Below are 72089 nucleotides of genomic sequence, written 5' to 3'. Positions count from 1 at the left end.
CCTAGCATCCCATTGTATCAATTCTAAAAACAGGCATGGCTCAAAGAACTCCCTGCCTCATCATAAGCATGAGTCCAAGTCCCTTCATTGTTTAGCAAGGAGTTTTCTCCCCTAAAGCAGTAGGGGAGAACCTTTAAAAAAAAAAAAGCAACACCACCCTAAGTACGGGTGGAGTAGAGGTCCTCCCATTTCTGATCCTGGCGAGTTCTCACATCAAAATGGGGAATGTTTCCAGTAGGGAATTTTTCCAATGGAGGATTCCCCAATGGAGAAATTTTTAACATTCACAAGTCTGAGAGATTTCAAGATTTACAATCCTCCCTGATGATCATTGGGAGACTAGTCTCCCCATTGATCATTTAACATAATGAATTTGTAATCCTAAATGCACTTCTAACTATAGATATACACAATATTCAAATTTCTAAGAGGAATTAGAATAGTGAGGGAGGAAATAGAAAAGGAAAGAAAGCAAAACCAATGTTTTGCTAGGTGCATTGACAGAAAGCCAAATTAGGGGCAGTCCCTTTTGGCATAAATGTGTACATTTACAATAAATGTTCAATCAAAGTTCAGTTCAATCAATCATATCCAAAGTTCACTCTTGATCTTCTTGATGAAGTGTAGGTTTTCTGGTGTCTTTCTGCAACAGTTCATTCTCTGGATATAAAAGTTTCAAGCTTCTTTCTTGAAGATCTTTTCTTGAACAAAATTAAAATCTTGAATTTTTATAAAAGTACAATCTTAAACAAAAAATCAAAATTCTTGGATTTTTACAAAAATACAATCTCAAACAAAAAATTCAAAAATTCTTAGATTTTAAATTAAAATACAGGGATAATAATAATAATACCTATTTCCCCAGATTTTTTCTTTGGATCAAATAAAGTGACATATATAGTACTTCGTAAACTTAAAACTCTATGTAAAAATTCTAGTTATTAAAAAATCTCCAGCTGTAGCACTGTTAGGGGAGCAGTAGCCACCACCCTTTGGGAACCCAACCCAAGAGTTTAAGTGTGGGTTGGGATAATGATACCCTGTTTTTGCAATGAGGGTCATTTGAAGTATTATAAAAAATGATTCAATGGTTCTTTTTTGGGGGGTGGGTTGCATATCATTATTGCTAATCTGTTCTCTTTCAGGAAGTAATTGGCAGATTCTGCCTTTGCTCTCTGGTTCTAATAGATCTGGGCATTTTTTACTTATAATTTTTTAAAATACAGTATCTAGACTTAAAAAAAACCCCATAGGTTTCAGGCACTCCAATGATTTTAAAATCATCTCCTTTTTATCTGTTTTTTTTAGGTCAGTTGGATATCAGATAGCCTATGTTTTCCTCTTTTTTTTTCCATTAAAATATTTCTTGCCATAGTATAAAGTCAATGATTTTTGTTTAGTTTATGTTAATTTTCAGGGTCTATTACTTGGGTTGGGTTTACCACTTTCTCTTCTAAGCTACTTATTCTCTTCCTAATTCTTTCCTCTCAATAGTTTTTATTCTGTTTTTTAAAAAATCTCTTATTTCATCTTGGTATTCCTAGTAGTCTTCTAAAAAAACTTTTCTTGAGAATTGCTGCTTGCAATATGTGTGGAGTTACTCTCTTCTTCTACCCTGAATTTTGGGGGATCTCTAGATCTATAGTCATTTTTATACTGATTGGTGTCTCTTTTGACATACTTATCTCTTATTTTAGTTACTAGATTGGAAGGTGGTGCTGGGACCAACCTCTACTTTCTGTTATGCTTTTGGGAGGGTTATTATACCTGTTTAGTATCTCAGGAATTCACCTAGACTTATGAGCTGACTCTTAAGCCTTATAGTTAGGTCCTCTGGATGTTTGTGGCCCAGAGTACTACATCTTCAGGGGCCCTCTGGCATCTCAGTTCAGAGTGCTAGGTATACTGGGAGTTTGGTTTGTCCTGGTCTGATGCTGCCCTGCCAGGATGGCTTCCAACATCTATTCCTCTTAGGTTTTCTGCTATCCCTTGACTTTCTTACCACTCTCAGATGTTTTCATTGTAGCTATCTGCTCATTCTTCCTCAAGACACAAATTCTGCTGGCTAGGTGTGTGTTTCTGGTTGGTCTGTGTTTGACCCAGAGACTATTGAGTTTGCTTGAGTGCAAGTGCTGATTTTGCTAGTAGTTCCATTTCCTATTGCCCTCAGGCTTCTGGCTGAGTTTTTGTGAGTTCCAGAGTGGAATAAGTCACTGTAATTTCTCATTGTATTTCTTGATCATTGTTTAGTTTGATATGAATTTCAGGGTTTTTTAATAGTAGGCATGGGAGAGCTAAGTGGTCTGCCATCATTCAGGCAGCCATCTTGGCCAAAATCCCAGTAATTTTCCAAGCACATGTTGGGGCTACCAACCCCAGATTCTATGCACACTCATTCTCTCACCCTACATCAATTTTCTTAATCTCCTTTGTTTCTGATCACACTCTTGACTCTTACACAGATGCCTAGCCACCTAGACTCTTATGTTCTCCCTGATATACAAATATCTACAATCTTTCTCACCATGTCCAGGTACTATATCCACCAAAATATCTATAACTCCAGTAGTTAGAGTATGTCTCAATAATTCCCAACTAGCTCAGTAATTAACTGACAGCTGTGAGCAATTTGTGCCCCTGTAGCCTTTAGTGCACAGTGATTCCTTCTGTTGATAGTCTCATACTCTATTATATTTATTCATTCATTCATTCTACAAATATTTGCTAAGTCAATTCCTGAAAAAAACTAGATAGGGAATGGATGTGTAGAGTTCAGTAGATGTGGAGGGGATAGCTGGGACAGCTTGTATCCATTATTAAGCTACATAAACAAAGTTTAATTAGCCTTGCAGTGTAAAGATAGTGCTACCATTGGTCTTCTCTTATGTCACTGGAGAGCTACTTTTCTTAGCATGGGAAGCTGGCTAGCTTTCTCCTTGGGAAACCATTTACTGTCTCATAAAATAGCAGCATGTTAATATTATTGTTTCAGTAAATTTGAGACCATATTCCATAGCATGGAAGTGGAAGTGGAAAGTGAGTGCCTTTGTTAATACAAACTGAAGAAATTACAGTGAGTGATGGGAACATTTGTTGTACATCTGTGCTGCCAACTGGGGAGACCAAAAGAGATGAGCCTTATGGGATTTTCACTACAGACTCCAGAGAATAGCCTGTTTAGCTTTCCCAAAACATTAGACTCACAGAATTTCCATCTGTCTCACAGAACTTGGGTGGGTTAGCCCACCCACACACACCAATATCTCTCCATACCATCCCCCAGACCCGAGACAATACTCTCCCCAACTTCAATAGCTCTCCATATCACAGAGTCTCTGTCTATTTGCAGTCATTACACCAAGTTCTCCCTAACTGACACAGGTTCCCATGGAAACAGGAAAATGGATTAGACAGGTGAAGGTTGAGCCTGCTGCCTGTTTTTTTCATTATTCCCTTGCTGTTTTCTTTTATGACCTGACAACATGGGGGTCTGCCTGTTTTAAAGCCATGGAGTAGATATAATTAAGCCTGGCTTCTATGCTTGGCTCTGTCATTAATTACATGTGTGATCTAGAACAGGTTACTTCATCTTTTTGGGCTTTGATTTCTTCATTTGTTAAAATGAAAGAATTGGACTAGACGGTGTCTTTTCTTCCAGTCCTAAATCTATGCTCTTAGGGTCCCATGACCTTCATGCCATAGTTTTCTATATAAAGCAGTGGAAGGGGAGTAACATCCTGATCTCTCTCTCTCTGCTCTAAAAATCTGTGATTTAGAGAACTTAATCATCAAATCCCATGTGAGGAAGAATTCCCAAACATTTTATGGTACCAGGTAGAAACAACATCTATCATCTGTTTATGTAGAATACACTATTGCCAAATGACAATGCTGCTAGAGAGACATCCCCAAGCTGCCTCTCCCCAATTTCTTAGCCCTTTGATGTGTGACATTTTATGCCTTTGAGTCAGTACAATGCAAATACCCTAGGAAAGCGTATCATATTAAGCCTTATCAAATATCAAGACCTTGAGTTAATTTTTCCATACCTTTTTCAATGTAACTACTTATAGAAAGCAGCTATTTTTTCCCCCAAAGAGGCAGAATAGATATATTTTTTGGGTGCTGGGAAAAGCAGAAAGGAGATTGAAAGAGAGGCACAGAGTTGGGAAATTCCCCAGAAAAACAGGTGTTGTAGATCTAATTCAGGCTGGTCCTCTGGTTCAAGTTCAGTATTTTTAAAAAACAAGGCACAACTAGACCATCTACCACCCAACAAGCAAGTTTACATAACCATAGCATAGAAAGATATTAAGCAAGGACACAGTAGTGATAAAATTGGGGGCAGCTTCCTGACCCTGTTTTGCCATGGGGATTACTCTAATAAGAAACATTTGTCCTACCTGAGGAATGAGTTCATTCCTCTTACGTTGAACTTTTTTGTACATAGATGAGTAGAAGTGAGTCCATTTTTAGTTCCCTGGGCCAATTAAGTCTCAAAGATGGTTTCATTCCCTTTTTCAAGAAAAATTTGCCTGCATGTGTGGTAAATGTCATGCCTGCAATAGCAACTTGGGGAGCAGGGGTGGCACTCTAGGCAGCCAAAGATACCAGAGGGACAACAGGGGTCTGTAGGCATGAGAAGCAATAAGAACAGCGATAGAAGAAGGGGAAGTAGAAGGGAGGAGGCTAATCTGTTTTTTCAAATTATTTATTTAATTAATTAATTTAGAATATTTTCCCATGGTTATACAATGCATGTTGTTTCCTTGGAAGGGGCTAATATTAAAGAGATGGAGGTGACAGTGTCTAAAGACAGATACTTATTACTTAGTAATTCTCCCTTGGAGTGGTCCTAACAAGAGCAGAATTCCATTTGGATAGGCAGCAATTAGCTGGTATCTAAAGGACTTCTTATTACTGTGAATGTACTAAAGAGTTTCCAATGTTAGCCATAGTTACTTCATAAAAAAACATTCTTTTTTAAAAATTATTTTCATTTTTTCCAGTTTTCATATCCATGCAGTCTTTCCAGTCTTTCATATCCATACATGGCTGCCTTTATCTTAGACGATTTGGGTACACAGCAAAACTGTACTACATCTAATTTAAAAGTCTTGTTTATTTCCAGGAAGAAGAATAATTGATCTTGTAGCCAAGCTGTGCTTTCTAGGAGACTTTGCTCATAAATGTTTTGGAGTTTTTTCTCTTCGGAGTTTGTCTTGGGCATCCTTAGCATCTTGATATTTTTTTAAAATTTGTTTTCATTCTTCTATTTTTATTTCCTGAATTGTGACTTTATTTTAACACCAAGATTCTTGTACTTTTGGTGGGGCTATTGTGACTTTGTATGATTCTAGCCTATCTTGAATGTGGTCTTGCTACTATATTCATCAGATAGTGACTGTTGTTTTCATCAAGCATCACAGGGGTTGTAAAGGAAAAGGTCCGGCAGCAAAACTTTAAGCAAAATGACTTTAATATGACAGTATTCAAATCACACAAGTCAGTGGTCTACTGACATATCCAGCATGGTCTGAGATCCTGATCATCATCACTGACAGATATTTATGAATACAAAAGGGAAGCACAAGCAAATCTTCTTTCTCTTCTTGTTCTTGGGGGTTGATGACCTGGTAAAAGGATCTGATAAAGGTACAAAGAAATCTGTATTCTTTATTCAGAGAGCTCTAAGAACTGGGTTCCTGCTTAGATTTATGTCACTATTGAAGTATCCATAGCCATACTGTTCTTACTGTAGGAACCAGGTCCCCATCTTTTCTGATGATCATATAATTATTTTGCAACAGGTTCTTGACTTGGATGAGTTTATTACAAGAGTATTAAGAGGCAGCTAAGTAACACACCAAGCCTGGGGACAGGAGGAACTGTGTTCAAATCTGGATAAAGATACTTCCTAACTGTGTGACCTTGGGCAAGTTTCTTAAACCCAAATGCCTAGCCCTTACTACTCCCTTGCCTTAGAATTAATATTTGATATCAATTCTAAGATAGAAGATACGGGTTTAAAAAAACAAAAAACAAAAAATACAAAATCACAAAATCAAGAGCAACAGGCCCTCACAGTGAAAGAATAACGCTCAAAAGATTCTATCTCGATGGTTAATTCATAATGATATACTTCCTTTAATTCTATGATTATTTCATTATTATATTTATACTCATTCAATCAACTAAAAATTGAGACTATCACTATTAAATCAACAGTCACAGTTTAACAGATTAATCCAACCAATTAACATGAATGATTACAATCTAATTACTGACAATTGCCTTTCCAGGGTGCCTTGAGCGAAGAAACCTGCCGACTTTTAGAGTAGATATTCATATTCTGTGAATAATCTGTTTATGGCTTTCTTGGATTTTCTAGGCTCCAGACCTTGGTTTATGTCTTGGAAGTGCATCTGTAGGCTTCTTCTCTTCCAATAGACAGTAGCTGGTCCCAGTCCCAGGTAGCTAATACTAAGGTTCAGAAAGTTCAGACTGCACTGATGGCTGTACTGTTCTGAGCCAAGGGTTAGATCTCTAATCTGTTTTAGGGGTCTAGTCCTGTTCTAGGCTTAAAGATGAATCTCCTATTCTTTCTGAGGGACCCAGTTCAGAGCCCTGGGGGCTGAGTCCTTGAGTTTATCCCCTGAGGGAGTCCTTGCCTGGAATTTGGGGCCAAATCTATGACTTGCTCTGGGCCACCCTTCTCTAAACCTTTCAGAAGCCAAATACCGAATCCCATTCTAAGAGACTGCTTGCTGTTGGCCTTGGTTTGGAGGTAAGTCCATGATTTGCTTTGATATCTCTCCTCCTCACCATAAGAGCCAGTTTTGCATTGTGAGTGAATTACTTTGCTGGTGTAGCTCTGTTCTTGGTCTCAGTCTAAGCTCACAATTGTCTCTGAGTCCTTGGAGATCCCTAGCTGTTGTCTTGAACCTGGGTCTGATTCTATGACGCTAACTTCATTCCTGTTCCACATTTCTTGTCCTGGTCACTTTCCTGTGAGCTGAGTCTGTGATCTTGGGCAGGAAAGAGGTCCCATTCTAGTCTTTCTTTAGATTTTCAATTCTCTATTTCAGAGCTCTGGCTGTCTGAGATCTTCCTGGAGTAGATGTGGGGGAGTTGAGTTATATAGTTTCTTTCTACTCTACCATCTCAATGTGCTCCTCAGCTATTAAGTTATAATGAGATACTTGGTGATCTTCAAGATGACAATTTCAGTCATAATAGGGGGTGGGGGTGAAATGGGAGAAAGATTTGTTGAAAAAAATTAATAGAAAATGAGGAAGTTACTGAAATAAACCCTGTGGAGCATGAACCAAGGCCTTTTGTGATCTTGCTGACCCTTTTTTGACCACTCTCTAACTTATTAATATCCTATCTTAGCAACAACACATGGAATTGAAAATACAACTCCATGTAGTCTCGCTATTGTGGGATATAGAGGTGTACCCCTGGGATTGGGGAAAGATACCTTTCTTAAGAATGCAAGACTCTGCAGCTTAGATTAAAAGTAAAGAGAGATTTATTAATAATGTTAAATCTTTGGCCAGGAAGACAGCATGAGTGCAGCAACTTGGAGGTTGCTCCCAGAATGCCTCCACTCTGGGGTTTTTATATTCTTCTACAGCAGTGAGGACATGGCTCTGGAGCAAGGGTAGGGGGTAGGAGGTTTGCCCAAAGGCATGGGGTGTTTCTTGTGATTTGGAGGACAGATGGATGAGGTGTGTCTTTGTCCATCTCAAATCAATGGGACAATCAAAGGAGGATAATCCTCTCAGGGTTAGATGTTTGGGATTGGGAGTCAGAGGGGGAAGGGAGCAAAGGAATTTCCCTAATAATAGTTTGCCTGAGATTCTAGGGGTACAATGCCCATGCCATCTCCCCACCCTCCAAATATCTAAGGGAAAAAGGAGTGATCGTCTCAGTATTCTGTAGCTTCTTCAGAGCTGAGAGTGGTTGTAGAGCTGTCCCTGCCTATTGTCAGGAGAGAGAGGTATTGGCTGTAGGCAATGTCCAAGGATTCAGACTGGGACAGTTGCAGGGTTGCAATGGCATCTCAGTGACTCCAATGGGAGTTTTCACTCTATAAGTAACTAGAGAAGTTATAAGGTTACAGATCAGAGAATTATCTGTCCAGCTGGCTGGACATGCATGATTAAAAGCAGTAAAAGACATAAAGTGTAAGAAAAAGGATAGTCATGGCTAGAGCAAGAGAGATTTAAAATAATAGGGAGGAAGGGGGTGGATAGAATGATTGAATGGGGCCCCTCCCATTGAGGTATTATCTGGTTAAGTACACTCCATGTTTTCTGGTATACCAAATCTCCTATTTGGACTGGGTAGAGGGATTCATCCTTATCCTCTCTTGAGGGTTTGGGAAGGATATTATTAATATGTTCTTTCAGAACCTGGTGGATTGGGCCAAATTGCTTTGAAAACCTAACAAGGCTGGGGATTTCTGTATCTAAAAGAGCATCAAAGGTTAGAAAAGGTCTCCTATACAACAGTTAAAAGGGGCTTAGCCCTAGATTTGCCCAAGGGGTCATCCTGATTCTGGTTATGGCAATTGAGAGAGCTTGGTATTTAGTGAGATGGCCTCTAGTGAGTCATGGGTGACCTTTAGTCTTCAGAATACTAAGGACCCTATGCATGGTCAGAATTTCTAGGAATTGGTCCAGAGTTATTTTAGATGCCTCTTCCGCCATTTGGGCTATGGCAGAAACTGATCTTAGGTATGGTGGCCATCCTTGGCTAATCAGATCTAATTTTTTTGAGAAGTAAGCCATAGGCCTTAGATCAGGTCCTAAGTACTGGGCTAAAACCCGTAGGGTAAATTGCTTTCTCTCATCCACAAACAAAAAGGGCTTTTTAAGATCTGGAATTCCTAAGGGGGGGGGGCAGAAAGCCTGGATTTTAGAAGTGAAAAGTCTCATTTTTGTTCAGCCCCCCAATCCAGGGGTTCTGAATCAGGTCCCTTTGTGGGCTCATAGAGGGGTTTTGCAATGATCCCAAAATTAGGGATAGAAATGTGGCAAAACCCTGCCATACCCAGAAAAGTTCGCATCTGTCATTTGGTGGAGGGGACAGATATGGATAGAATGGCCTGTTTCCTGTCTGTGGTCAGAGAGCAGGAATTTGGGGCTTGTTGGGTCCCAAGTAAGTTACAGACTGGGACACAAGTTGGGCTTTAGAGGCAGAGACCTTGTAGCCCCATTCTCCTAGGAAGGTTAGAGTGGAAATTGTGTCTATGTTACAAATAGCCTCAGATGGACTAGATATCAAAATGTCATTAACATATTGTAAGATTGAGCTGCTTATGAGTTTTAGGGCTCTGAGATCTTTGTTGAGGGCAGCCCCAAAGTAGTGAGGGCTGTCTCTTAGGCCTTGTGGGAGTACGCACCATGTGAACTTATGAGGTCTGGTGTCTGAGGGGAAAACCCGATCAAACACAAAAAGGAATCTGCATTTTGGGTGCAGAGGTATGCAAAAGAAAGCATCTTTCAAGTCAATGACAGAAAACCACTGAGAATTCTCTAGAATCTGAGTTAGAATTGTATATGGGTTAGGGGCAATGGGGTGAACAGAAATTATTGCTTCGTTAATATATCTAAGGTCTTGGACCATACACCAAGTCTCATTTGGCTTTTTCACTGGGAGGAGGGGAGAAATTGCAAGGTGAGGAACAATTCTTCAAGAGACCATGGGCTAGGGATTTATCAATGAGAGGTTGTAATCCTTTTCTGGCATTTGGGGAAAAGGGATATTTCTTCCTGTGAGGATAAGGAGAATCAGGCTTGAGGTTATCATTATGGAATTCTCATAAATGGCTTGTTCTGTTATTCCTTGATCCCAGACAATGTGGAGGTACTTTCTCCCAGATTTCTGATGATATTGTTGGAGAATTTTTCAGGGCAGTGGCTAGGGAAGTTAGAGTTGAGATAAGGGAGAATTAGGCACCTAGCTTTTTCTCTGCCCAGTAAGGGACATGGTGAAGAAGGAATAATTTGTCCTCATGAGCATAGCCTAGGGGTGCCATTTCCCTACATTTAAGTATCATACCCCCAACTCCAATTACCTGGTGCTGTGAAGGGATTGTAGGATCATCATGTGAGGTAAGGACAGAGTAAGTTGCCCCTGTATCTATGAGAAACTCAATCATCTTACCTTCTACCTCGAGATTAATGCTGGGATCGGCCATAGTGATGGAAACTGGGACCACACAGGCCCCAGGGCACCCCTCTTCTGGGTCTCTGTGTGGAGGGGCACTTGGTGTTTCCAATGTCCTTGTTGCCTGAAGGCTGGGCATGGAGTCGAGGGCGGTCTTTCCTTCAAAGGACAATTCTGTGGTCAATGTTCATTCTGTCCACAGGTGTAACAAGAGCCCCTTGGCCTCTGCTTATGGGTTTGGGAGGTAAGGGCTGCTGTGAGCAGTTTCTCAGGGGTTTGTCCTTCCATTGTCACCTGGTCCCTGTTGTGAAAGACCTGAAAGGCAGCATCTACTAATTAGTTTATTGGAGTTTGGGGTCCCAGATCCAGTTTTTGAAGTTTTTGCCTGATGTCTGGAGCTGACTGTCCTATAAAATGGAGGTGTAAGGTAATTTCCTCCTCATTGCTCTCTGGGTGGACATTTGTATACTGTTTTATGGCCTCTACTAATCAGGCAAGAAGAGAGCTTAATTCTCCTCTTTTCCTTGATTAACCTCTTTAAGCTTGTTATAATTTACTTGCTTCCTCATCCCTCTCTACATGGCCTCAAGGAGACAGTCAATCATGTGATCTCTATGCTGTCTATGTCTTTCATTCATATAGTCCCATCTGGGATCTTGCCCTGGGACGGTGGTAGTGCCAGGGACTCCTGACCATGTGCCGCATAGGGCCCTCTCATCTCCTATTTCTACAGTCAAATGCCAGATTCTCTTTTTCTTATCTGGGGTGCAACATGTGAAGATAATAATATGCAAATCTGTCCAGGACAGGTCAAACTACAGGGTAAGGGATTTAAAACCTTCAATGAATTTGGCGTGATTCTCTGAGTAGCAACCTAATTTCTTCTTAATTTGGGCTAAATCTGTCATAGAAAAAGCAACATGTACCAGAGCCAGCCCATATGGCTAGGGCACCTCTCTCATAGGAAGGAGATGGACCCTGTCACCAAAACTCAGTTCACTCTGGGTGTGGAGCGGGCTTGGTTGGGGAATGGGTGAGGTAACATTATCAGGCTTTGGCAGGTACAAAAGGATGTTATGGTTGGGAGTGGTTTGGAAGACAGAAATGGTCTCAGGCTCTAAGCCTGGAGAGTAAGGTGGGGGTTTTGGAGCAGAGGTTGAGAAGAGGAAACAGTTGAACCTGGAGGAGGGGATCCTGAAGTGAATGTTAGTTCTGTGGAGGGTAGAGTAGAGAAAGGCTGTGGTTGAACCTCAGTTGGTGGGGAGCTGTTATCTTCCCTCCCCTCTCGGAGGCAAAATTGCCAGTGAGTGCTGAATCATCCAAAATGTCCTCTTCAGGGCTTTTCCCAGTAGGGGTCAGAAAGGTATATCTGGCAAGCCCTCCTAAGCTTAGGATTCAGACTGAGTATAATAAATGCTGAAATAGAGGGTTGTGCTATCTTTTCCCCTTTCCTCATGCAAAAAAAGTCCAATTGTTGGGTGGTATTATAATTTAGGGTGCCATGGATAGGCCAGGCTTCTTGCTTATCAAGGGTATAACGTGGTCATTTAACATTACAAAGAAATTAGTTTCTCTTTTTTCAAGTTGAATAGATCCAACTTTTCCCAATTTTCAAGTATATACCCCAAAGGGGAATCTTGGGGTATGCTCTGTCTCTATCCCATTTTGATGCAGAATGGCTAATTCTACACCAAGGGTCAACAACTGTGTGTCCACAGATGTTGCCCAACTTATAGCACTCACATTAATGAGGCGAGAGTCTCCCCTTCACCAGAACATCTTTTAGTATGAAGAAACAGAGGCGATAGACTCCAGATCCAGTGGCCAAACTAGAATGACTTCTGGGGCCGGTGGGAGGGAGAGGATGAAAGAGGTTCCACAAAGATGTCATCCAAAAGATGTGGGTTTCAGGAGTCCAAGAAAGGCTCCTTCCTACCTGAGAAGCTGTGTCTTCATGGATGACCTGGGTTAGCCAGAAACATTGGGTACCAGATGTTGTGGGGTGTAGAGGTGTACCCTTGGGATTGGGGAAAGATACCTTTCACAAGAATGAAAGACTTCAAAGCTTAGCTTAAAAGTAAAGAGAGAGATTTATTAGTAATGTTAAATCTTTGGCCAGGAAGACAGAACCTGGAGGTTGCTCCCAGAATGCCTCCACTCTGGGGTTTTTATATTCTTCTACAGCAATGAGGACATGGCTCTGGAGCAAGGGATTGGGGTGGAGTTTTCCCTGAAGGCATGGGGGTAGTTCTTATGATTTGGAGGACAGATGGATGAGGTGTGTCTTTGTCTATCTCAAAGCAACTGGACAATCAAAGGAAGATAATCCTCTCAGGGTTAGATGTTTTGGGTTAGGAGTCAGAGGAGAAGGGAACAGAGAAATTTCCCTGATAATAGCTTGCCTGAGTTTCTAGAGGTACTATGCCCATGCCATCACCACAACAGAATACAGCAATACTACAGCTTTCTTATTCTTGTTCACTGTGGAGTATTCACAGAAAAATGTTAACCAAGCATAGCACAGGATGAGACATCTTAGATAAAGGGTTTATCTGCCCTTGTATGGTAGTGTTCCTGTTTCTAAGATGACAAATGCAAAGAAGACCAAGACAGACTCAAAAGAAGATAATGTGTATGTAACTCATGTGCACTGAATTGTAACTCCCTCCTTCATATGTATTAATCCTAAAAAAGTTGAGTTGTATTATAGTCAGAATAGTGATGAAAACTCAAATTTGACCAATTCTATAAATTTCAACTGCAAATTATAGAGGCTGACTCATATGTGTGCTATTCTTTCATTGTGAGGGTCCCTACTACTCTGGTTTCTGTTGTTTTTAACCCTTACCTCTTTTTTATTTTTTAAAAACAACTCTTACCTTCTGCCTTAGAATGAATGCCATGTATTGGTTCCAAGGCAGATGAGCAAAAAGGCCTAGGCAATGGAGGTGAAGTCACCTCCTATTGCACTAGTTAAGATGATATTTTTTGATAATGAAGTGCAGTGGGTTGAGAGTCAGAGAATATGATTTCTAGTCCCAGCTGGGTTTCACTGAACAAGTTATTTTCGTCTAGGTGGGTCATTTTCCTTCCTGTAGTTCAACAAGAGAACTACGTGATCCAGCAATAGAGTTGCTAATTAACTTCACTTGCACCCAGTGTCAGCACAGAGTCCCCTGTAATCATTTCTGACAAGTTGTCCCACCTCTTACCATCTTTGGGCGGAGAGATCCTGAAGGTGCTACTGCTCATCCTCTTGTGGCCACCACCAAGCCTCAGTGTTTGTTCAGCCTGATCTCTTACTCAGCTGTCAGACTCTTCCTGCTGACCTCTTAAGTTGCCTTTGGCAGGAAAGATGCCTACCCTGACCTTTTGTTAGCTCTGTCATTTGGAAATTTGATTTGCCATTATTTTAAAGTTTTTTGAAGGGGAATTTTCTCTTTATTCTTTCTCTACTCCAATCCATTCTCCATTCAGCTGCTCAAGTTATTTTCCCAAAATAACTGAATATTTTACTCCCTGCTCAATGAGCTATTGTGGAGCTCCATTTTCTCTCTTTTCAAATATTAAACTCCTCTGCTTGATATTTAATATCTTCAAAGCTTGGCTCCTTCCTATCTTTCTTTTCTTTTCTTTTTTCTTTAAACCTTACCTTCCATTTTAGAATCAATACAGACAATGGGAGTTAAGTGACTTGCCAAGGTTTCATAGCTAGGAAGTGACTGAGGCCAGATTTGAATCTAGGACCTCTAATCCAGGCCTGGTTCTTTATCCAGTGAGTCCCTCTCTTTCTTACTTTTCTTGTCCTCTTACTCTTTGCTCCCTTCTGTGCATTCTACTATCCAGCTACATTATAGTACTTACAGTTCTCAAAGAGAATACTCCATCTCTACCTGTCCCCAAGGTCTGAAGTACTTAATTCCTTCATCTTTATCCCTTTATAATCTGATTTTCTTCCAGAAGCCACTCAAATCCAATTTTCTTTAAGAGACTTTTCCCAGTTTCCTCAGATGCAAGTGCCTTCCTCTCTCAGATAACCTTCCATGTATTCTGTCCTTGTACCTAGTTATTTACAAGTTGCCTCCCTCAGTAGATTGCATACTCCCTGAGGGCTGGGACTGTTTTTGCCTTTCTCTGTATCCTTGTTGTTCAGTCCAGTGCCTGACTAATTTATTTACTTTTACATGGAGTTCAGTGCTGAACATGAATTTCCAAATGCCTTATGGGAAGAAGAACCTAATCTGTCTGAGGCAGCCTGGGATATCAGTCAATAGCTAGGACTTTTTTCTTTACCTCAAGGCAAAATCTACCTCCCTTCCAACCATTGCTTCTAGTTCTGTGACAAGGAAATCACTTTCAAAGACTGATATATATTAATTTAAGGTCGCCAAGGAATTCAGCTATGTAATTCCTAAATGAAAACTCAAGTCAGCCATCAGCCTTTTATAGAGTTTAATTACAAACATGAGGAAGAAAGGAATGAGAGAGAGAGAGAGAGAGAGAGAGAGAGAGAGAGAGAGAGAGAGAGAGAGAGAGAAAGGGGAGAGAAGGGAATAGGGCTTAAATATCCCCTCTGTTTAGGCTGGGCCAAAAGGCCCAAGCCCTTAGATAGCTGGGGCAAAGAAAAGAGATCAGTCCCTATTACTCACGTGACCAAAATGGAGAAACAGTCTCAAAGGCCCCCACCTTCAGCTTCCTTCAGAGCAAGCTTCTCAGAGCACACTCCAACCATTCAGACAAACTCCTCAACCACCCCCCTGACTCTTCAGACCCCTCTATCTTTAAGGAAACCATCCAAGTTCCCTCCCCTCAGTTCTCACATCTACCAATCACTGTCCATCAATTTCCCTGTGCCAATGGAGGCTCTAGCTTAACCCAGGACCGCCCAGAGGTCTCTGGCTTTGCACATGTCTGTTGAAGGTCATATTCTCAAACAATTAAATCTTTGATCCTTTGCTACAGCCCTTCCTAAATCCTGTTACCCTGAGTAGGGTAGAGATTGGAATAATTAAATTTTTATCTATGCTGCAGCCCTTCCTAAATCCTGTTAGGACTGAGTGGGGTGGAAATTGTATTTTCCAAGACCTGATTCTGTCATTCCAAATATCTCTATTGTATCAATTCTAAAATCAATCATGACTCAAAGAAATTCCTGTTCTATGCTTAAGCATAGGTCAAAGTCCTTTCCATTGTTCAGCAAAAGGTTTCTGTCCTAAAGTAATCTTAAGAAGGGAGGAGGAGGAACCTCCCATGCCAATGGGGTTCACATTCCAATAGACTATCAGTAAGAAATTTTTCAAGTATGAAATTTCCCAATGGTGAAATTTCCAACATTTATAAGTCTAAGAAATTTTAAGGTTTACAGTTCTAATCAATAAAAACCTTCTGAAGTGATTACAAGTACAATGTGTATATAAATATTCATGTAAGTAAATATAATCTAGTTGTTTTAGTTCCATGTGGCTTTTCCTTCACAAGTTTTCTCCCCTAGATAGTGCTTGCCCAGCTGGCACTCTCTTAGCTGATTCCCGGAGCCAGCTGTGGGGTCATTTTGCACTCACATCAGTGCTCATCTAGCTACCTTTCTCCTTGAGATTATGAGACAAAAGAGCCCTACTCTCTTTCTCCAATCCAATTTGATGCTTTTTATGACATCACTTTTCTGAGTTCCTCTGATTTGGTGAACTCTGGACACAATTAGTTCAAAGAAAAGTCATTTAATGAAATCATATAATAAAATAGTTTATACAATTGAACAAATTTCTCATAAACATTAGGCAAATAGCTCTACATATATATATATATCTAGTGGCAGAGTGAACATATATAAGAATAATACACAAGGGACTCGCAGTTAGGGAAAGGATAGAACAGTGAGAGTCACATCTCTGACATTGAAGGATCCCTGATATCGTTTGGTGATGATACTGTATTGCTCTAGTTCCTTATTGGATTTTGTATCTCTGCTGGAAATGGTGCTCTGTTGAATTTTACTCCTCCCCTACTCATCTTGGCTTAGTGAGATTTTTTTTTTTTTGCTAGTCTTAGGTTTCTGCTGGAAATTGCTCTTTTTGTGTCTTGGATTCATCCCTTCAGAACTAGCTGGGCCATCTCACTTCCAGGAGAGTCTAGTAAATAGAACCTGCCTCTGAAAAGGACAGATTTTAGTCATAACAACCACATTCACATAACAAAAGCCCTGAGGATAAGTTGGTTCTTTTCCTTTTCCACAGATATCTGGTAGGAGTTCAAAGTCATATCTAACTTAAGGCTCAAAGATTTTAAATACTCCTTATAGATTATAGGACACTTTTGAGATTAACTGCAAAGAATCTGAACCAGAGAAAAAGATAAGGAAGCAAAAGTACTGGACCTGGAGTCAGGAAGTTCTGAGTTGGAATCTGGTCTCAGGTCTTTACTAGCTATGTGACCCTAGGCAAGTCACTTGACCACTGTCTGCCTTGGTTTCCTCATCTATAAAATGGGAATAATAAAAGCACCTACTTTCCTGGATTGTTAATGTAAAATGAGATAATATTTGTAAAGTGCTTTGCAAAACTTAAAGTTCTCTATAAATGCTACTGTAAAAATTAAAATTAAATCTCAAATAATAAAATGTTATATTTTAAGGGATTTATTAATGATCATTAGAAATCAAGGAATAAAGAGGATTCAAAATAAAGATCACATGCCCATGACTGACCAACCAGTTCAAAAGCCCACCTTACCACCACCAAGCTTAGGACAGGAAATAAAGAAGTGTGACCCTCAATGTCCCTGCCTAATATCTCCCGTCTACAGGAAGTACAAAATGACAGGAAGTCAGTGGGCTCCCAGGAAATATAGATCTTTTTTAGGGTAACAGATTTTCAATTATACACTACCTATCATTGCCATGATCATGACCAATATTATTATTCTTTACCCTTACTCTAAAATGTAAAATTATAAATATTCTACAGCAAAAAAGTCCAATTACTTTGTTACTATGTTTTGTATAATGAAAACGAAGCTCACTACGCACAATGAATTATAGGGCCATCATAAATGAAGACTTTCTAATTTGGTAAGACCTTTCAGAACTTTTCCCTCAGGGACAGAGACTTAAAAAATTCAGTCATCTCCATGCCATGGTGAATGAATGTGGGAGCATGGTGCAAAAGATTATTGATTATGGAATCAAGAAGACCTGAGTTTGAATCTTGCTTTCAAACTTACTAGATGTATGACCAAGGGAACTGAGAGCAGTAACATCCACAAACGGACAATTTGCCTGGGGCTAAAGCCTCTGAACACCAGACAGAGATAAGAAAAGCTAGACCTCCCCACTCAGATAGAGATGGAAAACAGCACAGAAAAGCCTCAACACTCCAAGAAAAACAAGAAGAAGAGGGCGACTTTGGACACATTTTATGGAGCAAAAATACAAAATACAGAGGAGATAGAAGAGGAAACACAAGCAAATACTCCGAAACCTTCCAAAGGAAATGGAAACTCTCCACAAACCCATGAAGAATTTGAATCGGAAATGATCAAAAAGATGGAAGCCTTCTGGGAGGAAAAGTGGGAAATAATGCAAAAGAAATTCATGCATCTACAAAACCAGTTTGACCAAACTGAAAAGGAAAACCAGGCTTTCAAAGTCAGAATCAGCCAACTGGAAGAAAACAAGCAAGAATTAATAAAGCAAAGCCAAAAGAGAAAGAAATTAGAAGAGAACATAAAATATCTCACCAACAAGGTCATAGACTTGGAAAATAGAGGGGGAAGAAACAATTAAAGACTAATTGGTCTACCAGAAAAGCCAGAAATAAACAGCAAACTCGACATCGTAATACAAGATATAATCAAAGAAAATTGCCCAGAGATCCTAGAACAAGGAGGCAATATGGCCACTGTAAGAGCTCACAGAACACCCTCTACACTAAATCCCCAAAACACAACTCCTAGGAATGTAATTGCCAAATGCCAAAGCTTTCAAGCAAAAGAAAAAATCTTACAAGAACCCAGAAAGACAATTTAGATATAAAGGAATGCCAATCAGGGTCACACAAGACCTTGCAAGTTCCACTCTGAATGACCATAAGGCATGGAACATGATTTTCAGAAAGGCAAGAGAACTGGGCCTTGAACCAAGAATCAGCTACCCATCAAAACTGACTATATACTTCCAAGGGAAAGTATGGGCATTCAACAAAATAGAAGATTTCCAACTTTTTGCAAAGAAAAGACCAGAGCTCTGTGGAAAGTTCAATATCGAAAAACAAAGAGCATGGAATACCTGAAAAGGTAAATATGAAGGAAAGGGAAAAGGAGAAAAATGTTATCTTTTTCTTTTATTCAAACTCTCTTCTATAAGGACTATATTTATATCAATCTATGTATATTAATATGTGGGGGAAATGTAATGTGTAAATAGGGGGAAAAGAAAGACGAAATAGAATCTTTCCCAAACAAAGATTCACACGGGAAGGGGAGGGGAAGAAAACTCCTATAAAAAGAGGAAGAGAGTTTTTACTTAAACCTTACTCTCAGGGAAATCAACTCTGAGAGGGAAGAACATCCAGATCCATTGGGATCTTGAATTCTATCTTACCCAACAAGGGTAGGGAGAAGGGAAAACCAAGGGGGTATGGGGGGAGGGAACATAAAAAAGGGAGGGAAGAAGAGGGGGGTGGGGAGGGAACAAAAAGGGAGGGGCTAGAAAGGGAAATATATCAAGGGAGGGGACAAGGGGGACTGATTTAAAATAAATCACTGGATTAAAAAGTTAGAGCTGAAGAAGAAAGGTTAGAATTAGGGAAGGATATCAAAATGCCAGGGAGTCCACAAGTGACAATCATAACTTTGAACGTGAATGGGATGAACTCACCCATAAAACGTAGACAAATAGCAGAATGGATTAGAATCCCAAACCCTACCATATGTTGTCTCCAAGAAACACACATGAGGCGGTAGACACCCACAAGGTCAGAATTAAAGGATGGAGTAAGACCTTCTGGGCCTCAACTGACAGAAAGAAGGCAGGAGTTGCAATCATGATATCTGATAAAGCCAAAGCAAAAATAGACCTGATCAAAAGGGATAGGGAAGGTAATTATATTTTGTTAAAAGGGACTTTAGATAATGAGGAAATATCACTAATCAACATGTATGCACCAAATAATATAGCACACAAATTTCTAATGGAGAAACTAGGAGAATTGAAGGAAGAAATAGACAGTAAAACCATATTAGTGGGAGACTTAAACCAACCATTATCAAATTTAGATAAATCAAACCAAAAAATAAGAAAGAGGTAAAAGAAGTGAATGAAATCTTAGAAAAATTAGAATTAATAGACATATGGAGAAAAATAAATAGGGACAAAAAGGAATACACCTTCTTCTCAGCACCACATGGCACATTCACAAAGATTGACCATACATTAGGTCACAGAAACATGGCATACAAATGCAGAAAAGCAGAAATAATAAATGCAGCCTTTTCAGATCACAAGGCAATAAAAATAACGATCAGTAATGGTATGTGGAAAACCAAATCAAAAACTAATTGGAAATTAAACAATATGATACTCCAAAATCATTTAGTTAGAGAAGAAATCATAGAAACAATTAATAATTTCATTGAGGAAAATGACAATGGCGAGACATCCTTTCAAACCTTTTGGGATGCAGCCAAAGCAGTAATCAGAGGTAAATTCATATCCCTGAGTGCATATATTAACAAACTAGGGAGAGCAGAGATCAATCAATTGGAAATGCAAATTAAAAAACTCAAAAGTTATCAAATAAAAACCCCCCAGCAGAAATCCAAACTAGAAATCCTAAAAATTAAGGGAGAAATTAATAAAATCAAAAGCGATAGAACTATTGATTTAATGAATAAGACAAGAAGCTGGTACTTTGAAAAAACAAACAAAATAGATAAAGTACTGGTCAATCTAATTAAAAAAAGTAAAAAAGAAAAGCAAATTAACAGCATCAAAGAAGAAAAGAGGGACATCACCTCCGATGAAGAGGAAATTAAGGCAATCATTAAAAATTACTTTGCCCAATTATATGGCAATAAATACACCAATTTAGGTGATATGGATGAATATATACAAAAATACAAACTGCCTAGTCTAACAGAAGAAGAAATAGAATTCTTAAATAATCCCATATCAGAAAATGAAATCCAACAGGCCATCAAAGAACTCCCTAAGAAAAAATCCCCAGGGCCCAATGGATTCACAAGTGAATTTTTTCAAACATTCAGAGAACAGTTATTCCCAATACTATACAAACTATTTGACCTAATAAGCAAAGAGGGAGTTCTACCAAACTCCTTTTATGACACAAACATGGTACTGATTCCAAAACCAGGAAGGCCTAAAACAGAGAAAGAAAATTATAGACCAATCTCCCTAATGAATATAAATGCAAAAATCTTAAATAGGATACTAGCAAAAAGACTGCAGCAAGTGATCAAAAGAGTCATCCACCATGATCAAGTAGGATTCATACCAGGGATGCAGGGCTGGTTCAATATTAGGAAAACCATCCACATAATTGACCACATCAAAAAGCAAACCAACAAGAACCACATGATTATCTCAATAGATGCAGAAAAAGCCTTTGATAAAATACAACATCCATTCCTATTAAAAACACTAGAAAGCATAGGAATAGAAGGATCATTCCTAAAAACAATAAACAGTATATATCTAAAACCATCAGCTAATACCATCTGCAATGGGGATAAACTAGATGCATTCCCAATAATATCAGGAGTGAAACAAGGATGCCCATTATCACCTATACTCTTTGACATTGTACTAGAAATACTAGCAGTAGCAATTAGAGAAGAAAAAGAAATTGAAGGCATCAAAATTGGCTAGGAGGAGACCAAGTTATCACTCTTTGCAGATGACATGATGGTCTACTTAAAGAATCCTAGAGATTCAACGAAAAAGCTAATTGAAATAATCAACAACTTTAGCAAAGTTGCAGGATTCAAAATAAACCCGCATAAGTCATCAGCATTTCTATATATCTCCAACACAGCTCAGCAGCAAAAACTAGAAAGAGAAATCCCATTCAAAATCACCTTAGACAAAATATAAAATACCTAGGAATCTATCTCCCGAGACAAACACAGGAACTATATGAACACAACTACAAAACACTCTCGACACAACTAAAACTAGACTTGAACAATTGGAAAAACATTAACTGCTCATGGATAGGACGAGCCAATATAATAAAAATGAACATCCTACCCAAACTTATTTATCTATTTAGTGCCATACCCATTGAACTCCCCAAAAATTTCTTTACTGATTTAGAAAAAACCATAACAAAGTTCATTTGGAATAACAAAGGATCAAGGATATCCAGGGAAATAATGAAAAAATCACAAATGATGGGGGCCTTGCAGTCCCAGACCTCAAACTATATTACAAAGCAGCAGTCATCAAAACAATTTGGTACTAGCTAAGAGACAGAAAGGAGGATCAGTGGAATATCCTGGGGGCAAGCGTCCTCAGCAAGACATTATACGATAAACCCAAAGACCCCAGCTTTTGGGACAAAAATCCACTATTTGATAAAAACTTCTGGGAAAATTGGAAGACAGTGTGGGAGAGATAAGGAATAGATCAACACCTCACACCCTACACCAAGATAAATTCAAAATGGGTGAATGACTTAAACATAAAGAAGGAAACCATAAGTAAACTGGGTAAACACAGAATAGTATACATGTCAGACCTTTGGGAGGGGAAAGATTTTAGAACCAAGCAAGACATAGAAAGAATCACAAAATGTAAAATAAATAATTTTTACTACATCAAATTAAAAAGCTTTTGTACAAACAAAACCAATGTAACTAAAATCAGAAGGAAAACAACAAATTGGGAAAAAATCTTCATAGAAACCTCTGACAAAGGTTTAATTACTCAAATTTATAAAGAGCTAAATCTATTGTACAAAATTTCAAGCCATTCTCCAATTGATAAATGGGCAAGGGACATGGATAGGCAGTTCTCAGATAAAGAAATCAAAACTATTAATAAGCACATGAAGAAGTGTTCTAAATCTCTTATAATCAGAGAGGTGCAAATCAAAACAACTCTGAGGTATCACCTCACACCTAGCAGATTGGCTAATATGACAGCAAAGGAAAATAATGAATGCTGGAGGGGATGTGGCAAAGTAGGGACATGAATTAATTGCTGGTGGAGTTGTGAACTGATCTAACCATTCTGGAGGGCAATTTGGAACTATGCCCAAAGGGCAATAAAAGACTGTCTGCCCTTTGACCCAGCCATACCACTGCTGGGTTTGTACCCCAAAGAGATAATAAGGAAAAAGTCTTGTACAAGAATATTCATAGCTGCGCTCTTTGTGGTGGCCAAAAATTGGAAAACGAGGGGATGCCCAACAATTGGGGAATGGCTGAACAAATTGTGGTATATGTTGGTGATGGAATACTATTGCACAAAAAGGAATAATAAAGTGGAGAAATTCCATGGAGAGTGGAACGACCTCCAAGAAGTGATGCAGAGTGAGAGGAGCAGAACCAGGAGAACATTGTACACAGAGACTAATACACTGTGGTATAATCGAACGTAATGGACTTCTCCATTAGTGGTAGTCTCTCAGTGATTGAGAATGACTATTGTCTTTGTGCAGTTTCATCTACGGTATACCTTCATGTGCCTTTGGAGTCCAAAGGCTGAGGTGCAGAGTTTGTGGCACACGGGCCATGGAACGCCATTTGTTAGGGGGGGTGCGGCTGTGGCCTGGTGTCGGCATTCACATGCAGTGGCAAGACGTCAGCGTCGCTCATCTTCAAAGGTGTGGCGGCATGGTTAATGTGGGTTCGTCAGCTGATTCTGTCAGAGGCAGCAAGTTCTAGTTGCTTTGGTGTAATGCCAGCCCACTTCAAGTTGGACTTTAGCTGATCCTTGAATCTTTTCTTTGGTCGGCCTTGTTTCCTGAGTCCAGCTGACAGTTCCCCATAGAATACCTGTCTGGGTATCCGCTGTGGGTCCATGCGGATGACGTGTGCAGACCATCGTAGCTGGGTTTTGAGGACCAGAACTTCGATGCTGGTGGAGTTGGCTCTGTCAAGGACTTCCTGGTTGGTGATTTGGTCCTGCCATCGGATCCTCATGATTGACCAGAGAGAGCATTGGTGGAATTGCTCCAGCTGTTTCATGTGCTTCTGGTACAGTGTCCATATCTCGCAACCGTACAGGAGCGAGCTGAGGACCACTGCGTTGTACACTTTGAGCTTCGTCGCAGTGCTTACACCTCTGTGTTGGAGGACTTTGCAGCATAGCCTCCCAAGTGCCTGGCTGGCCTTTTGGATCCTGGCATTAATCTCGTGGTCTAGGGACCCGTCGTTGGCGATGGTGTTGCCCAGGTACTTGAAAGTGTTGACATTAGAAAGCTGCAGGCCGTCGATTGTAATGCCCGGCTGGTTCGTTGGCTTCCCTGGTGCAGGTTCGAACAGAACCTCTGTTTTGCTGAGGCTGATAGTCAGGCCAAACAGTTTTGTTGAGGTGGAGAACTTGTCCACGATGGTTTGGAGATGATTTTCTTGGTGGGCCATGAGAGCACAGTCATCTGCAAAGAGAGCTTCCAGGATGAGTCTCTCTGTTGTCTTTGTTTTTGCAGTCAGGCGTCGTAGGTCAAATAGTGAGCCATCCAGTCGGTATTTGATGTAGACGCCCAGGTCTAGATCCATCACAGCATGTCGTAATACTTGGGTGAAAAATGGGTTGAATAGTACCAGAGTGAGGACACAGCCTTGTTTCACACCATTGGAGATGTTGAAGCGATTGGAAGTCTCTCCACCAGATAGGACTTCCCTTGTCATGTCGACATGAAAGAGTTGGATCAGTTTGACGAATTTTGCTGGGCAGCCGAGCTTGCTGAGGATCACCCACAATGCGTCCATCTTCACTGTGTTGAACGCCTTTGTCAGGTCTATGAAGACAATGTAGAGACTCAGGTTCTGCTCAGGGCATTTTTCCTGCATTTGCCTCACCGTGAAGACCATGTCGATGGTGCTGCAATCTGGTCGGAAGCCACATTGTGATTCAGGCAGGTTCTGCTCTGAAACAGATGACAGGAGTCTGTTGAGTATAACACGGGCGAAGATCTTTCCAGCAGTGGAGAGTAGTGAGATGCCTCTGTAGTTGTCACAGGCTGCTCGTGAGCCTTTGTTCTTGTATAGGGCTATGATGGAGGCATCTCTGAGTTCTGGGGGCATGTCTTCCTCTTCCCATATGCTGGTCAGCATTATGTGGAATGCCTGGAGCACCTTTCCATTTAAGGCCTTGTATACCTCGGTTGGGATCCCATCTTTACCGGGTGCCTTGCCTGCACTCATTTGTTTAATGGCTTTTTGGACTTCCTCTATTGAAGGAGGGACGTCAAGTTGTTCAATGGAGCGGTTTTGGGGGATCTGGTCAAGGGCATTTTTGTCGACTGAAGAGGGTCAGTTGAGAAGCTGACTGAAGTGTTCTTTCCACCTGTTGCTGATGCCTTTTTTTATCTTTTATGAGAGTGTCACCGTCAGAGGATAGCAAGGGAGTGGTGGTGGGTTTTAATGGCCCATAGACAGTCTTGAGGGCACTGAAAAATTTTTTGTAGTTTTTCATATCAGCAAACCGCTGGATTTCTTCTGCCATTTTTTTCCAACCATCGGTCTTGCATCTTCCTGATCTCACGCTGCGCCGTGGCTTGGAGAGACTTGAATCTGTCCTTTTTAGGAGCAGAGTTTGGGTTATTTTGCTACTCCATAAAGGCTTTGTTCTTCTTGCTCAATAGGTCTTCAATAGCAGTGTTGTTCTCGTCGAACCAGTCCTGGTGGTTGCGTTGTTTGGGGCCTAGGACTGCCTTTGATGTTTCCTTCACTGCATCTCTGAACTGGTTCCATTTCTCGGTTGAGCTTCCAGTGAGTGGTCCCTTGGCAGACAGCTTGTTGTCCAGGCAGGACTGGAATGTTTGCAAATAAGATGGATCTCTAAGACGACTCACGTTGTAAAATGTGCAAACTGTCTCGGCGCATTTTGGATGGCGAGGCGCAATGTGCATTTGAAGAGTTGCTCTAACCAATTGGTGGTCTGTCCAGCATTCAGCTCCTCTCATGGCTCTGGTGATCTTTACATCCTGGATGTCTTGTCAGCGTACAATGATGTAGTCAATGAGATGCCACTGTTTTGATCTTGGGTGCATCAACGTTGTTTTATATTTGTTCGCCATTCTGAACACAGTGTTCATGATGGTGAGTTCGAACTCTGAGCATTTTCTGAGTAGCAGTAGGTCATTGTTGTTCATTTTGCCCACGCTGTGTTTGCCGAGTACTCCTTTCCATCTTTCATGGTCCTGGCCAATGTGAGCATTGAAGTCTCCCAGTAGTATCAGCTTGTCATTTGTGGGCACTGAGTGCAGGACGGCACTCAGGTCAGAGTAGAACTGCTCTATGGTCTCCTCTATGCTGGTCAGTGTTGGGGCATATGCGCTGATGATAGTGGCATACCAGTCTTTGCTGAGAGGCAAATGGATCTTCATGAGCCTCTCGCTGATGCCCACAGGCAAGTCTGGCAGCTGTTTGAGCCAACTGGTCTTGATGGCCAGGCCAACACCGTGGATTCTGTCTTCATTTGAGGCTCTACCTTTCCAGAAGAAGGTGTATCCAGTGGTGGGTTCGCTGAGTGATCCCTCTTCAGGTAAGCGTGTTTCGCTTAAGGCTGCGATGTCGATGTTATATCACGCCAGTTCTTTACCGATTAGAGCTGTTCTTCTCTCAGGTCTTGGGGTATTCTCTCTGTCAAGTAATGTCCTGATGTTCCATGCTCCTAGTAGGAGTTTCTTTGTATTTTTTCTTTGATTTCGACCGCTTAAAGGGATGACCCGCCAGCTGCGGTGTGCTGAGCGGGTGTTTGTAGGGCAGGCAATGTTTGGGACACCTTTTCTAGTCCCCTCCCTTGATTAGGGTGAGCAGTGCTGTCCTAGAGAGGGCTGCTCAGTCGCCCAGGATGCTGTCGAACGTCCCTGCTGCCCTACAGGGCTGAGCGACCACTGGTCCGTGGGCCGCCTATGTGCAGGATCGTGACTACAACTGCCAGTGGTCACCTCCACCTGTTGCGTCCCATCGCCACAGGTCTTGCAGAGGGTGGACGGGGTTAGGATAGATGAGTGTGCACAAAGATACTTGTGCATGAAGGAGATTTAAGTGGAAAAGCCGATGCACAGAGACAGTCCCACTCTCTGGTGGTGGTGAACCAGGGCTTTGCTCACACAGCATATGAAGACTGCTTTGGCTGAGCAGACAGAAGAAACCAATAAGATGGTTCGATGGCTGAGACGGCGACACAGCAAAGCACTGTGGAGTGCTCAGGGCATGTTGGAGCACAAAGGACAACACAGCCATCCAATGCAGCTGAGGAAGTCTCCAGATGTAACAATTTTTCGTGCCACTGGACCCAGGCTTCCAACGCGGAGAGAGTGGGACTGTCTCTGTGCATCGGCTTTTCCACTTCTCCATTAGTGGTGGTGTAATGTCCCTGAACAATCTGCAGGGATCTAGGAGAAAAATACTATTCATAAGCAGAGGACAAACTGTGGGAGTAGAAACACCGAGGAAAAGCAACTGCCTGACTACAGCGGTTGAGGGGACATGACAGAGGAGAGACTCTAAACGAACACTCTAATGCAAATACTAATAACATGGCAATGGGTTCGAATCAAGAACACATGTGATACCCAGTGGAATCACACATCGGCTATGGGGGGTGGGGGCAGAGGAAAAGAAAATGATGTTTGTCTTTAATGAATAATGCTTGGAAATGATCAAATAAAATATTATTTTAAAAAAATGGAGGTCCCTGAAATAACTCTTCAGGGGTTGAGAAGGAGTCCAAAGTTACACAGCCAATAGGCAGCTGAGGCAAGGTGGGATTGAAAGACAGAAGACAAAATGTGTGCACAGAGAAGGGAAAGAGAGAGAGAGAGAGAGAGAGAGAGAGAGAGAGAGAGAGAGAGAGAGAGAGAGAGAGAGAGAGAGAGAGAGAACCTTTTTTTCTGTACTAGAGAAGTTTTATTATTAGACTTCTCTCTTTGCCTTTGATATTTGGAATAGGGCTAGAGAATATTTGAAATCAGTTTTCATCCAAGGTTCTATATTGTACTAATTTTAAAATATAATAAAAGAATACACAGGATCATAAACTCCTTTTTACGTGAGGTAAAAATACTTGACATAGAGATTACAGATGGTTATTTTAAGGAAATCGGATAGGGAAAGGCAGGACCTCTATTTCAGTAACAAATAGAATCTAATTTGCCTTAGACTTGAATTTTAGAAAACAAGTTGGAATACGAAATGCATTTCATATGAGCGAGTTGCCACTAGATGGCATATGGAGAACTTTAAATGATGGCAATGGCCTGTGAATAAAACTTGGAAACAGAAAAATCAAGTGGTGTGTGAACAAAGCAAAAATTGGCAGATTCATATGAAAAGAGAAACTAATGTTGGTCTAGAATTCTGTGCTTGGAAGTCATTTAAATCCAGTTGGAAACTATATTTGACCTGTAATTTAAAATTTTAGGTTTACATTTGACTTCCAATATTGTTTTGTGAACAAGCCAGGCACTTGTATTTCCTGAGGTATAAAATGAGAGGAGTTGGACTAGGTGTGCTTTTAAGGTCTCATGGCAGAAAGAAAGTATATTGGATTTGAAGTTTAAGCGTCTGGGTTCAAATCCTAGTCTGTCTTCCTTTATACCTGGGTGACCTGAGTGAGGTTTTAAGGGCCTTCTCTAGCATTCAGATTTCCTTCTCAGCTCTAAATCTATGATACCTTGACCTTTGCTTTTCCTGCTAGTAATAGCTGACATGTTATTTTGTATTAAATGGCTTAATTTACAGAAATTAGGCAGATTATTGTATTTTTAAGAGAGAGAGAATGGGATCTTGAGGACAATTTGAGTATCATTTGAAGAGTTTACTATTATGACATACTCTACCAAAACTGTGAGGGTTGTTCTTCCTTCCTTAAGTCTGTTGCACATGAATATTCTATTATAAAGTTTTCAAAGAACCTACAATTGATCTTTAACATTTAATTCATTATATTTTTAAGAAATACAATTTATTAAGCAATTACTATGTGCCATGCACTATACAAGGTACAGAGAGGCAAAAATTAAAATGTAAGTGTCTGATATCATAGAACTTATAAAAAATTTTAATGTATGATAAATGTAAGTTATTAGTCAACTACTATGTACCACTATAATATTATAGTACTATACTAGGTACTAGAGAGACTGAGATAAAAATGAGAGTGTCTGATATTATGGCGTTTATATTCTACTAGTGGAATATTATATGCTCACAGATGCATTCATAAAATAAAATAGATATATAAAACACACACACAGTGATTTGGAGGAGGACAGTAACAAATAAAGGAATCAGAAAAGCCTCTTAGGGGAGGCATTACTTGAGCTCAGTCTGCAGGTTAGGAAGGATTCATGGAGTACTTCCTATCTAAAGGCATTAAGGTGGGGCAGCTGGGTAGCTCAGTGATTTGAGAGCCAGGCCTAGAGATGGGAGGTCCTAGGTTCAAATCTGACCTCAGACACTTCCTAGCTGTGTGTCCCTGGGCAAGTCACTTAACCCCCATTGCCTAGCCCTTATCACTCTTCTGCCAGAAGAGTAAGTTCTGACAGAAAGTAAGGGTTTTTAAAAAAGAAAATAAAGGCATCAAGGCAGATGATGGAATGTAGTGCTTGAGGATCAGAAAATGGGCCAATTTGGCTATATCATATAGTGTGTGTAGGGTTTAGTGTGTGGTCAATTTAGATGGAAAGACTAGAATCAGATTGTGAAGGACTTTAAATGACAGAGGAAAATGTACTTTATTTTAAAGGACATGAGAAAGGGGCAGCTAGTGGCTCAGTGTATTGAGAGACAGGCCCAGAGATGGGAAATTCTGGGTTCAAATTTGTCCTCAAACTCTTCCCAGATGTGTGGCCCTGAGCAAGTCACTTGACCCCCATTGCCTAACCCTTACCACTCTTCTGCCTTGGAACCAATAGGAAGTATTGATTCTAAGATGGAAGGTAAGGGTTTAAAAAAAATAAAATAAAGGACATGAGGAGTCATTGAGGATCCCTGAGCAAAGGAAAGAGTTAAAAAATATTCCTTAGGAATATCAGTTTGGCTGTGTGGAAGATGAATTGTAGAGCAGAGACTTGGGAGAACAATTATTTTATCAGTCACTCAATCATCAAGCTTTAAGTGACTGGATACAAAGACAAAAGTGAAAGAGTCACTGCCCTCTAGGAACTTACATTAAAAAAAAATTTTTTTATTATTTTAATTATTATCTTTTAAACCCTTACCTTCCATCTTGGAATCAATACTACGTATTGGTTCTAAGGCAGAAGAGTGGTAAGGGCTAGGCAATGGAGGTTAAGTGACTTGCCCAGGGTGACATACCTGGGAAGTGTCTGAAGCCAGATTTGAAGCTAGGATCTCCTGTCTCTAGGCCTGGCTCTCAATCACTGAGCTAACCAACTGCCCCCTTCCCCCAGAAACTTAAATTCTAAAAAAGAATACAGTTGCCCCTTGCTGTATCATGGTTCACTTATCATGGCTTTATTGTATCACAGGTTTTTAAAAATATAAATCCAATTCTGTATCTCAGAATTTTTGCTATATTATGGGATTTTGTGGATGAATACCATATTGTAACAATGGAAATGCAGTACACCACTACTGCTTGTGCCAGTTTGCCAGTGTGAGATTGTACACGGCACACATGGCTGATGGAATGAAAAGTGACCAACCACAGCACTGTGTTCTGTATCCTGGGCGCTGATTTGGCTCAGTGTTTCTAAGAATATGGGAAAGGTTAATAAGAGTGTGGAAAAGGTTTATAGGAGAGTGGGAAGGGTTTAGAAAGTCTTGAAACATATATAAATAATAAAATAAATATAATGCTGCTACTTCACAGATTTTTACCTGGAATGTAACTCCCCAGATAGATGAGGGATCACTGTACAACAATAAAAAGAGTCTATAACAATGTAAACAGAAAGAAAAGCTGCCACAAAACCAGACAAAATTAATGTTATAAAATTATAAAGACCAAGTTTGGCTTTGAAGAAGAAATATGGAAGGACACCTCCAGGCCCTATTCCTTTGTAGAAGAAAGATGCCACAATTATGTGTAACATTACATCAGATTTAAAAAATCTGTTGATTGGCTTTACCGAATTTTTTCTCTTCTTTTAAAAATAAGGGATGTAATAAGGGATGCCTCACAGAAGGGGAAGGGAGAGAAGAGGAAGTATAGACTGTATAAAAACAAAAGTTATAAATAAAAATAATTTTAAATACCTTTCATTGTACTCCTCCTGCCTCCCTCCACTTCCACGTTTTGCCTAGGTTTGTCTTATTTATCTGTAGCACTGGCTCTAGTTTTTTTCATAGACTAAACTCAAAAACAAGTCCCTTTTCCAAGTAATGTGTCATATTAATCCAATGAATGCACAGATGCCTCAAACTAGTTCTTGATACTTCAAGCTATGCTGCCCTCACATGGCTCCACATAGATTGGCACCTTGGATTTCATAAACCATCTGAATGCATTCCAGGGATTACATTTTTAGTGTCAGAATGAGAGAATATGCTTCCCCATTTAAAAATTAGCAGTTTTTCCATGGAAATAGGTTTTGATCAAGAACACGTGTAATACCCAATGGAATTGTGCGTTGACTACGGGAAAGGGTGGGGAGAGAGAAGGGGAGGGAAAGAATATGATTCTTGTAACCAAGTAATAATGCTCTAAATTGACTAATTAAATAAAAATTTTCAAAAATAAAAATAATAGTGCCAAAAAAAATAAAATTAGCAGTTTTTATCTGTAGGGACTGGGAAGCTGTTGGCTGAGAAAGTTAAATGAATGGCATTCTGCCTTGCATTTAGTATACATCTGGTGCCCACATGAGAGAACTGCTGAAAATACAGGATAAAGGCAAGAATTTTTGGAAGATTTATTGATATGAATCCTGAATTCCAGTCTATAGGACCATCTCCATGCTTTGGGGAGCAGGTGGTATATTTTAAGAATTTTTTTCATTTTCTTGCTCTCCTTCCTATTCTTCATTATTCTCATTACTTTAAATTTAGACAGCAAAAGTGGAGTCAGTGATTCTCAAAGGTGTTGCTTCTTGGCAGAGGAGACAAATCCCTTTGTTGTCCCCATGACTATACACATGCATACACATGCATACACATACATACACAACTGATTAGCTAGTTATTTCCTTGTTGAATCTAGTATAGAAAGTAGAAAATGTAAGTTTCAGAGCCATAACAGTTAGCATAAGCCAGCCAGTAGGCTCAAGTGGGACCTTGTAATGTAGTTCTTGAACATCTGAGGGTTGCCTGTGGATACCAGATCAGAAAGCCATACCCAGAGCTATTAACACTTCTGTGGAATGATGCTGAAGAGAGAGGGGAGAGAAGGGCTGAAGAATACTGAACCTCTTTTTGTCTGTGCTCATCTGATGGTTGGTAATTATAATCTCTTAGAGACAAAACTGATAAAAATGTCTCCCTTTTTGACAACAACAAAAACAAATGTATGGTATTGTTTTAGATGCTATAAATAACTCTTAAATTTATCTAGTCCCTGTCCCCAAAGAATTTGTAATCTCCTTATGGAGGAGGTTAATACAACTGGTATGTAGCTAAGTATAATATAAGGAAGATTATCAGATATATATAAGAAAGAATATCAGATTGATAGGATCAATGGAAAGATTCAGACAAAAATACTCTTGAAAAACTTGAAGAAGGAGAAAATGTCTTAAAATGGGGGCATATGGGAAATGTTTAATGGAATATTTGAGCAATGAAGAAGGAGTTAAACAGACAGGGATAAGATAGGTGTATTTAATCCAACCATGAGAGCCTGAATATATGTACTGTGAATCTTAAAACTGCTCAAACTCTATCTTAAAACATTTGGTTATTGTTATTCCCCATTTAAACAATGGAAGTACTTGATCAGGAATGTATTGGGAACTCTAACATTACTCCACCCATACTTAGGCATACTTTAGGGGAAGATAAAGTTGTAAACTCCTTACTGAACAATGAAAAAGTACTTAACGCATACTTATAGTGAGGCAAAAGCCCTTAAACTAGGTCTATTTTTAGATCTAATACAAAAGGGTGCTAAGTACCTATGAAGGTCAAATTAATCACTAAAAGGGCAAGCTTAGCAAAGAGATGTGAAATACTCAGAAGTTTTAGTCTACCCAGAGAAGGTGATAATAAGATGTGAATTAAGAATGGTCAGTCCTTTGGAAAACATCTACTGTGATTGGTAGACGTGAAAACTTAGGGGAGGTGACATAGGAGAAAATTCTCTTTAAAAGGAGCTGTCTGAACCAGTTCAGGGGAGTTCAAATCAGTTGAACGTAGGAGCTGAACTGGAGGGTCTCTCTGAACACTAGAATTTTGCTTGGGACAAAATCTTGTGATGAGTGAATTAAAGACTGACTTAGTTTCTCTCTTAAAGAGAAAGGCCTTCCTATTATTTCCTTTTACTCTGTCTCCTTCCCTTTCCTTAATTCCTTGATTTATATTAATTAAAATATCCATAAAACCCAGCTGACTTGGGTATTTCATATTTGGGAATTTTTCCCATGGTGACCACTTATTTTTGATATAAATTCAAGACACTAAAATTATCTTTACAGTTTTGGCAATTCAAAGTCTTGAACCCATATTTTCACAGTCACAGTTTATAGCAACCACTCTTTTGTCTGTAACAGTACGCATGCAACAGTGTACAGGATGAGACTGGGAACAAGTTATAGTGAAATTTGGTTGGAACAGAGAATATGTGAAAGAGTGTACTGAGGTGAAATAAGACTGGAAAGATAGACTGGAGTCATATACTTAGGACTTTAAATGCCATCTTTGAGGAGTTCATATTTATGGAATGTAGGGAACCATGGAAGAGTCACAGGAGAGTGACATAGACTTACCTGTAAACTAGGGAAATTATTTTGGCAATTGCAGGAAGGAAGAAGTGAATAGGTGAGAGTTTAGAAATATAAGTTAAGTAAGAAGGCTACTATAGCATTTCAGGAAAGAGGTTATTAGCACCTGAACTAGAATAGAGGCATTATGAGTAGAAAGGAAGGTAAGAATCCATGTTCAAAAGTAAAATGAACAGAACTTAGAAACTAATTGTTTGTGGGTAAAGGGGAGGCAAGGAAAAATTAATGAGATTGTTCAACTGGATACATGGTTTGGAAATAAAGGGTGATACTATAAACAAAATAGAGGAGAATGGAATAGTTTACCTGTAAGATATATGGATAAGGGAATGATTTATGTTCAAACAAGACACAGAGAACACTGAAATGTAAAATCAATAACTGACTACATTAAATTAAAAAAGTTTTGCATAAACTAAACCAATGCAACTAAGATTAGAAGGGAAAAAACTTTTTATAGCAAATGTCTCTGACAAAGGCCTCATTTCTCAAATATATAGAGAACTGTATCAAATTTATAAGAATATAAGTCATTCCTCAATTAACACATGGTCGTAAGATATAAATAGGAAATTCTCAGATGAGGAAATTAAAACTATCCATAGCCATATGAAAAAATGCTCCACATCACTATGAATTAGAGAAATATATGTTAAAATGGTAATGAGGTACCACCTTACACCTATCAAATTGGCTAATGACAAAAAGGATATGGAAAAATTGGGAAGTAATACACTGTTGGTAGAGCTATAAACTGATCCAATCATTCTGGAGAGCAATCTAGAACTCTAAAACTGTGTATGCCCATAGATCTATATCCCAAAGAAATTAAAGAAAGGAGGAAAGGACCTACTTGTATAAAAATATTTCTAGAAGCTCTTTTTGTGCTGGCAAAGAACTGGAAACTTATGAGGCAAAGTCCGACCACAACCAGGAGAACGTTGTACACTAAATAGGGATGAAGGACAATAATCTACTGTGAATGAATCAACTATTACCAGCTATTCAGGGCTCATGACAAAAAAGTCTATCCACTGCCATTGAAAGAAGTGATGGAGTCTGAATACCAATTGAAGCATATCATTCTTCACTTTATTTCCTCCATGAATTTTTCTCTATTGTAAGTGATATGTCTTCTTTCACAATATGATGAACATGGAAATATATATGGTATGATAACAGATGTACAACTTATATTACCTGCCATCTTGCAGAGGGGGAAGGAGTGGGAGAGAGGGAGAGAACATAGATCATAAAATGTCAGAAAATGATTATTAAAATTGTAGTGACATGTAATCTGGAAAAAAATAAAAATTAAATTAAAACAAATGAGATTTTGAATCCAGATAATGGGAAAGACAATGAGATTCTGTTAAGAGAGACTAGGGAAAGTGATAAAAACTTCAGTTTTGTGTATGACAGATTTGAAGGATTGTTGTGACATCCAAGTGTAAATGTCCAGCAAAGAGATGGAAATATAGGACTAGCATTTAGGGAATAGATTACGGTTCAGTAGATAGATTTGGTAGATAGATCTGCAGAGAGGTTTGAATCTATAGAGTCAACTGAAATTATAGACATGGATGGAATCAACCAGGGAAAGCTTACAAAGAGAAAAGAAGATCCAGAATAGAGTCTTGGTAGATGTCCACTCAGAGAATAAGAGGAAGAGAGTGTGACAGAGCAATGAGACCAGTGGGAGAGCAGTTTCAGTAGTTATAGAATTAAGGAAGTAGAGACATCAAGTATAATTAAATTCTTTTGGGAATTTTAGTGAAATAAATGAGATATACAGCTTGGGAGAATTATTTTTTAAAATTAGATAAAAGAGAATGAGCATATTTATGGGGAAAGAGGAAGAAGATAAAGGATTAAAGCTGAGAAGGGGATTGAAGAATGACTGATGGGACAAATTATCAAAGAAAATAGTCATGAAGTCATGTGGTTAGCCTCAACAAGGAAAAAAAAGTGATCTCATCCTCTGAAATTATAGCAGAGGAGAAGAGTGTGGTTAAAGAAATAGATTTTGAGGTCTTAATTAGGGGAGTTATTTTCAGTTACAGGTAGAAACAACTTTTGACAATTGTTTTCTGCCATAAGATTCATATTTTCTCTCCTCTTGCCTTCCCTACTCTCCCCCTGAGGTAATAAATAGTCTAATATAGGTTATTGCAGTGCTTTCATGCAATGAATATTTCTATACTGTTCATGTTGTGATAGAAGACACATATCACATACAATAAAAAACTCATGTAAGGAAATAAAGTGAAAGATTTCATACTTTGATCTGTAATCAGACTCCAACAGTTTCTTCTTTGGGCCATGGATAGCATTTTTTATCATGAAACTTGCTTTGAAGATAATGCTGATAATGATAATTAGTCCTTTAGTCATCATTTCTGTTACTGTATTCATTGGTATCCTGGTTGTGCTCACTTCACTTTGCATTTCTTTATATAAGTCTTTCCCAGTTTTTCTGATCTCATCGTGTTCCTCATTTCTTATTGAGCAATAGTTCTCTGTTATAGCTATATACCCCAACTTAACTCATTCAGCTATTTCCCAAGTAATGAACAGCCCCCCAGTTTCCAATTCTTTGCTACTACCAAAAAAAAAAAACTGCTAAAAATATTTTTGTACAGATAGGGCCTTCCCCTATCTCTGATCTCTTTGGGATACAAATACAGTAGTTCTATTGTTGGGTCAAAGAGTACGCATCATTTTATGGCCCTTTCAGCCTGGTTCCATATTGCTCTACAGAATGGTTGTATCAGTTCACAATTTCACCAATAGTGAATTATGTCCTAATTTTCCCACATCCTCTCCAATATTTATCATTTTCCTTTTTTCATCATTCTAGTCAATTTGATAAGTATGAGTTGGAATCTCAGAGTTGTTTTAATTTGCTTTTCTCTAATCAAGTGAGTTGGAGCCTTTTTTCATATGATTATAGAGAATTTTAATATCTTCCCCAGAGATCTGCCTGTTCATATCCTTTTAAACTGGGGGATGTTTTGTATTGTGTAATTAGAATTTTGTACCCTTGAACTACGATTCCCAGCACTCCACTCTCCTTCTGCCCTTACGTGCTGATGTAGGTAGGATATAAATTCTGCATAATTCCGCCTCTTGTTCTCTTCTCTTTCTGTGGTAGCAGCTGTTGGATGCAGGGTTTTCAGGCAGGTAGAAAAACTTGGTCACATGGTTTTATTTTGTTAGATAATTAATTTTTTTTATTTCTTACCTCAAGTGATTATTAATATATCTTATAAAATATAATACATGGAGTTAGTGGATATTAATTTTTAATCTTATAGTATTCTTATAAATTTGATTCAGTTCTGTATATGTTTGAGAAATGAGGCCTTTGTCAGAGACTAAAATAGATTTTGAGGTCTTGATTAGGGGAATTAAGAGCTCATCATGGATGGCTCTTTCTCTGTGATGGTATGAGTGAGGTTTTAATGCTCACCTCATGCCAAGCCAGAGCTTGTTTTCCAGCCTTGTGTCCTTTTATCTCTTATACAGGAAATCTTAAAACCAAAGCTAAGTCACTAAAAGGATGGGTGTGAGATAACTAGGAACTTGTTTAAATTTGGTGTGGATAGCCTACCTAAGAGTATCTTTTTTTCAGGCCTAAGATCTGTAACTCCAAGACTCAGAGTTCCTTGCTGTCCCCGTGACAGGGTTTTCCGAAGAACATCATCATTCAACTGGAATAACTGAGATCTAGAGCACAAGTGGCTTGCTCAGCCAATCAGAGATGAGATCAAGATAGTCTAATAATGATTCAGTCAATCAAAAAATAATCAATAAATGATCACTGAATACTTACCATATTTGTGCAGGGCACTATTTTGACTGTTGTAGGAGATACAATGAAGCTCTTCAAGAAGTTTACAACCTAGAAGGAAGATAACATATATATATATATATATATATATATATATATATATATATATATATATGTGTGTGTGTGTGTGTGTGTGTGTGTGTATAACATATATATATCTATATGTATACATACATTTCATAATATTACAAGTTAATAGATGTGTAAAGTTTTCATTGAGTGAGATAAATATCCTAGGAGTTCACAACAGAGATCAAATGGGCTAGAAAGGTCTGTGGCTATGTTTTCTGGTAGTAATAGATTTCACAGATGACATTTTCTGCAGATATTTTTTCTGCGTAATTTTTTATTAGTGATATGTTACCATTTGCTCACTCCTGTGTGCCTCTGTTGCTCATAACAATAATGGTGGTAATAGCTAGCATTTATATATAGTTATATAGGGTTATATATGTTATCTAATTAATATTCATAACAACCCTATAATATAGGTGCTATTATTATCCCCATCCTACAGATGAAGAAAATTAGATTAATAACTTGCTCACTTTAAGTACCTGTGAGCAGATTTGAACTCGTCTTCCTGATGCCAAGTCCAGCACTCTCTCCACTGTCATCTTCAAAATGCTTTTAAATTTCAATTTTTCAGACACTAGAGTATTTTGTGATGCAGAGCCATGCAATGTCAACAGAAGAACATTAGGAATAAAAAGATGGATCTTGTTCTAGGAGTTCTTAAAAGAGCTGCATGGTTTTCCAAAAGCACTGAAGTCTGCTCTCCTACTTTTCTTCAGTTCTGGGCCTGGCTCATAGTCCATTTTCAGTGTTTGGGTAAGATATATGTAATGATGGGCAAAAGTTGTTGGTTGTCCATTCAAATGCATATCATAGTTTGGAAAATTAACATTCTTCATCCATCTTATTTTTCATCTGTAAGAGGTCAAACTCTTTTTGGAGAATATGAATTTTATTTTGGAAGCTCTGAAGTATTCCAGGCTTGATGCAAACAGCATAATATTGAGTAAAAATACTTTACAAATGATCAAGTTCTATGTCTTCATTGGGCAAATTTTTATAGAATGTAACATTTGGAGTCTTGGAATCTGGGATAATTTCTTTGAAATAGCCTCACAATCAGTGCCTGCATGAGGTTCAGTGTGGCTGCTCTGAGAGGGTTAGGTAGCTAACATGCTCAGATTTGGATCAGATGTGAAAGTAAACTGTGTGCAATATAAGATCCAAGTGGTGGAAGAACTTGAAGTGACAACCATCTCTCTTCACAATGTACTTACGGGTCTGGCATCTATGAGGTTAATATATTCAGTACCTTTACAGCTTTTGGTTATAATTGCTTAAAAGTATGGTATAGTCCTCCTCTGTCCTTTAAAGAAATTGTGCAAAGAAACCACAGCGATTATAAAACCCAAAACTTTAGAGAAATGAATTGCAGGAAATGCTAGGAAACACAGATTGCAAAGAAGCTTCTTGGTGCTTCTGCAAAGCAAATGGATTAGGAAGAAAGACCATGCACTGGCATATGCATGTGTATATGCGTGTGTTTGCCAGCGTGTGTGTCTGCATATGTGTGTGTGGATGTGGTCCCAGAGGGAAATGGGGTGGAGGGTAAAAGATGAATAATAACTTCCCTCAGGGAACTCATAAAAGGGAAGTTAATAGAGTACAGGAATCTCTGAAGTCCAGAAAGAGTTGGTTTCAAGATGAAATGTTGTAAATGTTAGAAGCATTTTCCAGTAACTTTAATTTTTAAATTTAAAATTTTAATTTTTTGCAGATTATCTGTCAATTAATTACATTATAACTTTCTGACATTTTGCAATCCATGATCTCTCCCTACCTTCTACCTCGCCTTCCCCAAGAAGGCAAGTTATATGATATAGATTGCATGTATATTGTCCAAAATCATATTTCCCTCTTTACCATATTGTGAAACAAGATATATATTGCTTACACCAGAGAAAAATTCATGGAGAAAATAAAGTGAATAATAGCATACTTCAATCTAGATTTAGACTCCATCTGTTCTTTCTATGGTCGTGGATATCCTTTAGAGTTGTTCTGAATTTTTGTATTGCTGATAATGGTTGCCATTCACAATTGATGATCATGCATTATTACTGTGATGGTGTACAAGGTTCTCATAGTTTTGTTCACTTTGAATCACTTCATTTAAGTTGTTCCAGGTTTTTTTTAATGATTTTTAAATAAATTTTTTTAAATGTTTGTCATTTTTTTCTGGCACAATAGTATTCCATTAGAAGCATATACCACAATTTGTTTAGCCATTCCCCAATTGATGGGCATCACTTGGGTTTCCATTTCTTTGCTGTCACAAAAAAAGAGATGCTAGAAATAATTTAGAACATATAGTTTCTTTTCCTTTTTCCTTTTTTTCTTGAAAGACTTAGTAAATACACCTAATAGTGGTATGGTGGGGTCTACACACTTTTAGAACACTTTCTTAATTCACATTTTCATTTACAAATCAGATCCAAGAGGAAGAATGGAGACAGGGAGAGAGGGAGAGGGAGAGAGAGAGACAGAAAGACAGAGATTCAGATGGGGGGTGTGTGAGAGACAGAGAGAGAGAGAGAGAGAGAGAGAGAGAGAGAGAGAGAGAGAGAGAGAGAGAGAGAGAAGAGAGAAGGCCTCTCGGGAAAAGTTGCATTCAACTTTCACCTAGAGACTCTGTGTCCCAGGCAGGTAATTTAATGTCTCAGTGCCCCAGACAACTGCTCTAATGATTTGTAGAGTAGTTGTTGATCTGTATTTCTGGTGGGATTTTTCTATAACAATGAAATCAGAGATAAGGATTGTTTCTCTATGACCTTCCACCAAGTCAATAAATATTTATCAAGTAGCTACAATGTGTCTGGCATTGTGCTACATGCTGGGGATACAAAAAGATGCAAAAGACAGTCCCTGCCCTCGAGGAGCTTGTAATCTAATAGACCAGTTCACATTTATTATCAATAAGAGACTAAGACTTCTATATAAATAGTATGTCCCCATTACCCAAAGGTAAATTTGAAATCCAGAGGTTTTCTAATTGTTTAATTGGCTGAAAGCTTAATGACAGATAATGGTTCTTTTAATGCTTTGTAGTTGTAAAGTAGGATTATGGTTCAAACTGTAAAAATAATAACTGGAAAGGAAAACTGAAGCAAGTTTTGGACTTTCTGCCATTCAGGTGGAACAAACAGCAGTTGGAATGTTAGAGAAGATATTGACTAGAATGACAATTGGTGGGGGGAGGGGAACTTGGAGAGTGAGTTGGTATTGGGGACAGTCTCTCTTCCTGGTCCTCGGACTGGAAGGAGTGCTCTCTCCTTGTCTCGGGATAGAAGTACCTCAATTTCTGATTTTCCCAACTGTGTGTTCTACCTGGATTCCTGTGATCATGTCATCAAACAAAAGGACTTAAGGGGAGCGGTTTGAACTGTAAGGTCAGTCTTTAGGGACGTCAGCTGGAAGAGACAAGTCCAATCAGTTCTGAAGGTCAGAACCTTTTCTTCCTCTTGCTGTCTACTGCTAAAGACTTTGCTCTAAAGAAAGCTAGCATAGCTTAGCATAGACAGGAATAAAAGAAACCTTCCACCAGCCTTCGAGGCCTGGCTTCAGTTCAAAAGCTGAGAGAGACTCAAACCCAATCTAGGGAAAACCTGATTCCCTCTTCCCTGACACCTCCCAATCCAAACTTGTTATTAAAATTCGTCTTTATTTAAATAAACCGTAGTCAGATGAAAGGATTATCATTTTAGGGGACATAGAGGGAGCAGAACCTCAGAACAGCCATTCAACCATGAACAGTCCTTATTGGACCCTTGCTGGGTGACCTTGGTCTGGGGGGAGGCTTGTCCCTCAGAGGGGTCCATGCTTACTTGCCCTGGGGTATCTTCAACATCAATCAATAAAGAAGACATTCTATCAGGCTATCATAGGTGGCCCATTTCTGGGGAACCCCAATTTTCAAAGATGGTCTCTTAGCAGGTGGTATCTCTCTCCTTTTACCTCACCAGAATCCATATTCCCTCTATCCTTTCAACTCCTGCATTCCCTGTAACAAAACCTTCCTTATCCCCTATCCCTCTTCAATCCTCAACAATTCTTTTAATTATTATATAACCAATGAATTGATTATTGATTTTAAACTAATTAGATAATCTGATTGCTGTGCTTACAAAGTATCTTCCTTCAGTTTATATCAGTAAAGTGAAGCTCATAAGTGAACATCTCTTCAGGGTCAGGTGCAAGAACACTAAGGAGACTCTTGTTATATAAAAAATAAACTATTATTATGAATACAAGGATAAAAAAGGATTTCTAATTCTAAGGGATTCTAACTCCACCCAAATAAACTCCCTGGTTCCATGAGGAATCTCTTTTCCTGTTTCCACAGGCTACACTGATCCTTCCTGATTTGACTAACCCAAATTTTACTTATTTTTACAATAAACTAAACACTATTATCCTTATATGAAGTATATCATTCTTATCTTTGTCTCCAAGTTATAAAATAACAAGGGCTAGCTGACTGAGCCTCAGCAAAAACCAAGTTAAGACTCTGAGCCTTAACAGACTCAAGAGTACAAACCAAAGATTAGGTCTTTCTTTGTTCTTCTCAGATATAAAATCAATTTATGAAAAAGCAATAGACAGTCACTAGTGTTTCCCAAGCTGGAAAAGGAAAATCACTTAACTCCTTCAGGTTTTTCTCTCCTTTCCTTCTACCTCAGACAGTGAATAGAAAGAGAAAAGATATCACCTGCTCTCACCACTCCAAGAGAGAGTCTAACTCTCTGAGACTAATTGCCACAGAAAAACCATTAGACCTCTCCCCCCCCCCCCGCCACTGTCAACATTTGAAACTGATACTGTGTCTTAACTCTGTTTCAAACCCCAATTCTTTCTCAAGCCAGCTTCTCTACTTCTTATCTCTAAACTAATAAAACAAGTCTTAATTTCTAATATCATCCTTATAATACGCAACAAACTACAAAACTGAGCACATGTGCCTAGATTTTAGGGCTTTGCTACATCAAAACAACTGTGATTACATTGGTGTTGATATTCTTTCCATTGATGCAGACCACAAATTCTCCTCACCATAACAGATAGCTTTATCATCTGGTGGCCTACCTTTTTAGGAAGGACAATTTAGATTGGTTTGTGTACAATGAGAAAGATAGAAAGAAGATTAAGAATCATGCTTAATAAATATTTGTTGATATATTTATTTGTAAGGCAAGGCAGAGAAGACTAGGAGAAGGAGGACATTCTACTAAAAAGCCTATCCTAAAAGTAGTATCCTATTTTCTGTGCCTGTTTAGTGTTTTAGAAAACCAGTACCAAAATCTTTTTGTTGAGTATAACTTTATCCATTGTCTGTTATTATAACCTCATATAATTCCACATCTTTCATTCTTTCTCTTCCTGCTAAAGTTGTCCTTTATCTTCATGGTGATCTTGAGTTAAAGGATAATGAGATCATAAATTTAGAACTAGTAAAGACCTTATAGGTTATTGTTGTACAACTCCATCATTTTCTTGTTTAGAAAACAGAGACTCAGAGAGATTAAATGAATTATCTAGTGTTAACAAATATGTGACGAGGAATTTGAATGTATCTTCCTGATTATTAGTGCAAGACTTGCTCCATTATGCTCTGCCCAATCCATCTCCCTTTTGCCCATCATCTCTACTCTCTTTTCTAATCTTCCTTTTCATTCTAGACCCATGATCATCCAACTCAGTGATGTGCTTAACACCATCTAAGAATCCCTTACCCCTTTGACTTTGTGACATTCCTGCTTTCTTAAGCCTAAATGCTGGTAACCCATGTTTATTAGTTCTCATTCCTACTCCAAGACTATCAAACCCTTCCATTAGGATTACAATTGCTTTGAGGGCAGGGCTTGTAATTTATTTTAGCCTTTGTGTCCCTGACAACTAGCATCCTGCATATAGGAAGTGTTTGATAAATACTTGAACTGAGGTTCCCTTCCATTTATATTCACAACACTTAGTGCAGTGCTTGGTACATAGGAAGTACAAAATACCATAGTAAGTACTTAAAAATACTTTTTCATTCAATCATTCAAAGCAGAATTTCCCTAAATTTTGTGGTTCAAAGCAAATATGACTTAGTCATTTAATTTTCTCGTAAGTCATATAGTAAATATTAACCATAACAATAAATGTTTGCCATTTCTGGAAAGATTTTGCTGGGGAAACAAACTCTTAAATTAACTACTAAATTAAAATTTTTGTATTTTTCTTGCTTTACTAAAGATCACATTTTCCTTTACATACATTATCATAGTGATCTAGCTCTCTGTTCATGATGGTTGTAATAGATGATTCTGGAATTTCTGAAGGTGGACAGATTTGAAATGAATGTTGGATGGGGACAGAATATAATTGATTGTGATGTCAGTGAGTCAGATACAGTTTTATAGCTCAGATATCGGGGAAAACAAAAGATCTAAAAATCATATTCTCTTAACATCGGTTTATCTAGTTTGAACCTTCCCTAAGAACCTGTAAGAGAGGAATCAGATCCAGTGGTTCAAGGAGCAACTCATGTGGGGGGAGGTGCAAGAAGAGAAAAAAAACCCCAAGTTTCCAGTGAGAGAACAGAAACTGAGAGAACTAAAAAACCTCCTTCACTCCTTCAGCTGGAAATCAGAGGAAGGGGACAGATTTCCTAAGCTGGGAAAGACCTTAGATCTCTCTCTGGGGATCAACAGCTTTCCTGTGAACCCCTGAACATCTCTTGCTCAGCTCTTAACAATAACACAGAGCTATCAGGGGATATGGTGGACCCGACTTTGGAAGGAAGCCATCTACAGAGAAACTCCCTTTCAAGACCTCATTCTCCCTAATGTATTCCTGGACTCCTGTGTCAAGCTAGTTAGCTAGGAGTAGGGATCACAGATAGTTGGCAGAAAGAGGGGTCAAGGATTTCCCCAGCCTTGGACTCCAAGACCTTGATGGGCGGAGTTGCCAGAGGGGACAAGTGTTAGGGCATCCTGTTCACCCTTCTACCTAATTGATACCCTTCCCACTCTTTCCTCTTTAAACCCTAATAAATTTATCTAGAGCTAGGTCTGGGTCAGTTACTAGTAGCAGTAAAGGGGACTGAAAGTTTGGAGAAGATATAACTCTCCCCCAAAAAGAGGATCCCAGTGATCTAAACTGCCTAATCCAGGGAACAACATCTCTCCTTGGTAGGGGTATAAACCCAGGGTTTGAAGAGAACTTGGTGTTCCTGAGGAGAACAGAGGCAGAAGATTTCATCTAGCCTCTTAAGAAGAAATTGGGTTACCAGAGGTGGGAGTGGGGTGGGGTGGGGTGAGGGCACAGTTAGTCATCCTACTAGGGCTTTCCCTTTCACTTCTTATCTTCTACCTCACAGAACCATTCTCTGAGGAGACATATTCTGTCCCTCAGGGAGACAAGACCAGGTTACTTGCCCCAAAGGGAAGAAAGAGGAAGATCAATCTCTTCCCCCTCTCCATTCTCTCAACTGTCTCTCTCCCTCCATTTCCTCTGTGTGTATGTGTGTGTGTGTGTGTGTGTGTGTGTATGTGTATGTGTGTGTGTGTGTTCCCTTTCTGGCCATACATTACAAACCTAAAGTTAAAAATTTTAAGGGACTGATTTCAAGTAAAGATATGAAAATATGGTACTAATGAGGTTGAAGCAGGAAGCTCCACAAATCAGTAAAAAACCAACTCTTTAAGCAAGTGATTTATTGATGAGGCCCTGGGTGAATCATAGCAGACTCATCTTTAATGAGTTTTTCTCTTTGGTTTGAGATAAGGGATGAAAAAGTATCTCCACTTGATGCGTATGAATTAATTTCTGTTCCATGGTGATGATTACATTTGACTATCTTGAATCAACATGGTTTATGTGGGTGAGATTGCTAATACAGAATGATAAATGTCACAAAGACATCTAGCTGCTGCTTGTCTACAAGGGATTTTCTTGAAGCTCCAGTCAGAGTTACTTGAAGAAATTAAGTCAAGGACAAGGACTATGGAGGGCAATTACAATGTTTGCTGTTGGTTCTGGTGCATAGTAGAGAGACAACCAAGGATTGTATTAATCACTTTCTGAACTCAATAGTTCTTCCAAGAGGACTTATTGGATAACAGCATTATAGATCTAAAGCTAGGAGAAGCCTCCGCTATCACCTGATATGGCTCCCTCCTTTTGCAGATGAAGAATCTGAAGCCTGGAAAAGTGAAATATGTTACATAATTCCAGCCTCTGTTTTCTATCCCTTCAAATGGGCTTAGAGAAGGGTACACCCAAATGCCTTTCCTATTATATTTCCAATAATAATAATAATAAGACAGCTATATGGCCCAGGGGATTGAAAGTCAAGTCTAGAGATGGGAGGTCCTGGGTTCAAATTTGACCTCAGACACTTCCTGGCTTTGTGACCTGGGCAAGTCCCTTAACCCCCATTGCCTAGCCCTTACCACTCTTCTGCCTTAGAACCAATACAGAGTATTGATACTAAGATGGAAAATAAAGATTTTAAAAAATAATAACAATTATAGTAATTATCAATATAGCTAATATTTGTATACAAATATATTATGGTTGTTCAGCCATTCAGTCATGTCAGACTCTACATGACCCCATATACCATAGTCATCCATGGAGTTTCCTTGGCATGGATGCTAGAATACTTTGCCATTTCCTGTTCCAATAAATTCTTTTCATCAGACAATCAAAGGTTAAGTCACTTGCCCAGGATCACATAGCTAGGAAATGTCTGAAACCAAATTAAACTTGGATTTTCCTGAATCCAAACTCAGCACTTTCTCCACTGATCTTTTTAGTTGCCTCCTATCCTAATACTGCAGTGATTTGTCATTTCTTTCTTCAGCTCATTTTATAGATGAGGAAATTGAGGCAAACAGGGTTAAGTGATCTGTCCAGGGTCACACAGCAATGAAGTGTCTAACAGCATATTTGAACTTCTGTCTTTTTGACTATAAGCCAAGTGTTCTGCCTAGTGTGGCAGCTAACTGTCATTCTAATAATATGAATGTTTTCATTAGAAATATGAAGTGATGTCTGGATTTTTAGCAGAAATAAGTAGTAGAAAATGCTATCCACCTCTAGAGAGAGAACTGTTGGAGTTGGAATGCAGATTGAGGCATGCTATTTTTTCACTTTAGTTTATTTGTGTTTCTATTTTGGTGCTTTAGTTTTATGAGAGTATTCTCTTACAACAATGACCAATATGGAAGTAGGTTTTTTATGATAACCCAGATCAAATTGCTTGCCATCTCTGTGGCAGGAAGGAAGAAAGAGGGAGGGAGACAATTTAGATCTTATGATTCTAGAAAATGTCTGTTGAAAATTATTTTTACATGTAATTGGAAAGATAAAATATTTTTAAAAAAAAGAAATAAATAGTAGGAGTCAGGTTGGTAAAAGGGAAGGAAGGAGGGATTTAAAGTCTGAGAACTTGTGTTCCTATTGGGCTCTACAAATTGTGACACAGGGAAAGTCTCCGAAACTCTCTAGTTCTGTTTCCTAATCAATACAATGAAAGATTTGGGACAAGGTAGACTCTAAAATTCCTTCAAGCTCTCAATCTATGATACTACAATATTCTAAGAGATTGGCCCTTTTGTAGTGTGAGAATTGAATACCAGGTTGCACCCCTTTTCTCCACACCTTAAGATCAGTCTTGGGATTGTAAAAGGCAAATTTCATATCGAATTTGAAAGCCCATTCTCTAGTGAATTGGGTTTGGGTTTAGTCACCACCCTTTGATTGGATTAAGAACAAGGTCTAAGGCTAATCTGTTTAAAGGAGACACTTGATGACTCTGGGAGGATGCCAGAAGTCACTTGGCTCCCTCATTCTCAGAAGAAGCTTGTCTCTTGTCCTATGTGGCTCCTGGTATCTTAAAGGCTGGCCTCTGACCTGGACAGAGGTCAGGTCCTGCCAATCAGGGAGATCCAGAAAAGTGACATAATGGAGGGCAGAGTTAAGTTTTGGAATGATGAAGCTCTTGGAAGTATGTCTGTGAAGAGAAGGAAAATCAAGCTGGGGGTGGGGGGGTGAGGGGCTGACTCAGTAAGAAGGCTTGGAAAGGGAAACTATGCCAATGTGGCTCTTGACTTTTCCTTCTATGGCCTGCTCTTTTAATTTATTTAATAAATAATTATTAATTAAGATACAGTCTCCAGAGAATTTTAACTTTAACAGTAGTATTATTCGTGGTCTTTCCTATGAAGATTCTCTTCCTTCACGTTAAGGAAAACAGTTGTCTTCAATTTCAGATACTGAGCAAATTAAACTGCTTTTGGGCTAGTATCACCTGTACATGGGAAACAGTATGGTATGCTGGGGGTAAGAAATACTGAGTTAAAGCCAGGAGAACTAAAATAAAATTCTGCCTCTCCTACTTGTGTGACCTTAGGCGAGTCAAGATGTTTGCTCTCTTTGAGCCTCAGTTTCCTTAGCTGTAAAATGAACATATTTGATCCTTTCTGCTCTGCATTCATGAATCTAGTGCTTGTGACATTTTTCTGTCTCTAGACTTTCACCCTAGTGGTATATAGCTCCTATATACCCAGTATATAGGAGCTATATACCCTATATAGCCCAATCAATATCAATCAGTATGGAATTTTTAATTTTCTAGGATAATCCACTGAGGAGTTTGCTACTAAGCAAAGGCTAGAATTTGGGTTAGTGAATAATAGTGTGAAAAACAAATTTCAGAGATAGAAAACTCGAGGGGTGTGTTATAGAAAGGTGTATGATATAGTGGAAGAATGATAAACAGCATCAGGAAGACCACAGTTTAAATCTTGTCTCTGTGTGGTCTTGGTCAAGACAACTAAATTCTCTGAACCTCCATTTTATCATCCATAAAATGTGGGTAATAACACCTGTAGTGCCTTCCTAAGAAAGTTGTCATGAGGTTCAAGTGATAAAATATTTATATATTTTTTACAAACTTTAGAGCACTATATGAACACTGGTTATTACTAGAATCTGAAGGGCATCCAAGAATATGGTTTACAAAAGGAATGATAAAATGGAAAAGAATACTTTTTTTTTGCATTCACTGGTCTCAAATCAAATACCACTTGTTAGGTACACATGAATGCCATTTGCAATTCAACCAATTTTAACATATGTCAGTTATAATCAGATTAGGATTCTTAATGAAGTTGAAAGAGAATGCTGAAACTGATTTAATAAATACCTTTAGTATTTGTTTCTTGTAGGTCACTTGCTCATATCTTCTTTATACCAACAAAGAACTGAGATTCTTATATGGGAGATTTAAGAGGGTCCTTATAATAAGCATAATAATGCACTGAACATGGAAACTCCCAAAGGACATAGAATCACCATCTTTATTCTTTAAGGAAAGGGTTTATAGTCTTTCATCGGAAACAATTCTGGCCTATTTTGGACACGAGTTTGGGACTGATGACTTCTTGAAATCTCTCCCATGTCTATTATTTGACAATTCTTTTAGCTGCTGTAGATTTCTGTCAGCAGATGAGCAATACAGTAAATAAGCAATATAAAACTCAGTTGACAAATCATATGCACTGATTTTGAATCTGAATTTTTTTCTTGGCTGACACCATAATAAGGCAAAGAGTTTAATGCTTTTTGACACTTGAACCAGCTGTTGGCCTTCAAAACTCGAGTAATATTCTTGGTTTCAGGGTTAAACTCAAATTGCTGTGTTCCACTGAAGAAATAGAAGAATCCTAGAAAGAAAATAGTCCAATTATTACCTCATATGGCTAAATAGTTATACCTTTGTCTCTTGCTTTGGGGAAGGGAGGTCCTTAGTTTTAAGAGTGTAAGGGGATGGGTCAACTATATAGGACAGGGCATAGCATGCTAGTTGAGAGGACCTGTGTTCAAATCTAGCTTCAGACATTCCTTAACTATATGACCCTCAGCCAGTCACTTAACCCCAATTACCTAGCTCTTGATGCTCTTCTCTCTTGGAATTAATACTAAGCACAAGGTAAGGATTTTTTTTTTTTAAGTATTAAAGGGTGCTTAGACTAAACATTCTTGAGAACTACTGATTTAGACCTCCTATGCTAGAGAAGAAACCTTCTATACATTGCTATTGACAGGTAGTTATGTAGAATACAGTTTAAGATTTCCAGAGAAGCAGAGCCCCTTTCATCCCTAGAGAGCTTGATTCAGTTTTGGATAACTTAAATTGTTAAAAAAGTTTTCCTTTAAGGGACAGCGGGGTAGCTCAGTGGATTGAGAACCAGGCCTAGAGATGGGAGGTCCTAGGTTCAAATCTGGCCTCAGACACTTCCCAGCTGTGTGACCCTGAGCAAGTCACTTAACCCCCATTGCCTAGCCCTTACTACTCTTCTGCCTTGGAACCAATACATAGTATTGACTCCAAGAGGGAAGGTAAGGGTTTAAAAAAAAAAGTTTTCCTTTACATCAAAGCCTTTCTGTTATATCCACCCATGACTTCCTTCCCTATTGATTCTTCTCCATGCTAAATATCCTTAGTTCCTTCCACAGTCCCCTTGTAGCAAAGGACTTGTCCTTCTCACTATCCTTTTAGTTTGCCACTGGACATGCTATAATTTACCCAAATCCTTCCCAATAATGAGGCAGCCAGCACTGAAGGCAATATTCTAGCAGTGATCTTAGTAGCACAGAGCACAGTGAAACAGTCACTTCCCTAGGCTGGGTCACTCTCCTTCTCTAAATGCAGCCAAATTTCATGATAGCATTTTTGACTTCAAAATCACCCTTGTCTCATCTTGTGCTTGAAGCACATCAAAACCCTGAAATCTTTTTTCAGATAAGCTGTTGTCTAGCCATAACTTTTTGTCTCATATTTGTGTGGTTAATTATTAAAAATATAAGAATCTAAATTTATTTCTTTAAGTTATGTTTTCTAAGTTTGGCCCATATTTATAATCTAGTAGTCAGTAAAAAGTGATCCATTGCTTTTCTTCAATAAATGCTCACAAATCATTCCTTTTATAATATTTTCATAATGTTTATAAGCAAAGTTAAGTTCAACAACCTATATTTTGAAGATAAAGTATGACCTCACATATTTCAGCCCCTTTGCCCTTCCTACAAAGTGCCCTTCCCACTTTTAGTAAACCAAGCTGTTGCTTATTTAGTGAAATTAACTCATTGGGGACAAATATCTTCTCACTTCTCTTGGGGGTTCAGTTCTCTCTTAAAAAAAAACAACAACTTACCTTCTGTCTTAGAATCAATACTAAGCATTGGTTTCAAGGCAGAAGAATTGGTAAAGCCTATGCAATTAAGTGACTTTCTCAGGGTCACATAATTCTGCATTCTCTTCATCATATGTTATCATCATTCTATCCACTGTGCACTCCAAAATTCACTTAGTACTCCTGGATATTATATATTCTCGACAGTAATGAAAGTACTTATCTTAAACGAGGATTAAAACTTTTAGTAATTCACAATAGTCCAATTTCCCACATATTCTAATTGGTTGACATTTCTACTTACTATTATGCTGGAATGCAGCATCAACTGGGAGACTAATTCCAGGAAAGAATCCTGCTATCCTTCTAGGGTAACCTTTTTCCATTTTTTGATTGATTTCATCATATCTGTAGTAAAAATGATAGTGGATTTCATTTTAGTTTTGATATTGGCCAACTGGTTCCTTCTGAGCCTTTCATTATTCAGTCAATCAGCATGTATTCCCAAGTGCCTATTATTTGTGAATTATTATTCTGGATGATGGGGGCATCATATAATTCTACAAGGAACGATGAAATATAGTGACTGAAAAGAAAGTTATCCATATTTCTGGTCAATAATGGTATAGTCAGTCAGATTGCTAACCACAGAGATACAGATTGGGACTGAGCCTGTGGTTTCACTGGTATGAGGTACTCCAAGGTGAGTGTGTTTCCTTTAACAATGGAGGTCAATAACTTTTCTACTTCCTGAGTCAATGGGAACCAGCTTAAAATATATTTGGGAAATATCTAACAAAATAAAAATACTTTGAAATAAAACAGAACAAAATATAGGTAATATCACATTTTAGAACCAAAGCAATAATGCAGCCCTCAGGGATCCAGATGTAGGGTTTTTTTTTTATCTTTTTCAGCTGTCTCCTATTCTTCATGACCCAATTTGGGGTTTTCATGGCATAGATACTAAAGCAATTCCTCATTTCATTCTCCAGCTCATTTTATAAAGGAAGCTGGGGCAAATGAAGTTAAATGACTTGCCCATCGACACATAGCTTAGAGGTCTCTGAGTCCAGATTTGAACTCAGGAAGATGAGTCTTCCTGAATCCAGACCTGGCACTCCCTCCACTTCACCATCTAGCTGCCTTAGTTAAGGGTTTAGTGTCACCAGTTCTATTTGAGTTTGACTCTACTGGCCTATATCAATGAGAGGTTAAAAGACTTTCCAGGGTCATAGAGTCAGCAAGATTCAGGGGGAAGATTCTTCTTGTCTTCAGATCTTATCTTCAAGTCTATCCATTATTGACTCTCACTACTAACTACTACATAAAGATTAAATATTAGTAAATGTATGTAAGTAGTTTAATATTAACCCAGCAATTAAGAAATAAATTGCTTTGGTTGGCACTACTTAGAAAGGATGTTGGAATCAAAATGTGAGACTAAAGCCAAACAATTTGCTTTTGCCCTTCTCAAGGGGAAAAATTAGCAACCATAACAAAACACCATTGAGATGCTCCTGGTACCTCTGGAGAGCAGGGAGAATTCTGTAGTGACCTGCATGGAGTGTGTGATGCTTGTACTGCTGCCAAGGCCAAGTGACTGTTATATTTGCTCAAAGTGCAGGCTTGTCTCCATCTCAGAAGAAAAGGCTAAAAGATTCTAGAAATGCTTCTTAACACTCCAGGTTATAAGGAAGAATGGGGTACTTCAAAAAGGAAAAAGAATTTCACTGTGAAAATGAACAAGAAAAAGGGTATGAAGGAGAAGAAGGGACTCCTGACCTGTTGAAGAATGGCAAATGTTGCCCAAGAGGAAGGGGAGGAAATACCATTGAAAGTTTGAACTAATAAGGGCTGGGATTCTGTTGGCCAAGAGCTAAGCAAGCACAATCTAAAGAGATTTAAACTAAAAAGGATGAAGAATGAAATGATTATCCATGCAAATTCATTAAATTAGATACTACAGAGAGCAGCTCCTTGAAGAAAGAATAGGGGAAGAGATAACCTGAATTCCTAGGGGAAAAAAAGGTAAAAGAATCAAACAGGAAAATTTTATATTCCAAAGCACAAAATATGGATAAGGATGAAGATGAATTGTGGAACCTTATACAAGGAGGCAAATGTGACCTTATATGTATCACAGAGACTTGATAGGGTGAACCTCACTGAACTTTGGTTCTGGAAGGGTATACCTTATTCAAGAAGCCTAGGATAGGTGTAAGTGGAGTGTGTGTGTGTGTGTGTGTGTGTGTGTGTGTGTGTGTGTGTGTGTGTGTGTGTGTATTCAGGGAATGAGGGAGTTTAGCTTATCACTAGCTATTAAACATTTTTCTTCTCACTTGGAAATCACCATAAAGGTGGAAGCATGATGGAGATCATTTGGCTGAAAATCCAAGGAGGCAGACACAGACACATTATTATTACAGAATACTCCCGACTACCCAAATAGAAAGAGGAAGCAGACACTAAAGCTGAGACAGAAGCATGATATCAATAGTGCTGGGACACTTCAATTATTCATATACCTGTCAAAGAAAGAGGAAATATAGATATGCAATTTAGAAAACAGGTCACAAATGTGACACAGAGTCATGGCAGAGTAGTAATGAGAGACTTCAATTACCTGATCATTTGATGGACCACTTTTTGTGCCAAAAATAGAGCACAGAATAACTTCTTGATTTGCCTTAGTGAACATTTCATTCTTTAAAATGGAGGAAAGGAGTAATACTGGAATATCACTATACTTTAGGATATAATGAATGTGATGAGTACAGAGAAGCATGGAAAAAATTAATCTGAACCAATAGAGAGAGAAGTAAGCAGAGCCAAGAAAATATGTAAGGGGGAATTCTATCCTGGATCTGGTTCTTAGCAGAAGGTGAGAATTGGTTGCTGGGCATAAAATAACAGGAACACTGGGAAAAGGTTATTTGAGTTTTGGGGATAAGAATTCACTAGTTGGTAAAAATTGTTGGAAAAAAATGAAAAGCAGCCTGGCAGAAACTAGATATAGACAAATATTTTACACCCAAGATAAGATAAAAATAGTTTCATTTTGGAATTTGTAATAGAAAAAAAAAACAACTTGGTTAATCTGACATGTGATCTAGATTTTGGGAAAGTAAATTTCAAACAGTTGAGAAAAAGGATAAACAAGATCCTATGACTTGAAATTTGCCCTCCTGGAGAAATTCTCAAGAAATAAGGATTGGGAGAAAATGCCATACTGTGTTCTCTGTGATCAAATTGTGTCTGGTGTGCTAGGTTCAGTTCTTAGAACATTTTAGGAAGAATATCGATGAGTTGCAGTGTATAAAGGACAGCAAATGAAAACATGAAGGACCTCCAGGTCACGCTAAGATTTACTGAAGAAACTGAGGGTATTAGCCAAGATAATGCTTTTAGGAGACATGAAAACCTCAGCTATTTGATGGTTTGCCACATGTAAGAAGGACTATACTCCTTCTTGACCCCAAAATGCTTAATTAGGTGTAAGGAGTGGAAATTTCAATGAGGTCAATTGAAACTTTATTTAAGGGAAGAAGTTCCTAACAATTTGTGTTAATTTAAGCTAGGTAGAATGGACTGCTTCAGAAGGGATTGGATTTCTTTTTCTTTGAACAAAGTTAGGTCAGTTCTTTTTTGTGTTTCTTTTAGAGAGGACCTCTAAAAGTGGATTCAATTGGATAGCCCCTGAGATGCTTTCTAATCTGGAGATTTGTGATTGGCATTCAGCATGCCCCCCAATAGATGCTGAAAGCAAAAGCTTTCTTGATCATAACAAACACTGCAAAGAACATAAAGCCAATATTGAAGCACCTTGCTTCCACATTGAGGGCCTAGAAGCTCTATTGATACTTTCTACTTTGGGATAAAAAAGAACACAGTGTATTCTGGGTTTACCTCCAGTACTTATCTTTGACAAAGAAATAGGTTTTTCTTGTATTTCTGTTGAAGAGAGCAGCATCTATCTTTTTTGTGTGCCTTGAAAAGCCAAGGTTGTAGATAGGTTTGGGATAACCTGGCAGAATAGCATGAGCACTAATCATCCAGAAATTTCCATCTAGGGTAAAGAAAAGAAATAATCTTCAAACATATTGTTCTCAGGGTGAAAAATAATTATCCTAAGGTGAATGGAAAATCTTTAGATCACAAAGTCAATTCTGCTTACTGACGTCATTATTCATTTTAGTTCCTTTCATATTCCTACCTCTTCCTTCTAGACTTAGAAAATAATCACCTACTTGTAGAAAACACTTTGAAACTAAGTCTATATAAGGGGAAAATAATACTTTTTTCTTTTTAAAATTTTATTTGTTTGTTACATTAAAATACCCAGTTAACCTCCTTGATTCCTTCCTTCCTTTCTCTCCTTCTCCATTAGGGAAGGTGTCATTATCTGGAACTGGCTAAGAAACAGAAGAATAGATCAGTGGAATAGAATAGACCAACAATGAACAGTTATAAAAGATTATAGTAATGTTGTATTTGATACTTATTAAATTAAAGAACCAAGTTTTAGGGATAAGAATTTACTATTTTGTAAAAAATTGTTGAGAACACTGGAAAGCAGTCTGGGAGAAACTAGACACTGACAAAAACTCACACCATTACCAAGATGTGATCAAAATAGTTTGATTTCTATGGCTGACTTTGATTAGCTATAGAGGTCAAATAGCCACAGTAGTTTGAGTTGACCCAAAGTACCACCAAAGACACATATTCTTCTTGGAAGCAAAATAAAAGGGGAACAAAATGGAGAGGAAAAACATACTTTTGTTTTTTTTTTAAACTTTTGACACTCACTTAGGCCCTGGGCATCTGGGTGATTATTTTCAGAGCAGTATAGAAAAGACTTGACATTTGTAGATACAGCTTTAAGGTATGCCCCTTGTCTTTTATGCTCTTCACAATATCCCTTTGAGGCTGTTAGTGCAAATATTATTATCCCCAGTTTATAGGTATAAAAATCTAGAGACAGAAAAGTAAAGGGACTTGTCCAAAGTCACCTCAAGCAATTTAGTGACAGTGTCAAAATTAAACTCAGGTTTTCTGATTCCAAATAAAATGCTCTTAGCACTATATTTCAGCTGTTGCCTCAGAAGTATGTATGTGCGCACTGGACAAGTCCCATTACCTCTATGTGCATCAGTTTCTTCAGCTTAAAAATTGGGATAATGATACCCCCTATTTCCTCAGGTTATTGTCAAAATTTAACAAGATATATTTTTTAAACCCTTAAACTTCCATCTTGGAATCAGTACTATGTATTGGCTCCAAGGCAGAAGAATGTAAGGGCTAGGCAATGGGGATCAAGTGACTTGTCTAAGGTCACACAGTTGGGAAGTGTCTGAGGTCAGATTTGAACCTAGGACCTTCTGTCTCTAGGCCTGACTCTCAATCCACTGAGCCACCCAGCTTCCCCCTAAACAAGGTATTTTTAAAGCAATAGTGCATGGCACTTCTTTACTTTACAATAACAAGTACTTTCATCCTATATCAAAGTTGATGTCTGCCTTCCCAATATTTATTTGTTTATTGTTTTCAAAACCCTTACCTTTCATCTTAAAATCAATACTGAGTATTGGTTCCAAAGCAGAAGAGTGGTAAGGGCTAGGCAATAGGGATTAAGTGACTTGCCCAGGGTCACACAGCTAGGACATGTCTGAGATAAAATTTGAACCCAGGACTTCCTGTCTCTAGGCTTGGCTCTCAATCCACGGAGCCACCTAACTGACCCTTTCCCTAATATTTAAATTAACCACAAATACCAGAGATAAAGTGGAAGGAGTTACCTTTAAAAATCAGAATTTCATCTCTGTCATTTTCATATGCAGCTTGAATACCGTCTGGCAGAGATGGCCAAAATGAAGAGATTAGTTCAAATTCAATATCTGAGACTTCATGATAAATTCTCCACACATGCCTGTTTCAGATACAAGACAATCTTATATACAGTATAGATGTTGACAGCAATGAGATGCATGTAAACGTCAATAATCATCACCATCAGAATTTATAAAGATCTCCTATGACTCTTGAATGGTGCTCTCTCTAGTCGATGCTATGGCATGAAAACTACCCTCCCTTCACCACTCTAAAGGGTCAAGAACTTGTTTTTGCCACTATGGGCTGGGTTGAAGAGATTGTACTCCTCCGTGACTCTGAAGAGCCCCTGCTAGTGAAGACTCTTCTCATACAAGACCACCACTCAAGAGGAGCCCAAGGTCTGGGTGGCCAAAGGTTGGCCTTTGGAGATGGCGCTTGTTGGAATGAAAAAAAAATGTCTCCTCTGCATTTGTAGGGTCTTGGAGTCTGTCTTAACTCGAGAGGATTTCAGAGGTTGTCTAGCTTATTTTCCACTCAAAGCAAGAATGTTCTCCACTAATCAACCAGAGAGCTCTCCAGCATCTGCTGGAACACTAAAAGTCAGGAATCTGTTAAAAAGTGCAGAAATGACTTAAGGACTAAAACTGAGCCACTTTGGTCAATAATTCAAGTAATTCAAGTTCCCACCACAGCTTTTGGTGTTCTAAATAGGATTTAAAGTCTCAGGCAGCCTAGTGCAGAGTAATTGTTTATAATAATACATATTTCATGCTCTGGTATGATGGGAATTCAACCAAACCAAAGTCAGTTAAAAAAGAGTCAGTTGCAGAAAAGGAAGAGATCTGGCCAAGAGAAGAAGGGTTTACCTGTCTTTAAAGAACATTACTTCTCTGCGGAAGGTGGTGACAGCATCAAAAGTCAAATTAGGGTCACAGGCTTGGGGGACAGTGGGTCTCTTTGGCTTAGCCGATACCTTGGGCCAGGATCCTTCAGTGGGAGAACAATACATTGGAAACAGCCATAACGAATGACAAGATTATGAGGAAACAATGTGAGTACAGAGGAGGCTTGCACAAGGGGAACTTTTCTTGATGAAAAATTTTAAGAAATGGTTTACCTAACTTCCTTTCCGAAAGTCTTCTTGTTCAACACCTTTGTGTAAAGTCTAGAACTTCACTTACCATAGATGGCCTGAATACCCTTGATATCATCCTGAGAAAGGGGAGATTTGCTGGGATCGACGAAGGCATAATTTGGGAACATCAAGGCACTTGGGTCGTTGGAATGAGAGAGGCCTAGGGAATGGCCAAATTCATGAGCAGCTACAAGAAACAAGTTGAAACCTTCAAAACAGAAACAAACCCGAAACAGTCAATTAGCGGGTCAACAAGGGCTTACCTTTTGCCTACTCTATGCCAGGCAGTGTACCAAGCACTATGAAGAGAAGGGATAGCAAAAAAATAGTCCCTTCTCTAAAAGGGCTCGTAGTTTAAAGGGAGATAAAGTGTGCAAATCACTACGTAAATACAGAACAAATGCGAATTCATCTCAGAGAGCAGGAAAAGGTCCTCTTGGAGAACATGGCGTTTGAGCTGAGTCTTCAAGGAAGCCAGTGAGCCAAGATGCGGAGGTGGGGAGAGAGAGAGCCCTCCAGGCAACGGGTCAAAGGATGGGCATGCAGAGTCAGAAGCTGTCAGCATTAGATGAAGAGCTGTGTAGTATAGTCTAGCTGAGGAAAACTACAACACTGCTTAATTGAGCTTAATTTTGAACGAATAATAAACGTGCGTGTAACTTGCATGGCAGATGAGAGGTTGGCTATAGGGAAAGGAGGATAGGATTGTCACAAGGAAGAAAGTATTTTTATGGGCTGTAATTCATTTGGGAATTATTCAAACTTGCTCTTGGAAAATAACTGTCAGTGCAAGTTTAATAAGAGTTGGAATACTGAGTCAGTTCAAGAAAACATGAGCCCACAATATGAGTGCATTACTGAAAAGATAAAGCTTTACTGAGGGGACATACAATAAAGAATAGTCAGGAGCAACAGATATAAGTCAGGTTCTCTGGAGCTCTGGGTGGAATTGGGAGCCTAAACCAGGGAAGTCTGCTAGGTTTTCGGAGTGTTCTTATCGGGGTCAAACAGGACCAGGCATTGAAGGGAAGGAGCGAGGAGCCTGAGCCTAGAGACTGGTGTGGACTTGGGATAGCAGTGGGATGGAGAGAGGGAAACTCCTGGGGAAGGGGTGGAATGCTGATCTTTGAACTCTTTGGGAAAGGGGCTTTCATTTGTTACAGCTAGTCTAATTTTGACAGGTGACTTGGGGGATTCAAGTTTCCCTGGGGATTTCTTCATTTAGCAGGATGAGAAGGTTACTGAGGCTTTTACACATCACTTATGAATTAACGGGTAATTTTAGGGCAGTTGGCTAGATGGTGCAGTGACTAGAATACTGGACTAGGAGTCAGAAAGACTCATCTTCCTGTGTTCAAATCTGCCATTAGACACTCAATAGCTATGTGACCCTAGACAAGTCACTTAACCCTGTTTGCCTCAGTTTCCTCAATTATAAAATGAGGTAGAGAAGAAAATGGCAAACCATTCCAGTATCTTTGCCAAGAAAACATCAAATGTGGTCACAGAGAGTCAGACACAACTCTAAAACAAGAAGATAAGTTTTAGGGAGCTGAACAAAGAATATAAAGGTTAAATGTCTTGCCCAGGATCATACATGTAATAAAGTTTCAGTGGTTCTAAGCTCAGCATCCAGTTGAAACCATCAAGATACCTTATCATTCAAATAGACAGGATGAAATTCAGCATATGGAAGTAAAATTATTTTTCCTGGCAGAATTGCAGAGAGGGGTTGCAGATCTTTTGCCCTAAACTCTGAAATGGAAAGGGTGCTTGACAGCATTTGTACTCTTATACTATACTTGCTGTGTAGAAATAATTATATAGCACCTAATTAGAAAGGATTAAGCAGGAAGCCACAAAATTATATATTTCCTCCTTTTGGGTGTCTATAGCCTGGGAGAGATATGCCTTAGACTACTCCATCCTGCTCATTATTTCTTCATCCCATCTTAGCAGAGGCCAATGGTCTTGCTATTCAGCCATTTTCCATTTTTGCTTGACTCTCTATGACTCTGTTTGAGATTTTCTTAGCAAAGATACTAGAGTGTCTTGCCATTTTCTTCTCTATTTCATTTTACAGATGAGGAAACTGAGGCTTCCTAGCTGTGAGACCCTGAGAAAGTCCCTTAACCCCCATTGCTTAACCCTTACTATTGCTCTGCCTTGGAACCAATATACAGTATTGATTCTAAGATGGAAGGTGTTTATAAAAAAAAAAAAAGAGCCTAATGAATCAGGGAACCTTAGATTCTGGCTCTCCTGGATGGCGTATTATGTCCTGACAGCATGAGGCATATGCAATATAGTGGAAAGAGTCCTGGATTGGGAGTCAGAGGACCTGAGTTTGCATCAGAACTCCGTTGCTTAGCCAAGTTACATGCTCTCTCTGAGACGGTTTTTTCTCTATAATAAATCTCAAGCTACTTACATCATAAGATTGTTGTGAGGATCACAACACAACAAAACAAAAGAGTAAAATAAAGCCCAGGATAAGAGGAAGACATGTATCATGCTTTCTTGCCTTCCACACTTCCAATCAAGCCACAATTTACGGAAATCAGCTTCACAATACCTGTGTATGGTCTTGTGTACACACATATCACCTGTTAGTTAATCTATATTCTAGCCATTTAAATTCTCACCTCAGCACCATTTAAAAGCTTCTCAGTAATATGGTACCCCTTTTGTTTTGATTAAAATAGCATATGTTTAGAACATGAAAAGACTTCCAACCTCTCATCTCCAACTACCTTTTAGATATCTCTATAACTTTCAAAAATGGAAGTTCTTTATACATTTTAAACTCAACATGTCCAAAACTGAACACTTCAGTGTTTCCCTAAAGCCTCCTCTCTTCCAAATTTCTGTATTACTGAGGACCCCATCATCACCCTAGTTACTTAGGCTTATAAACTGTGTCATTTTTGGCTCTTCACACCCTCTTATTCTCACTCATCCAATTTGTTGCCACATTCTGGGGATTTTAACCTCTATAACATCTCTTATGCATAGTAGCCCCTTCTCTCCTCTCATATTTCCACCACTCCACTGCAGGCACTCATCACCTCCCTCCTGGACTTTTGTAGTAGCCTACTGGGAGGTCTCTCTGCCTTAGGTATCTCCCCAATTCAGCTCATCCTCCACTCAAGCCATCAAATTAGTCTTTCTAAAGTACAGGTCTGACCATGTCATACACTCTGCCTCTCTTCCCTCATTCAGTAACCTTCACTGGCTCTTATTCACCTCCAGGATATGGTTATCTTTTTTGCATTCAAAATCCTTCATAAGTTGACCCTGTCTAGCTTTCTAGTCTTCTTATACTTTATACCCCAATTTGTACTCTGGTTTTCTTACTTTTTCTCAAGTAAGCTAGCTATCTCTCAACTCAGTGCATTTTCACCAGCCATCCTCCAGGCCTAAAACATTCTCCTTCCTCATCTCCATCTCTTACTCTCCTTGATTTTCTGCAAGTCCCAGCAAAAATCCTACCCTTTTAAAGAAGCCCTCTCCAGGACCTCTTGATGCTAGTTTCTCCCCTTGGGATTATCATCAATGATCTTGCAGGTATCATTTTTTGTATTTTTCCTCTGTCATGAGACTCAGTAGGCTGTAGGTTGTTTTATTTACAGCAAGGTAGAAATATTAAAGTGGGAAATATAGTAAGGAGGTAGAACATATCACCTAGCAAAAAAAATACCCCAAGTCCTAATCTTAGAGCCTTTGTCTCTTTGGATTTCACCTTCCTGATCTGGACTTTGGATTCTAGTGAAATTCAAATTTGGATTCACATTTATGGTCTAGAGGCTCTAGGATTAGGAATTAGAGTATTTTTTTTAGATAGCTGATATTTTCTACCTCCTTCCTCTTTTTTCCCACTTTAATATGTCTACCTTGTTGTAAATAAAGCTACTAATAGTCTACTGATTCATAGTTTAACTTTAACTTTTATAAATGGCAACCACAACAATTCTTTTTAAACCAATATTATTTTTGTCGAACTAAATGTTTAACTATTACATTTTGGCCACAAATTTTAATTATTATAGAGGTAAGTACTATCATAATTTTCAATTAGCAGTCAAGGACACTGACTCAGACAGAGGTTAAATGACTTATCTGGAGTCAGAGCTAATGTTTGAAGTCAGATTTGAACTCATGTCCTGACTGTAGCATATTGCTCTATCCATTCCTAATTTGTTTTAAAGTAATTCCTTAAGAAGAAATGTTGACCATTAAGAATCCCTAGAACTCACCACTTGAATCTTTGGTCCAGTTTTCATCCTCATCAAAATGAGTATCTCCACCAATTCCCCAGCCAGGAGGAAAAGCATGACCTAGGACTCCCAGTGGACCATCAAATTGCCGAGGGCACTTACCATGGGCTATAAAATTAACAGCAACAATAATAAATTAGCACATGTGTATATGTATACATATATGTGTGTTTTATATATATGTATATATTTAGTTTTGAGTTTGCAGAACATTTTACAAATATTATCTCATATGAATAATAATGTATTTGAAAGAATGATTCACTTACAGAATCTTGGAATTGGAACCTTTTATCTCATATTTGTCTTCTCTGTAATAACCCTAACAAGCAGTCACATAGCCTTTTATTGAAACCCTCTGGTAATAGGGAACTCACTACCTTTCCATTTAACTTTGAGAATCTAATTATTAGAGTGTTTTTTCCCTTCTTAACTCATCTAGGTCTCTGCAGTTGGCACCCATGCTTATTATTCTGCTTTCTGGAGCCAGAGCAGAACAAGTCTCATCTAATTCACATAATCCAAGATGAAAATAGCTTGATTTATTACTTGATCATATTGTAACTGTACCTCTGGTCCTAAAAGCAACCATGATGTCAGCAATGCCTTTGGAAATCCTGGTGAATGTCAGTGGGGTCACCTTACTCCACACCTCTAGAGCCTTTTGGATTGCTTCCTCCACATCAGATTTTTCCATATCAGGAGTATAATTCAATAACCTTAAAAGTTAACACAAACATTCATGCAAATGTACCTTCTGCATGCACATAGGTATATAGATAACTAGATCACTGGTGGACTATTTCACAAATTCCACATCTATTTCATAGAACTTTTTGACTAGTCCCCTATTATAAAATATCCCCAAATACACTTATTTGTTATGCCTTCATCTATAAATATATGTATTCAAAGATATAAATATTTGCTATAGCTATAAAGTAATGAGATTCACAATCTTGAAAGGCTTATAGAAATCAGCCTTATAATATCTGTGTATATAGACTGTGTATATACTTGTGTGTATAATACCTATGCAAATACACATATCATTTGCTAATTAATATTTTTTTAGGTTTTACAAAGGCATTTTTAATTATTTTATTTTAATAGTAAATTTCCAAATAAGCTTTCTGAACTTATACGATCCAAATTATTTCCCTTCCTTCTTCCCTCCCTCCTCCTGGAGCTATATATTTCCACTCATTAAAATCTTCCCTCTGACAATCTAAGAGATACCCAAAGAAATTTTATTAATTGTTTTTGAAATTTATTATTCTTTACTAGTTAGTCAATAAATATGTATAAAGTACTTATTATGTACCATCACAGTAGAGTACCTGTGCTACACTCTAGGAATACAAAGAAAAGCAAAAGATAATCCTTGCTTTCAAGATATTAGTCTAATTTCATATCCTACATTATTTAGAAGTGGGAGAGACCTTAGAAGTTGTTTCAGGCTAACATATTATTTTACAGCTGAGGAAAGCCCAGGTAAATGAGATGACTTGCTCAAAAAACTAAATGTTGTGGATACAGACAAAAATTAAATATTTTCTCCTTCCCAGAAGAACTTAGATTTTATTATGGGAGCTATATATACATAGAGTATATGCAAAATAAACTCAATGTAATTTTTATTTTTGAGGGGAAAGGTGCTAATAGCAGAGAGGATCTAGAAATACCTCATGTGGGAACTTTTAAGATAGTTAGTGTTTTTCTAAGAGGTAAGGGTAAGGGATGGGTACCTGCCTGGCAAAGGTATGGAGATGAGAAAAGAAATGTTACATGTCAAGTAGATCCAGAAAGTCAGTTGAGTTAGGCTACAGAGTATATCAAAAGGAAATTATGTCAAGTTGGCAAAGTACAGCCAAGACCCAGCTGAACTCCCTCAACATTCCCTTCCAAACAACTTTAGAATAACAGCTCAAATCAAATTTTGGAGTGGCAGAGACAATAAAAGGTTGGGGTTAAACATTTTTCCAGACTAAGATAATTTAGGTGGTCAGCAGGAGAGGTGTGTGGTGCCAAGATGAGGGCTGGCGTAGAGCTAGACAGGAGAACCAGTGTAGCTCTTGAAGGGACCCTGACAGCAACAGAAGAGCAGAAGCAGAAACTTTGGGAGCTTGTAACCCAGGGAGAGTGAGAGAGTCACGCAATTAATAAGAAGAAAGAGATTCTAGGGGACCCTTTGTTGGCACTGGATGTAGCCGGTGCTGACTGGCAACCCTGTTACCCATATGTAGTTCTGGGTCACAGTTCCTAGGAGGAAAGAAGCACTTATATTCTGCCACAAAGGAAAAAGGGTTAGAGTTAGGGTAATAGAAATCTATTTTACCCAATAGATAGATAGAAGGGGAAGATGACAGAAGATATGGGCTGGGGGCAGTGATAAAGGTGAGGACAGTGTGAGGGAGGCAGTGCTCAGAAGCAAGACAGACTTTTGAGGAGGGACAAAATAAAGATAGAGGAAAATATGGAACATAAATGTGAATATGAAAGTAATGAGCTAACTCATAGACTGAAGTGTATAGCAGAGTGGACTGGAAGTCAGAATCCAACATTATGTTGTGTTAAACTTAAAATTATATCTCTAATAATAAAAATATTATATTTTATGAGGTTTATTAAGGATTATTTAAAATCAAGGAATAAAGATACAAAATAAAAACCACGTGCCCATGACTGATTAGCCCAGTTAAAATCCCTGCACTTAGTTTACCACTATAATTGTTACATCATTGCAAAGGAAGGAAGAGAAGAGAGCATGGGAGGCATTGCTGCTAGTTAAATACCAATTGTGATCTCGCCAACGTGGAGACTCAGTAAAGATTATAGGGAATTCTGGGAAATACCAAGGACTTCTGGGGAATGAAGTCTAGGGTTCAAAATCTCCATTTTTACATTCCCCCTGAGACCTGAGGAAAACTAGTCTCTCAGATGGGTCTTGTAAACATACCAACTTTGAAATTACAATAATTTGAGGATAAGAGGAAAAGAGAACAAAACCAATGATTGCTAGGCACATTGACAAAAAGCCAGTTAGGGGGCAGTCCCCTTTGGCATAAGAGTATACATACAAAACAAATGCATTTAAACACAAATAGTTCAAATCACCACATCCCAAAGTTTACTTTGGATCTTCTGCTGTAGCTTGTGGTCTGTGGAGGCATCTTCATGGTGTCTTCTCCAAACAGTTCACTTTCTGGATTTGGAGAGGTAGCATATTTATTAACCTAAAATTACTCTCAAAATGAATTTAAACTTTACAATTTTAAATAATAATAATCATACATACTCCCCTGAAGAGGGTGTTTGAAAAACACAGGGATCACTTAGGGATGCATGGTTGAGTTATGAAGTATATGAGTCAATTGACAAGAGAAATCAAAAACATCCAAAAAATCCAAATAAAAAAAGATAATTTCTGGATGAAATATAGACTATAAAAGTCTTATGTGTAAAAATTCTAAGTAAAGGATGAAAAAATGTATAATAGGTCCTTGAATCAGGGCCCAATTAAAATGATATAAGCAATTAAACATTTACCCAATCAGTAGCCAGGACTACAGAAAGTTGCCACATTATGAAAGACAGAAAAGGGACTAGATTTTAGGAAACAGGTAGGAGCCAAATTTGAGATGCTTGGTAGAATGTGAAACGAGGAAGACCTGTCTTTAACATATGTTAAATAGCCGCAACCTCGAACCCCAAACAAGTTCAAGTCCTCTTGTTATGGCACAAAATTTTCATCAACCCCATTGGGACTGGTTGGTCTCTTTGGCCTTGGGCTCGATTGGCACTATGCAGTTTAGCTTTGTGCTTCTTTGGCACTGTGCAATGGCTCTTTTTTTTTTTTTATTCTCTTGTCCTGGAATCAGACAGAATCATTAAGCAAAGTTCCCAAAAGTTTTTTTAAACAATTAATGGCATCATTTTTATAGTCTCAAGCTTTTTGGGTGTGCATTGACATTATAGAAAATATATTTTAAACTTGCATTACTGCAAAATCAAAAAAAGTTTAAGAAAATCTTAATATTGTTGACATGTGCTTCAAATATAAAAAGGAGAGAAAAAATAAAAAAAACTGAAATAGTATATTGCACATGCAAGAAAAATATAATAATAAAAGTGTTTTTTTAATAAAAAATATAGCTTATAATCATTGACACACTGTGTCAGCTAAGGAAGTATAGAATACAAAGGTTTCTCACCAAACATGAGTTCCATTTCCTCTTCATACCTAGCCATGACCCACTGTGAGTTCAAGCAAATGATTTTCACAAAGTAACAGTTTTTTTTAATAAAGAACAGTAGTACAATAGGTAATGCACATTCAAAAGGTATCAGTATCCCCCAAATTTGCAATAGCCCAGTTAATTACAATGGCAAACAAACCTATTATCATATTATATCACATAAGTTGCTGTATGACATTTAAATAAAATGGATACTTGTCACAAGTTTTTCAGGTGTAGTAAATCTTTCAACCTTGGCAAATACATTTTTAAACAAAGTAAAACTTATTTGGATCTAGAACATCATCAAGAAATCTAGATATCATTCTGGTGAAAGAAAAGTGAGCTGATAAATGAGAGATGCTCCCTTTTTGGGAGCCATCCAAGGTTATCATGTCCTGGGATGAACTTTCCAGCTCCTTGGGTATGAGACTGTGATGTCCCATTCATTCACATTTTTATAAATGTGGGAGGTGGGGATTATAATTTTATTTCAATTCAGCTACTAAAATGGACCTTGCCTCCTGTTAGAGGCAGGCAAAATGATCAGAGTTGTTGAAAAAAAATCTAAAAATCATGTCTAAAAACCCATTAAATCAATTTGAGACATTTAGTTCATTAAATTTTCCAAAAGTTGTTACACATTTGTAACCAGTTTTGATGAAGTCCATCCATCCTCTATGTGACAATTTGCAAAGTCAAAATAGAAAAAAGGCTGTTTTTATATATGGGCTTATTCAATAATGTTTGTTCAGTATAGTTATAGGGCAAAAGCAACAGAATATAACAGTAGTTAAAACCCAGTACATTAAAATGATTCAGTGTAACAGAATAGTATTGAATACACAGTTGTGTATAAGAGGAACATGTAGGACAGAAATATACACACAAATTGAAATGAAGGACTGGAGCAGTTTATTATGCTTTAGTTAAAGTGAAGAGGGCAATCATGAACTAACAAAGCAAAAATAAGAATAAATCTAATTGAAAGAAATCATCTGGAAAACTACATTTTACTAAAAGGTACCATAGATATTGAAGGATTAAAAGAAAATTTACAGCACATTTCTCTGAAAAGGGCTCATTTTAAAAATATATAGGGAAATGAGTCAAATTCCTCAATTGATAAATGGTCAAAGCACATCAACAGGCAGTTTTCAGAAGAAGTCAAAACTACCTATAGTTATATGAAAAAATACTCGAAATCACTAATGTGGCAAATTAAAACAACTCTAAAGTACCACCTCACAACTATCAAAAATGGCAAATGCTAGAGGGAAAATAGGTACATTAATGAGCTGTTGGTGGAGTAGTAACTGATCCAACCATCCTGGAAAAGAATCTAGTCCTAATACCCAAAAGGATATAACACTGAACATTCCCTTTAATCCAACAATTTACTGTAACTATATCTGTACCCTAAAGAGATAAAAGGAAAAATCAAAGGACCTCTGTGTACAAAAATATTTATGACATCTTTTGGTGGTAACAAATAATTGGAAATTGAGGGGATATTCATCATTTGGAAATGGCATAGCAAGTTGTGGCATAGGATTGTGAGAGAGTACTTATTATACTATAAGAAATGATGAGGGAGATGGTTTCATGGCAAAGCCTATAAAGAACTGATGCAAAGTAAGGTGAGAAGAATTAAGAGATCTGTGTGCAGAGTAATAATGTAATAATGATCAACTATGAAAGACTTGGCTACTTGGATCAATCCAGTGATCCAAGACAATTCCAAAAGACTCAGGATGAAAAAATGTTAGCCATGTCCAGAGAGACAACTGGTGACCTCTAAATTCAAATTGAAGAATAACTTCCTCCACCCTTTTTTTTTTTTGGTGATAAAGCTACCATGGAAATATGTTTTGCATGATTGCACATGCACAGTTGATTTGTAGTTTGCTTTCTCAGTGGATGGGGGAGGGATGGAGGGAGGAAGAGAATCTGGAACTCAAAAGTTAGAAATGAAAGAAAGTTTAAAAATAATTTTTTAAAGAAATAAAATTATGTGTAATAAAACTAAAAAGGCAGGTTGGAGTAGGTTCTGAAGGACTTTAAATGCTAGAGAAGTTTGTATTCAATCTGAGAAGTATAAGAAGCCACTGATGTTTCTTGAACAGGGAAGTAATATGGTCAGATGTTTATTTTAGGTAGATCACTTTGGCAGTTGCATGAGGATGGACTTGAGAAAGGAGAGAATAGAGACAGAGGAATCAATTAGAAATTTCTTGCAATTATCCAGGAATGAGGTGATGAAGTCCTAAACTAAGAGGAAGAAACCATAGGAATGGGGAGAATGGGATAAATTAGAGATGCTTATTGAAATGGAATTAACATAACCTGGCATTAGGCTCAGCTGATGAATATGTGAGCAGAGGAAGAGTGAGGTGTATACAATGATATAATGACTGTGAATCTCTGAGCCTGGAAGGATGATGGTGTCTTGGAAAGGGGAAAGATTGGAATTGGAGTATGTCTGGGAGAGGGAAGATAAGTAAGCTAGTAAATGGCAAAGATGAAGTCTATTGACTTTAAATTCAAGGCTCTTTGGAAGAGGGGAAGACTTGGCAATTTTATATACAAAATTTGATTAGACTTTCTTATTAGCTCCCACCTTGTATTATTGAATATGAAAGACAAAAGAACATTCTTTCTTCATTTAGGGACCAACACAGAGCTAGACATGGCAGCCTAAGTTTAGTAATCATTCTTTCTCCTCTATACAGCCTGATATTATCTTTTTCTTTATCCTCACTATAGCCAGTCTCTCTCCATGTCACACATTAATTCATTTCTCCTGAATAGTAATGATGAAGATACAAATAGCTAGCATTTATATGAAGCGCATTCCATATGTTATCTCATTTGATATTCACAACAACCCTGTGAGGTAGATGCTATTATTATCCCCATTTTATAGATGAGGAAACTCTGGACTAAGGTGGTAATTTGCTCAGAATCAGAATTACACAGCTAGTACGTATATGAGGAAGGATTAGAACTCAGATATTTCTGACTCCAACATTTTATCTACTCTGTCCTAGTGGCATACCACTAGGTGAAAAACTACAGACTCAATATATAAAAACATCAGCTGACATTTGTTTTCTTACCACATAGCGGCTGACTTCAGTCAGGAAACTCCGAACACTAAGAATGAGAATAATTCATGTAGGGCATAAATATAGCTGGGGGGAAATTGGTAGCTAATAAACAGCTTTGGGTCCTTGCCACTTCTCACAGTTTTGTTGATGTCCTTTGATCTATCAATCTTTTCACTGAACTGAGGTACAGATTTAAAGCCACTAAATTATCTTCCTGAGGCTGCTGTTTGCCATTCATGTCTCTAAGACACAGTAATAAAAATAATAATTAGCATTTATATTTAGAAACAACCCTGGGAGATAAGTGCTATTATTATCTCCATATTAGAAATGGGGATACTGAGGCAGGTAGAGATTTAGAAACTTGCCCAGGTCATATAGCTTTGTGACTAAAGCTGCATTTGAACTCAGGTCTTCCTGACTCTAAGACCAATATTCTATCTACTGAGCCACAGAGTAGCCCCTGGATAGAGTAACACAAGAGAGCTATGGAAAAGACAGAATCTTAGAATATGGATAAACTTTGCTCATTTCCATTATTCTAAGTTGAGAACATACATAATTTATTGCTAGCCAGGTATAATGATCCTTATTTTATAACAACTTTAAAGGAAAAAATTCCTTAACTGTCCTCAAAACTCACTGTTAATATTTAACAGGCCTCACACGTGAAATTCTTCATTGCCTCCTACTTAAATTGACCATGTTCAAGTTTCCATTTATTTTTTGGACACATCTCCCACAGTCAAGCCCACATGGATAATCTGAGAGTAGAACAGTTGTGATTTGATAGAGAAGAAAGGAATATTACCTATATGTGAGGCTGTGTTTTCTCCACCCAGGAAGAATATACCCATATTGACCCACATCAGGCATCCCGCATCTGGGTTGCTTCATGATCGCAAGGATGTTAGAATCAAGTCTCCCAGTCACTGTCAATCCAAAAAATGCTTGCATTTCCCGGAGTTTTCCATCTAAGGGGACTTTGCTCTTGTTTTGAACAAGATGGCGCCCTTCTGTTTCAAGTGTATAGAATTGACTTAAATATGCCTGACTCAAAAGATAAAAGCAAAACAAAACACATTCACTTACATACAAAGATACAAACAAAAAATACAACTACACACTTTAGGACATAGTGATCTCTAATTTAAACAGCATGAACTGTAACTGACCAAAGAAAACAAAACATAAAACTTCTCAAACCACAACCACTCCCCAGAGGATACTAAGTTTCTTTGCTTGTTAGGTGATGTTTATACTTTTAACTATCTTGGCTGCTCTATTCATTCTGGTGTTTTCTAGAAACAAATATGTCTATGTACAAATTATTTGCTTTGTAAATACATTCAGTTTCAGTCATATGGGACCATCAAATTATGGTGACTTCTGCAGGCCCCCTCCTAAGCTACTTAGTGGTTCATACTTTGGAACAAATATTATAAACCAGTAGCCTGGGCCACACCAGTCAATGTCAAAATCTTTCCTGGTGTATCTTTTAAGGTAATTGCTGCTACTACATCTGTTCTCTCTCTCTCTCTCTCTCTCTCTCTCTCTCTCTCTCTCTCTCTCTCTCTCTCTCTCTCTCTCTCTCTCTCTCTCTCTCTCTCCCCCCACTTTTTTTTGTTTTTCTATCTCTCTCTGTCTCTTTCTGTCTCGTTCTCATTTCCTGAGATTCCCACAATCTAACATCAGAGTCACCTTTCCTGTTTTGCTCAGGACTTAACTGTTTGCCTCTTCATCCTTTCCATTCTGTACCCATCCAGTGCCTCTTCCTTGGGGCTTCCTTCTCTTAGAACTGGGTTAGGAACTCATTTTGTTAATGCTGCAGGCCCTTAGATGACAGTCACAAAAGTGACCTCTGCTTTTGGTTGTTGTTAGTCTGTCAGTTAACAACATTGATTGAGAAAGTACCTGAGCAAGCTGTCTGCTTTCTTCTTGCTCCATGTTTATATCTGCAGGAAAAGCAGAAGAGGATGCTAGAGAGAAAAAGCAGAGAAGGGACAAGATCGCCATCTTGGACCCCACTTCTGCTCCTTGGTTTTGCAGAACTCCTTTTTCTCTTCACATGAATCCTGGTCCTCCTTTTACAGAACTTCAACAATACAAGTCAGCAGGGCTGTGACTCATTGATTGTATCATCTTTTAATTAACAACAGAGAATTGTATTTTTCATAAAGCTTGCCATGATAATGTTTTTTCCCCCAACTCTTCATTTTGCAATCCTGAAGTTTCCTTTTAATAATTAGACATGAGTGTTCTTCATGGCCCACTTGACTCTATTATGAAGTTGGCCACGTAAGTATAATTTTTGCTCTTTGTAAAGCTGATTTTTAAGTATAGAAGCACTGGATAGATTTTATAAAAGCATTTTCCCTTCAATTGAGTTCAATTAGATTAACAAGACATTTTCCTCCAAGTAGCTCAAAGCATTTTTTCAGCCTTTATTTCACACATGTTTTTCCCTTAAAGAACTATACACAGTCAAAGTGCCTGACCTCATTATTAGAAATACACAAAGAGAGAAAAGTGAATGGGCGAATAAATGAATTATAAACACACTCATATTATAGACTGTTTTCTTTTTCTTTAGTCATAAATACATATTAATAAAGAGATATACTTTCAAAGAAATATTCATCTTCTTCCCCCTTTAATTTTATGTAATTCTTCAATTCAGCAAATATTTTGGGATCATTTACTCTGTGTTTAACACCATGTTAGGTGTTGGAAGAATTTAAAAACAGAAAGAGATTTGTCATGATTCCTTATGAACATGAGTTTTGTGGAAAAAAGACACAGATGGAACAAAGGAGGGCATATAAAATATAACCCAGTGTTGAAAAATAATAAAAATGATAAGGATTTTGTGATGCCAAGGAGGAGGCTGTTGTGGTCACTAACCATGTTGTTATAATTTAAACTGGGTCTTGAAAGGTAGGCAGGATTTGGATTATAAAAAAGAAAAAAGGAGAACATTTTTGGTTGGGAGGAAAGGTAAAGCATAGAGGTGCAAATGAGTTTAGAATGTGTTACAAATAATGAGACCAACATAAAGAGAGTGTACATGTGGAGAGTTGAGGTAGATAGGATTAAATGGGAAGAACTGGATC

The 72089-nt window shown here is 38.3% G+C and overlaps 1 protein-coding gene across 1 annotated transcript; it reads right to left on the bottom strand.

The window, feature by feature from the left end:
• Positions 1-48528: 48528 nt before the first annotated feature.
• Positions 48529-71049, bottom strand: MMP27 (matrix metallopeptidase 27). The gene is made up of 10 exons (XM_001366636.4): positions 70891-71049; positions 69788-70026; positions 62199-62347; positions 61608-61736; positions 57398-57559; positions 57083-57203; positions 56183-56313; positions 54291-54450; positions 50686-50789; positions 48529-48911 (listed from the first exon to the last, which is right to left on the bottom strand). The coding sequence occupies exons 1-10, from the start codon at positions 70990-70992 to the stop codon at positions 48667-48669; spliced, it is 1542 nt and encodes a 513-aa protein (XP_001366673.1). The 5' UTR covers positions 70993-71049; the 3' UTR covers positions 48529-48666.
• Positions 71050-72089: the final 1040 nt, after the last annotated feature.

The sequence above is a fragment of the Monodelphis domestica genome, chromosome 4 (genome assembly GCF_027887165.1).
Source record: "Monodelphis domestica isolate mMonDom1 chromosome 4, mMonDom1.pri, whole genome shotgun sequence".
NCBI classification, from domain to species: Eukaryota; Metazoa; Chordata; class Mammalia; order Didelphimorphia; family Didelphidae; genus Monodelphis; species Monodelphis domestica.
The sequence above is the reverse complement of the archived record's forward strand: the minus strand, read 5'-3'. Positions and strand labels throughout refer to the sequence as shown.

What these genes read in the sequence shown, in the direction of transcription:
- MMP27 (XM_001366636.4), bottom strand. Translation starts at nt 70,992, where the DNA reads ATGGCGATCTTGTCCCTTCTCTGCTTTTTCTCTCTAGCATCCTCTTCT. An exon ending in TGAAATTCTGATTTTTAAAG is followed by an intron (nt 54,451 to 56,182) that starts GTAACTCCTTCC and finishes TCTTTACCCTAG; the next exon opens with ATGGAAATTTCTGGATGATT. An exon ending in TGCTGCATTCCAGCATAATA is followed by an intron (nt 48,912 to 50,685) that starts GTAAGTAGAAAT and finishes TTTTCTTTCTAG; the next exon opens with GATTCTTCTATTTCTTCAGT.